Below are 68729 nucleotides of genomic sequence, written 5' to 3' on the forward strand. Positions count from 1 at the left end.
TCAACAATCTTTATATAACGATCTCACAAAAAAACATAAAGATGGGTCTGATTTGCAAGACTGTGATATAAAATAAATATTTCAAATGTTAGTATAAAATACGTTTCACAAGTAAATTTTTTTTAATATAATTAGATTAAAATACTATATCAATTTACTTTTAAAATTGAAGATCAAAATGTAAGATAAATTTCGATCTAAATCACGTTAAAAGATTAAAATTACACTTATCCCTTGTTCTTTCCTCTTTATTGAACCAGAAAGATCGTGTTCATAATAATACTGCAAAATTTTAATTATGCTAACGGAACGAGTGTTTTTTCTCTTCTTCCTAATAACAATTGTAGCAGTTCTAGGAAATCTTAACTGCTACAATTATTATCGTGAAAATTTTGTTATTATATATTTGACCAAACTTTCAAAAGGTAATTTCTTAAAGCTTTTAATTAAGGAGAATGATATTTTGATTACTAAATTTTGATAATTTTTTTTTATAATATAAGATTATATTTTTTAAGTGGTTTTAAAATATTGAGAATAAAAAAATGAAAAATATAAAATCATTTAAAAAATGTCATCTAAAGTTGTAAAAAAAAGTTACCAAAATTTAATAGTTAAATAATCGTTAAGCATCGCAGTGTATGTTTTGAGGGATTTGGAAATATCTCCACTCCATTGGAGAATGGGGCAAATGTGGCAGAATATGATTAGAGAAACAAGCCGAAGCAAAGAGATGAAGTTTTTGAACAAGATATTTGGCTGTGGGGACAAAGTGAATACTAAGTCATCTCAATTTTTACTACCTAAAGTGTTTTCAAGTTTTTTATACGCAGATCCTCTCAAGTGTGGACCTGTTGATGGAACAACATATATTGAACAGTCACAAACAAACCACACTACATATTTAACATTCCCTTTTTCTTTGTCTATCAGAAGAAAAGATGGTGCCTTTGAGAAATTTTCGGATTCTCTTCTTACTTCTTGTAGCGACAATGGTTGGCCATAGAGGTGAAGAGGTGAAAAATGGCACTACTATAGCAACTCTCTCACATCATGAAGGTGAAAACCATGAACCAAAAGGAAAACACAATGCTTCCTTGAATGAAGTTTTGTTCAACACAAGCAAAGATAATTATAGAGGTGGAGGAGGAGGAGGAGGAGGAGGAGGTGGTGGAGGGTTTAGATGGGGATGGGGTGGTGGGGGAGGTGGTGGTGGCGGCGGCGGCGGTGGAGGAGGGAGTGGATGGGGGTGGGGTGGTGGAGGAGGTGGATGGTGGAAATGGGGTTGTGGAGGGGAAGGAAGACATAGACATAAACATAGACATGGAAATGGAAAAGAGTATATAATGGGAGAGTTTGCAGAATGCATGGGAAGAACAAGGTGCGGAGGTATGAGGTTGGATTGTCCTCTTCACTGTGGTGGACCTTGTTTCTATGATTGTCTACATATGTGCAAGGCTCATTGTCGTCGTCGACCTTGACATTTACCCTATACCTATACTTCTTCTTCAAATATGTTCAACTCATTTTTATTTTTATTTCTTCCCAATGATTTAAGGTGGATACAACTTCAAAATTGTGTTCATCAAGATTATAACTATGTGTATTGCATTTGTAACGTAGGAAATTATGTTAACATCTAGTTTAGACTCTTGGTTCAGTTTGTACTTTTCATATAATTTTGTGTTTCAAAATTTAAGTAAGTCTGAGTTTGAAGTCGAAAGGATATTAAAAATTATGTGAGAGTAAAAAATTATAAATTTATTGTCTTTTAAGATTTTGTGTTGAAACGGTGGTAGTGTCTATCTGTTACGAAAGTATGATTATGTTTTATTGGTATTGTATCTTTTTAGTTATCGTTTTTTGAAAGAATAAAAAATTATAAATCTATTATCTTACAAATTTTGAATTAACGATAGTATGATTCTTTTATATAGATTTGAACTTAGAAAAGTGGCTCTCCACACTTCTTATTTGCATTTTTGTGAGAACGATTAGATAATTTAACAGAGTTGAAAATTTAAGTGTGAGTCTAAGTCTTACATTAGGTATAAATAAAAAAGTAAAATATTATATAAGGATGAAAATTCTTAAACTCATTGCTTTAAGATTTTAGGGTTTTAAGTTGAAAGTGATGTCAATCATTGATGTAATTGGACTTGGGTTTTATTGGTATTGTATTTTTGAGTGAACCTTCTTCTCTAAAGACCTAACAATAGTATCAGATTTGATGGTTAGTCTTAGTGATCGGCTCAGATAGTATGATCCCTATATCAAAAGTCTTCCTGACAAAAATTTTAAGTATATGTGTTTCGTTAAAAACAACAATGGTAAAAAAAATACTAGTGATTAGAAATTAAGACTTTAGATTAAAAAATAATTTCAATCACTTTTAATGCTATATTTTCTTGTATCTTCCCATCCCATGTAATATTAAATCCTTTTAGTTACTTAACCCAAATAAAAACTAAATTGCAAAAGATTGTGCATCTTCCATCAAAACTTGTATTTTCTTCCGCCAATAGATATGATTAAGTTAGTTCTTGATCTAAAATTCTCTGACCATATGATATAAATATCTATGGCTACCTTGGAGAAGAAATTGACAATTTTATTATGGATTATATTATACCCTTTTTACAGTTTATTAAATAATATTGTTTGACAGCATAAAAATAGTGAATTTAATAAAAGTTGAAAATTTAGGGTTTGGGCATTGCGTTATTTATGGTACCATCAATACAGTAATGATTGTCCTGAGACGTTGGAGCAGAGCAGGCATGGCAGATACAAGAAGTCAGATTGTGTCCACATGCACGGATTTCAATCTTCTACAACATTCTTACAAAATAAACTATTTAAGTTTTTTTAGAATCTCTTTTATTATTTTCTCATCAATAATTATAGATTAATAATTTCAGGATTAGCTCTCTCCAACATTTTTAATCACTTTATTTATGTCCACATATATATTATTTTAAAGTGAATTTCATATATATAAAAATAATTATGTACTAAAAGGTTTATTTGTCTAAGAAATTCTGTTTAATTTATATACAATTTATTTAACTAAACAACAAATATTTTTGAAATTTATAGTAAATATTATTCTCATTTTGTAAGTATATTTTATTTAAAACGATTCATTAAAAAAATTTAAGACAGGAAAACCCAAAAGAAAAATCAGATAATAGTAGAAAATGTACAGTTTGATAGCATAAAAGAAGAGGTGAGAATAGATATAAAAGAAATATCTGACCTTTTTTTTGTTTTTTATTTTCACGAAAATAAACCGTACATAGACATTAAATATTGAAACAACTGATGAAGTATTTAAAATATCAATGACCTGTAATTATATGAGTCACATCTTAATTGATTATATTATATATGTTTATTATTCATAAAAGTAATAGTATGTTTTAATGTATTTTGTTTGGATCAAATTATTTTAGTGTACATGTCTCTTCGAAATAGAATTATTCCAACTTTGATCAAATAGTTTGGATCGGGTAATAAGATGTATTATTAAAATACTAAGATAACTTAAAAAAATTTAGACTGCAAATAGATAAATATATCGAACTAAAGCTTGAAAGTCAAACTTTAAAGATTAATAAACCATATAAAATACAAAATACAACATACAACAAAATAAGAGGACTGAGATATGTTTATGTTTTTTCAATAATATTTCATTTGTTGTAAAAATTGAAATTAGTTCTTTTTTGAAATTTGAATCTAATTTAATTTTTTAATTTTAAAAATATTTGAATTTAGTCATTTTAATCAAATTTTGTTAAATTTATTTGATATTTAGAATGTATTTCTTAACTAACATTCAACTAATGTTGAGATAAAAATTTTCAAATGATATAAATAACTCAAATACTATTATGAAACGTATTTGAAACGTCAAATAAACTTAACAAAATTAAATTAAAATTCAAATATTTCTAAAATTGAAAAATTAAATTGAATCAAAATTTAAAAAAAAAATTAATTTCAATTTTTATTAAAAGTTAAAAGAACAAAAATATATTTAAGTAAAAAAAATAAATAAGAAAGAAAAAGGTAATTGAAAGACAATTCCATTTGGAGATGGTAACAAAAAAAGAAGGTACAATTGCTCCTACAAATGAATTTTCTATGTTGAGTGCCATCCATTCAAACCCTTTTCACCAAACGTGACCCTTCTCTCTGTCTTTATCTTTTACCCAATTCCATCACCATCAAATCATCTTCATCTCTGCAATCATCTTCTCCTTCAACACTACTAAGAACACACTCTCACTACCACCAACTTTCCATACTTATCACTGTCTTCAACTTACACAAAACCATACAAGTATTTTCAGTGTCTTTTTATGATTTTCAAAATATCTTATATATTAGTGGGTAAAACAAATTTATTACTTTTTTTTTTCTTTCAATTATGGTCTTAAAATGTATGAGATGATGGAGATGTCTTACATTACATTCTCTCTGCATATAACACTTTTTCCCTTCTAAACATGTGTCAAAAATAACATGCATTTGGAAAAGTTTGTATTTACAATCACCAGCAGAAAGTTACACAGATTCATCAAAAACCAAAAAACCAGCAGGGAAAGATGAAGGAGGAAGAACACAGAACTAAATTAAAAACATTGACAGTAACCTAAGAACAAAACAAAAGAAAGAGGTTGTTCTTGCTCATGAGATATGGAAACTGAGGCTTCTTTTGTTTCTACCACAGAAACCTTCCTCTCTTGGAATTTGACTGAGGACTAATCTGTGGCACAGTGAAATTATCATCCTTCAACCTCGATCTGCTGCTACCTTTGATGTTGTTGGTTTCGTTTTGACCAATCACTCTGTTCATCTGTGAAGAACTCAGAAGAGGTGGCGGCGCTTGAGGAACCCATATTCCCACGTTCTCTGTTGAGAAAGAACCCAGATGACTCTCCATGTCACCATCAAACCGTGGCAACGCTTCATCACTCTGCAGTTCATCAAATCTCAGATCCAACAAATAAAAAAACAATTTTTTCATGCAGTTTCATAAACCCTTTTAATGTTTTCACTTATTCAGCATAACAATTTTAGAAATACTATCAGAATTGAAATTTCTTCCGGTAACATATGTAGTATCACATCAAAGTGTATAGTATTACCCAAATGATCCATCACAGAAAACATACCATTTTTATGTTTTCAATGTAATAGAATAGATGAATGAATGGATTTGGATGATCGAAAGAAGAGAGAAAGGAGGAAAGTGGAAACCTTGGAGAAACCAAAGGCAACAGAATATGAATCGAGAAAGTCTTCAACCTGCCACCCAGGAAGAGTCTCTATCAGATACTCCGATATGCTGCTAGCACTTGCGGAACCCATTGCTTCAACACCAACCTTACTCACGGTGGAAGATAAAGGTATTGTTTTTTGATTCGAAACGTGAAAAAGAGAATCAGGGGCAGAGTTTGAAGGAGAAGGGGTTTCCTGCGATGAAGAAGAAGCAGAAAGTTTCACACCAGTGAGAAGGAACCTATCATGCTTAAGGGTGTGTTCGTTCGCAGAGTGAATCGACACGTCACACTCTCTGCACAGAATCGCCCTATCTTGCTGACAGAACGTGAAGGCTCTTCTCTCCTACAAAAAGAAACCATCTTCAACAATTTCAAATATCTGAACAAAAAAAGTTTCTTTTTTTTTTTTGCATTTTTGTTTTTGTTTTAGCATTTTTGTACCTGACAAACATCGCAGAGAGGGTGTTGTTTGGGTCGAAGAAGAGAGAAACGTTGGTGTTTGGAGGCGAGTTTGTTGGCGTGGTGGATGCGGTGGTCGCAGCCGTCGCAGAGGACGGCTTCATCGGCGGTGCAAAAGACCGATGCATCGTGTTTGTTACACACGTCGCATTGGATCTTCATGGTTTAAAGGTTTGATTTCTTTTTTTTTTTGTGAGAGAATGAAGTGAAGTTTTGAGAAGAAGGAGAATAAAGGAAGCGTGGGGTTTAGTTGTGTAATGCTTATGAAAAGTGGGAAGTGATTGAGATGCATAAATATGGTCAAATCGTCATAACTCACCCACTCACTCACTCACTCGTTCACTTCTTCTTCTTCTTGCTGTAGATTTTTTCCTCAAAAGAGAAAGAAAATATACTACTTTCGTTGGAGATGGAAACAACCTCAAAGAGTTTTTTAAGATTTAGTTTTGTTGATTTTTAGAAACCTTAATAGTCTAAGATGGGAATTTTCTATTGTCTCTCCAATCAAAGAGTGTCACGTTTCAAATCTCAAATAAAAATTTCACCTCACTTTTCTAAATAGAATTAGGGTGCACAAACATCACCAGTATTATTTAATTTTATCTTAAACTTTTTTAATAATATAAGTACAGTGAATGGTAGGTGTAGCATGATAATTATTTGGGTTTTGTGTCACAATTCTATTGATCTGTTCCTTATATTAATGTAGAATTTCAGTGATCTTTTTGTTTTCATGTGATGAAGCTATTCATCCTTGACTTTTCCAAAAATGTCTATGATTGTTAATAATACCCAGCTTCCACTGGAACTGTTCTATTCTCTGCTGTCAATTGTGAACCTTTTTACTGTGCTGCACAACAATTATGACCTTTTTTTTTTCAACAGGTTTCTAGAGTTTTCTAGTTATGTTATGAGTTCCATATGCAATTCATGGTTTTGCAATTATAATTGAAGTTGATTCAAGAGCCATATGTTAATAACAAAATTACTAATGTGAAAAAGCAAACATTATATCCACAGATTACTTGGTAAAAGACAGATATTTTGACATTACTTTTTTTTATTATTATTTAATATTATTCTTATTTATTATTCATTTTTCTTTTAAAAAGTTAAATTTTATGGAGATTATTTTATCTTTGAGATGTCAAATCATAATATCAAACAAAATTTTTTCTTTAGAAAACGATAAGTTATTAAAAAAAAAAGGTAGTGATACTTTAATTCACTTTTTTTATCAATTTTTAATTCATTATTTCAATCACCATTAGATCATCACATCACATTATTAAAAAAAATAAAAAAAAGATGATCTAATGATGATTGAAACAATAGGTTAAAAATAGCTCAAAAAAATAGATTAAAATATTATTTTTTAAAAAAGAAATGGAAAAGATTTTGTAAGAATGAAATGTGTACTGATCAAGAATTCATGATACAGTTTTCAATTAAAAATCGTAAAGTAATTGGTTTTTGAAAAGGAAGACTTTAAATAAAAAAAAATCCTTAAACTTTTAAGATTTTTCACTTACTGTATATTATAGTTGTACCATTATTAAGATAAATCATCAACGTTGATATAATTATAAGAACTTTTTGAAAAAAAAAAATATCATAAAAAATCAAATATCATTTTCAATCCAAAAATTGAAGATAACACGTTTATAATATTTCTTTATTAATAATAGACTAATCATTTACCTTAAATTCTTAACATGACAAACTGAAGGCGTTAGATCGTTATTGTTGTTGAAGTAACTATTGAACAATCTTAAAATTAGCAAAAGGTTACTTTAATTTGAAAAAAATAATAATAAGGATTTTCTACCTTCTATGGAAGAAAAATGAAGTAATTAAGGAGGAAATATGACAAAAGTGGTGTCACTCTAATTCTAATCTTTGGAATATTGATATCTTAATTTTCTTGTTTTCCTAAGTTTAGCCAAACAATAAATCTAACCCAATAAATTTTATAAATGTAGCACAATCAAAATAAATACTCTAAACCAAAATCCCTTGACCAAAGTTGAGCATTGTTGGGACCAATTTCTATCAATTCCGATATGATTGGAACAGTTTCGAATTTAATTAAAATTTTTGCTGAACCCATTGAAATATATACGAAAAATATCATAATAAGAGTGTGGAAAAGAAAAATGAAGAAAAAAAAAGAAAAGTTGGGTGAATATTCTGTTCTTTATACCCTAAAACTTAAGAAGTGAAAGAAGGCATATAAATGAATGGCCAACTACACTCTACAATTGACGGAAGCTGAAGGTAACGTCGTTGTCTTAATTCATCCGTTAGGTTTGGAGATCCACATTTTGTGTAACGTGTTATGTATGCATTATTAATAATAAACCAAACAGTTGAAACGCTTTACTTCATTATTAATGCATTAGGCAACTATGTATAAATATATAAATATTTATAATACATTTTTTAAAATGTGTTTATTATTAAGGCTTTGTTATTATGTTTTCAGTGTAGGTAATTTTATTGATTTTCATATTTAGTTATTGTTTTTTCACTTCTAAAATGATTGATTAGTATGTCATTTTCAAAATTTAATGTTAATTTTATTTTATGGGTAAAAAATGAATATAATAAAAGTAGAGCACCAGTATTAAAACTCATTTACAAAAAATTACAATTTATTATTCTCTTAGTAGGCTACATATATTATAGGTATCGATAATAGAGAAGCTTAAAGCAATATACATATATTATAGGTATTGATATAAAACTGGCTTAAAGCAATATAAGGTGAACCTAAAAGAAGTTAAACTATAAACAAAATTAAGAAAACATATGAAACATGATCTCATATTGAAACAAAATAGAAAGGATACAAATCAAGGTAAACAAAATGATGCTTAAAGTATTGAATATCGTGTATTGTATTTGGCTTCTTTGCAACAAGACAAGCTTTGAGTAAAAGTCGTCTAAAACCTTTGTCTAATAACCTTTGTAGAAATTTCTATAAATATGAAGGTTTTTCGTGTATGCTTTGTGTCAAATTGAAGATGCATGAACATTCCTCTTCCCTAGCATTTGGGGACATGTACCTATAAATGTCTTGACCTTGTAGCAATGTTAACACCCCTACTCCTATTGGCTAACAAGTATAAGAATACCCAAAGATATCGGTTATGAGTTACATAGAACATATTCATATAGGCTTTAAGCATTGAACTAGACATTGGTATCAGTCACAATGAAAAAAGTTAACATTTAATAGTTTGTGTTTCATCCATATCTAATCTACCTTCCCTTGCTTAAATATTGTTGGAATCGAGAGTTTACCATTAGGTCAAAAGTTATAGTCATTAGTCATGGCACAACTATTTTTACTTAATAGTATAACAGTTCAAACATTACAATTTGATTGTGGTCCGGCTCACTGGACCTCTGCCACTAAATAATTGATGTCACCTACAACAAATTTTACTCCATTCATACATTTCCAAATAATGTTAATGGTTAAAAAAATCATTTCATTGGTGATGTTTTTTAACTAAAATGTGAAAATGTAATATATATATATATATATATATATATATATATATTAGATTTAATAGCTTTTTCCATTTTTTATTGTTTTTTTTTCAATTTTGGGTGTTTTTAATATGGTTTATTCTTTTTTTTAAAAAACGTTAATGTAATTCCTTTTATCAAATTCATGATTATAATGTTACTACAGTGACATGTGATATTTATTGCTTGAGTCACAATTCTATTAGACATATCAGTATTGTAACACCGTTACCATTAATTTGACATAAATATGTTAACCTATTATTTAAAGAAAATGATATCAAATTAAGAACATTCAAAATAGTGAGATAAATTTAAAAAACTATCATATAATGGTAAGATAAAAAAATTCATATATATAAAAAATTTGATAAAAAGACCATCCAATAATTACAAATTCATATAATACTCGTATTAGTGAAGACATCATCATAAGTTATATATAGACACACTTTTAAAAAGATCCACACAATGAATCGTGGATAATGCGGGCCGGTTTAAGCAGATTAACGGGTCATGATGATACTTAACACACCCACACTTTTTCTTGTGTTGAACCCACATTGATATATATATAATCCATTATTTTGAAATTAAAAAAAGAAAATATTAACTTAGGAAGAAACAAATAAAAAAACAATATTCTTGGATGACATTGACTACACTAGCTTCTTCACTTGTTGCAATATTGAATGAATAGGTTCTTCCTAGTTTATACGCATTATACATATCCATCAATTCCATTGTTCTTGTTCTTGTTCTTCCATCACTATCTTTTTTATGTGCATTCTTCAATCATCAAATTCAAACATCACACACTATACTATGCTTTGGATAATGTTTTTTTTTACACTTTACGACACTCACAAAGCCTTATATTCGAACAACTTGGCCACTCTTTGCCAGGGTGTCTCTTATTATTATTATTATCCTCTTTTTACACTTTCCATAAAACAATATTAAATATCAAAAAAAAAAAATCACCACCGTTACTTTTAATTATAATATAATCTTTTTACTTAGAGTATCCAAATTTTTTAACATATTTTATTTGTATCATTCTTTTCTCCTTTTAAGGCACCGATTTCAACTCCCTATACTAATGTTCTGTCTCCAAAATGAGTTGCAAAAAAAATGCAATTAGTTCAATTTCTCTTTCTCTCTTACATAACCTAATTTTTTATACCAATAATCGAGTGGTTGCCACAACAAAGAGTTAACAAAAGCGTTGACCAAAGAAAATGATCCCTCGTAAATTTTTGCGACAGCAACAACTAATGATTGTATATACCAATAATCCCTCACTAAAAAATATGCATCAATAGATAGTGAAATGAAAATAAGAATTTGAAAATCAAAACATACCTAGTTAATCAATCATTAATCTGTTGAAATAATTTGTAGAGGAGACGTAATAATAATGATATTTGAATCAAATTCACATAAAAAAATATATAGGATTAAGTATGTTTTAGTCTATAAACGTTGATCCAAAATTGAAATTCGTCAATGTCTGAAACTTCGATCCATTTTGATCCATAAACTTTAGAAATAAATGAATATAGTTCTTTTAACCTAATGTTAACTTTTTTTTTACATGTCAAACGCTTTTTATGTTAATATTGGAGTTGTTTACACTGTTTGACACATTTCTGGTTCAATATCTACTGAGAAATGCGTTCGACACCTAAAAAAAAGTTAACATAATTGAGTTAAAAGGATTATATTCATTTTTTTTTAAGTTTAGGGATTAAAACTTATTGAAGTTTCGGACATGGACGAATTCCAATTTTAAATCAAAATTCAAGGACTAAAACATATTTAACCCAACGATATATCATCTTTAATCCAAAATATTAAAAATAATATATTTATGTATATATTTTTATTTACATGATATTTAAATTTTTTATTTCTACTCTATATAGAACTTAGATTCTCAATAATCATCAAAATCAAGTAGTTCAATATTCCTTATTGAATGGTGGGGTTTAGTTTTATTTCCCCTTCAAATCTCCTTGCATATAAGAATATTAACTACAAACCAAGTTGGATTGTAGTCTACGCAACAGAAGTTCGGGTTCATCAAGAATCTTTTTTCATGGGTTCAGATTTTTCTTCTGTGAAATATTCATTGATTATATGAAAATTTAAGCAATAAAATGATTTGATTTGCTCCATAAAATGGTTGAAAGTTGGATGGGATAAATTTAGTGCACAGAGTCTCATAATAAATTTCAAAGGAGAGGATCAGATAGAGGAATGGGAAGACATGCTTTTGCATGAAGGTGGTGTAATAGCACAGTCAAGAACATATCTCATCCTCTCCACCATACCCTTATTTAATAGACAGATACACCATTCGAGGGGCACCCTACCCTACACTGTTTTTTCGTTTATGATTAGGGTTTCATACTTACATTTGTGGGATCTTGCATAATTACTGGTTATAAAAAAATGTTCTATAATTGATGTATAAACTTTAGTGATGATAACGTGGTTTGGTCCGACGAGTCGGTCCGGCAGGCCTGTCAAAAAAATGTGGGACAGGTAGAGATATTGAGTCCGCAAAAATCTGACCCATATAATTTGTAGGCCGCATAAAAAAATTGCACGTGTGTGTATTGATTACTTTTTTTCTGGACTAGACTTCTGTATGAACGATCCAAATTATTGAATAAATGGAAAAGACAAGTGTTATGTATTTTTGAATGTGCTAAAATTTGAAGAATATGTCGTGTGTGTCAAAGTATGAAGATGAATATGATAAAAATGTTGAATTATACATTTATCTTTTAATTCTTCAAAGTTTTTGCTTAATTTTATAAACTCATTAAAGTTTCTCAATTTATTGAACATTGAAAACTTTATTACAAGATTTTTTTTTTAAATAAATAAATAACATGTTGGCCCGGAGATCCATAAGCCATTACGTATAGGACAAGTCAAATTTTTCTACTTACATTTTTAACAAGAACAAACCAACCTAACCTACATTTTACAAGTTAAGTACAGAAATATCCGCATTGTCACCCGTAATAAACTTTCTATTTAAATCTCCATTGTTATATATCAGGATTCTTGTTTATAGATGGTTTAAGGCGATGATAACCTTAATTTTATGGAAAGAATTATATGCATCGATGAAGGTAATGATTAAACCTATATTTGTATGTCTAGATTATTTTGTTATATATTAAGGGGTACAGGGTAGAGTCCCTATCAATTCTTTTTTATATATATAAAAGCTAAATTTATAATACACAAAACAAACTTTGGGACAACGTTAACAAAGGAACACTTTTTTTTTTTTTTGTGTGTGTGACAAAGTTAGCAACCATGATTGGGCCTAAATTTAGTGAATACTGACATGTCTAAGGTCCAAAAGATTGGTCTTGCTTATGGCAGGACCATCAGCTACAAATTAAAAATGTGTTACCTTCAATTTTGGACAGATCTGAGTAATGAATGACAGAAGATGCTAATGGTGTTTGTGTGCAACCATTCCAAACTACAAGAAGTCAAAATTTTTTGGCAGTTACCAAACTTAGTAATTAATCAGGTTTGAAAAAATCTCAACTAAAAAGTGTTTTTCTTTTTTATTTTCTTACCAATTAAATCTTTTTATTTGTTTGTTTCTTTTCCATTCCTTTTCTCTTCTCACCGTTCTTGTCTCTTTACCAAACTAAAGATTTTTTCTGACAAGATATTCACTGAATCTACCTAATTAATTAATATGAAAACATTAGAAGCTTAAACAGATATTCGCATTTTGCATGTCTAAGTAAAAAAGAGAAGCACAGAGAAGAAGAAAAAGAAGGAGCAGAAGAAATAATGAGAAAGAATAGAAAAGGAAATAAAGGAAGAGAGAATAGTAAAAAGAGGAAAAATGCAAAGATGCAATAATCAACCCAAAAGTTTAAGGTATTAGGCGTGAGCTTAGAAATTACTTTTAGTCACATCCCAAACACCATTTCTTGCCACAAAAATCCTTTGGACTTGAAGCGTGAATAAAGCAGAAGCTCAGCAATACCCTCTGCTTTAACTTCAATTTTAAAGCAAGAATGATGGTAAAGATCAAACAATCATTTGCACAATGAATCCTCATGTCAAGAAACAATCATCCCTACAACCCTAAGAAATAGCACTTTTCAATTTATATAACGTATACATATCAAATATATGTATAATTAGTTTCAAATCATGATTACTTCATCTCCGTATAGTTCTTTAATGTTAGAAATTTTACATTTTAACAAGATTTGTAGTCTATGTTATTTGCTATCGAGTCGTTATTGAATCATTCATTAATATTTAATTTTACATTCGAGATACATGTATCTCACCACATTCACGAATATAAGATCCTATGTAAGTGGGACAATATAAACTTTTTTCAAATATATAGTAATAATTTAAACTAAATCAAAGAATACACTTATCCGTATCATATATACATAGGTTTTTCATTATATCTTAACATAAGAAGTATATCGAAAATTCTACATCAACGAAAGATAATATATAAATAGATATAAATTTTACCAAATTTAAAGTATATTTCTTAAGAATATATATCTCTAAAAAGTCATATCAGCAAACCCTATAAAAACAAATGCAATTTTAACAGTATAAGCAACCCTAGGAAGTAGAAAAAGGCATTAAATTCTGTGCATGGAAAGATAATAGATGCAATATAGCTTTTGTTATCCGTGAAATAATGTTACCAAAAGCAAGGCACTTATCGGGTTTGCAACTGATGGATGATGATGCATATTATGTTGGAAAAAATTCACACACACAAAAAGATTATAAAACAAAACTCCTCTATATAAACTTAAAATTTTTTTTTCTCTCATTTTAAACGATCTTCTATATCTATAGTCAACTTGTTTTTTTCTCTTTAATCGACCTGATTCTTCCTTTGTTCAACTTGATCTTCTCTTTTAACGACTTGAAAATGAAAATGTTTGTAACCTAGAAAGTGCTATCATAACACAAAGAATATATCAGTAAACAGCATAACAATAGCTTGAAACAACAGATTAATTATATACAATTTCTTTCTCCGGCAAAAGTAAGCATGTTTGGTCTTAACCTTAATTCATCCTTCTGGTCCAACACACATTGTTGCATGTTAGAAAAGGAATAGGGTTTCTTTAACCTCCACAATATACCAGTTTTTTTAGTGAATGATAATCCAGAATTACTGTATCAGTAATAGAAATTCATTATATAAACATGAAATCTAATTGATATGCGCATCAGAGAGATAAATTTTAGTTTTGGTTGGAAAATAACAGCATCTGCCGTATCTATCTTTTCTCTTTTCTAATGTATATATCTCAATTTAGTGTTTTAAGTTTCTGGAATTATTTGAACCTGTAATCTATATCTTGTGTATCAATAAGTTAATAATTAAATTTTACAATAATTAGCATTATTAAATATATATGATATAACTAAAACTATAAAAATAAAGTATTTACATTTACGATAAATACTGTAAATTATAATATAAAATTCTTTAATTATTCATATTTTAAAATATTAAAATTAGTATAGAAATTAGTTTGAAACGACAAGAGAGTTTTTTTTCTTCTTCTTTTGGTACAGAAATATGAATGCACCTCTAATGTTTAATTTGAATTATAACTGAAATAAAAAGGAAATAAATAAAAATACAGAAATTAAAAAAAAAAAACCGAAAAAACTTGTGTTTGAATATATGGGTTGAAAGAAAGTAGAAAGAACAAATAAATTATAGGAAAATATTTTTTATGTAACCTAAAAAATAGTTTTACTCGACCATTTTTATTAAAACTTTCGTCTTTATTTATGTATTTTTTGTTTTAATTATAATTATCAAGGTTTAATGATTCATTTTATATATTACTTTTTCTTATCTCATTACTAATTCTTTGTTTATCACTAATTGCCTTGAGATTATACGACTCATAACATAAAAATATCAATTCATTATAGAAAATTTTAAGGACATCACATACGATAAAAATCTCAACTCATTAGGCTAAACTTGGGATTTATTCATTTTCTCCAACTTTATACTCATTTTTCCTTGACATATGAGTTGTGATAAACTTTATATTATAAAATAGATGCACAATTCACAACTTAGTGTACACAGCACTTAAACATAAATCAAAAGGGTGTGAAAAAAGAATATTTTATTTTCTTCTTCTTTCGTGAATGATAACGTAAGAAAGACATAAGAAAAGGTTTGTTTAATTGAAAATAAAAAAGGAAAAGGAAAAAGAGAGAAAAGACATTGTGAGTAAAGTTTTGTGTTACCTTGGTTGAGACATGATGACAATTTATCGGCTGAGAGGCCAACGATCGTACACTTTCGATAATATTCTTATTTTTCTTTCACTTTTTTCCCTTTAATTACATCACATCACATATTATCATATTATTTATTCATTTACACTAAAAAAATAGCGTGTAACAATAATTTTGCTATAATCTATGTTCTCATGTACCATCATTTGAGTCACATGCAAGCTCATTTGGATTTTGGACCAACCCTATAACATAACTATAACTATATCTATTGAGACATGGGGACCATCCATCGTCAAATTTCTATATAACATTACATTTATTAAATAAAAATTACTTTTCTTAACTTATATGATTGGATTAAATTTGACCAAAAATTATAACTATTAGTTAAGATGTAATTATTTCTATTTAAAAATATATGAGTTTAACCATCATAATTCGATTATGACTCTATAGTTGCTGTCACCATAATATATATATATATATATATATATATATATATATATGTTGATGTTAATTTGATGAGTACTTGCTATGTATCACGTTTTTATACGAGTTTTGAAAAAAAATAAAAAATAAAAAGGAAAGGAAAACATGTGATAAGATATGAGATGATAAAGTTGGAGCATAGCATTTGAAGTTTGAATGGAAGAAAAGAAGCGCAAGGCTCGAGAGAGAGAAAACGGGATTCTGCGATGGGACACGTTTGGATTCTTCAAAAGAATAACATTACTACAAATCGTAAGGATAACGTTTCTACTTCAAAATACTAATATTAATAAATAAATAAATAAATCAGAAAGATAATTATTTATTTGTTTTTTTAACATATGTGATTTAATTTAATGGATGATACATTTTATTAAAAAAAGAAAAACCTTGGTTAAACTATTCTGCTAAAGATTGTACTTTTATCTTGTTAATAAATTTTGGAAGATGTATATCTTATTTGATGTTTTTTTATATAACAATTTTTATAAATATCTCCTTCCTTCCTTTTCATAATTCATGCATGATTACAAATTAAGGCTTTAATTATTTAACTATTTTTTCTAAGGTAATATTGAATGGGTTATTAAGTGGATAGAAGTATAATTAATTTGTAAATTACTAATACAATTATGATTACAATAAAGTTTGATTTAATATATGAATAAAATTGTAAGAGATAAACGGTTGAATTCAGTGCAATAATATTTTTAATTTTTAATATAATAAATAAATACTAATTGTCGTATAAAAATAGTTGAACATTAAGAAAATGAATAATGTGTTTCTTATATATAGTAATTGGCATGCGTATTTATTAAGGAAGAATTTGACATTATAATATGTAAATGATATTGAAATGTACTCCTTCTTACATGTGTTATTTAATCTTTGAATCTTGGTTTTGTAAATTTAAAATTTGTAGTAGTTCATATTAAGATTGTTTTTTTCTTTTTCAATATACACGTATAACAATTACTAAACATTAGACATGTGTTCAATTACTTGAACCATTAGCAAAAATAAAATTAACAATTTTTTTTTTACTAAAACTATTATATATATATATATAGTTACTTAAAAAAATAATTTAATAAGGTTCCATTTTTATATAATTTTGTCACCTTCATAACTAAAATTATACTCTCAAATTCACATCTTGTTTGAGATATGAAGAATGAGTCTAACGTACACAATCCATCCTAAATCATATCATTACTCCCAATTCAATAAAAATTTTGTACAAAAAGTTTGACGACAATAATTAAATTTGAAAGTAGTCTTAAATTCAAATTTCATATGTAATAATGTAATGAACAAACCAAAGAAATAAAACCACTTTAAGAAGTGTACAAATCCAATTAATTATCATCAAAATTTATCCATTTGCATATTATGTCTAAAAGACTTAAAATCCACTTTCAAATCATTTCAACAAATGTTATTTAAAATTGTGTCAAATTCACTAAGTAAAAAATCATCATTTAAACCGATCAAGATTGAGTTCAGAATTTTTATTGATTTTCTTGGTATTGTTCTCTGTTGAGCATTAAAAATACACTAGTATTTTAAATATATTTTAAAACGTCAAAATTAGTATTAATCAGTGTATTATGAAGGCACAATAGTAGAACAGCACAAAAAAAAATCTAACAGAAAATCTAAATTGGTCGAGACCGATCTAACCCACACCCTAGTTACCAACAACCAATTTAATATAATTAATTACTCATAAATTTCTAAACTTTTCAGATACAGAGTCTACTTTATATTCTAACTTGAAATTTATTACAAGTTTATTTTTCCTTTACCTTAGGTATATTGCTTTATATTTTTAGGACATATGAAACAAAACATCTTAGGATCTCTTTTGTTACTTCAATAATCAACACATAACTATCAAACCACAAATAAATGAGTTTTTGTATACCATGGTGTCTTACTTTTCCAAAATTCTCAAATCCTAATCACCATAAGGAGAGTAAATAAAATAAGAGCTTAACTAGATGGAAATTTGAAGCTATCAAATCTATCCAGAATTTGAAGGTATCGCAATCTCAAAATAAATATATATATTTAATACATTTTGTTTTTTAATTTTAAAAATATATTTAATTCAATTGTATTAAATTTTGTTGATCTCAGACCTTTGTATAATGACATTTAATTTGTTTATACCATCTGCTATATATATAAAAGTTCAAATATCAATTTAAAACACTATTTAATAAGTAAAAAAAATTAATATTATTAGATTAAAATAGTTATATCTATTTATTTTTTTTTAATTTTAGAATCAAAATGTATTAAGTTTGAAATATAAATAAATTTTAATTTCGCAAAAAAGTTTGGTGATTAAAAACATATTTTATTAAATAAAATATTGAAATATACATACTTTTATTTGTAAATTTAAGAGTAATGTGAAGTATTAATGTCGAGTTAAAAGAAGATTTGGGCATTAAATTTGGATTAGTCGGTGGATAAACTATCTGTCCTACCATACAAAAATGAATCTGACTTTAGCAGTAATATTTTAGCTGAAGTGTTAATTTCAGTGTAATTATCATACAATAATACTAAAATCACACTTTCTAGATTTTGAACTTAACATAAAAATTATATATATTAAAATAATTATATATATATATATATATATATTTGGAATTTTTCTAATAGAAACTAAAAATCTAATACATATCAGTAACCAATAATAGTGACCATTAATTTAAACCTTTATCTCACCCTTAGATTTCTGTGAATTAAAGAACTTTCTATTTAACATAAACATGGCACATGAAAGATACTTGATGAATGAAAATTATGTAAATAGAAAAATCTCTTGTTGAATGAGGAACAACGTACTCCTTTGTCTGATTTTCATTTTAATAATTTTGTTCTAAGTTGCTAATTACCTTCATTATATTAACTCTAATAAGATGACAACATATGGTAATACTAATAAAAATTAATTTTGTAAAAATAATATATTTATGAAGACTAAAATAAAATAAATCTTATTTATGAGTATTATGATTAAAAATCCTTTAATTTCAGTCTAAAAAATTGTTTTTATTTTAATTTCTGTAAATGTCGTTTCTTTTATTATTTCTAGTAATACTCTATGGTGAGGTAACACTTTTAATAAGGTGTCAAATGACATCATTATAATATATCATCGCTGCTTGAACTGATAATAAGAAAAATATGTAGTAGAAAGAACAAACAAAAAGTAATACGAGGAACAAAATCAAAGCATAAAAAGAACAGAAAAGAAAAAAGTAGCTTAAACCTTTACAATTAAACAATCTCCAGTTCATATTTAAAATTTTATCAAATTATTTGTATTTAGCTGGTTATTATGATTTGTTTAACTTATGATATGTAATATGACTCTCTCGTACTCATTTGAAATTTTACTTAATTCAATTGCTTATAATTTTACATGTAATATGACATGTAATAAAATTTGTCCAATGTACATACTAAAGTGATAATTACAATGCATTAAAGAATTTATTTAGGGTGTATTTGGTTCAGCGTTGAAAAATTAATTCTCTAATGCAGAGACAATAATTAGTTGTTTTTTATTTCACATGAATTCTTACCCTTTAATTAATTTTGGAAACCAAATACGTATTGATCATGCGTTAGACAATCAATTTTACATCAATTTAACCCAATACCAAACATGTATTTAGTGGTCAATCCTTTACCTTCAGAATTTTGATCAATAGTCCAATTAGATGACATTATATAAACTTAGCCTTATTTATTATTGGTTAATAGAGCATGTGATCAATTACTTTATCAACTCTTTGTCAAAAGAGTTTTAAGAATAATTAAATAAATGAAAAAAGTGATATATAAGCAAATAAAAGAGATAATAAAACCCTTTATGAAAAGTAAGAATGGTAAAACAGGAAACTAGCTAGGGTTTATGAGTAACTAGACTTGTTAGGTATCGTCATCCCTTATGTGTAATTCACAACCTAAACTTATGGCTCTTCCAAATTAAATAGAAAAAAATAGAAAATAATCAAAATTAAAGTTAATAAAGGAATTCGATTCAAAATTCAGCTTGAAAATTAACACCATAGTCAAACTGTTCATTATATTTAAATATAATATTTATATATATTAAGTTCATTAAAAAAAACATTTATATGAATAAGATTCTTAATATTTACACTATCAAAACATGATAATAAATTTGTATTATAACTTTTTTACTATTAGACCATGTATTTTATTCATGAATAAGAGAAAACTTATAAAAAAATATAATATAATTATTTATTTAATAAATTGTTATTATAAAATATTTAATAATTGTTTAATAATAAAAAAGAGTTCAAACCAAGTTAAAAATTTTAATTTGGTTTTATTTAAATTTTATATTAAATAAAAATAAAACTAAATATTACTGCATTTGATTTATATGTTTTTTAATAAAAAATTAAACCAAGTTGAATGGCTATGACTATTAGTTTGATGAGAACAAAAGACATGAAGAATGATGGCTACTTAAATAATTTATCTTGTTGGGCCAGCCCAAACCGACCTTCAAAATGGTCTATAATTCAATCATGATATACACTAAATCGGGAAGAAGGATTTTGCAACACACAGAAAGAGGAAAGTTACACTTCTCAGTTTTCAAACCCTAAATAAACCTTCTTCTCCATTCTTTAAACCTCTTTTCAGCTTCTGCCAATAACATGCATCATAATACTTCTCCACCTTACATAATTTTTAATAATATATTTCTACTAAACCTAATAAACTTACTAAAAAGATCATGATATCATATTAAGAAAATAATTTCAAATCTAATTCAACTTAACAAAACCTATTTATAAAATAAACCATAAAAATATACCATCAAACTCATTCTAAGTCTTTTATAACACTAAAAAAAGTTACATATTAGTTATAATTTCCCTTTTAACTATTACGTAGCTAATTTTTTGTTAACAAGTTGTGTGACGGATTAACTATCAAATTGTTATGAAATGTTTCGTAACTAAATCCAGATAATTATAATGAAAGACATGATAAACATACAAATTTTTATTAAGATATTGTTGGAAGTCTCATATCGATTAGAAATAAGGTCAATTCACAATCTATAAGTGGATGCAATCCTCACCTTACAAATCGATTTTGTGAGGTTGAGTTAGGCTTAAAACTCACTTCTAACATATACATTTTGATATCATATGTTAAAGAGTCTTTAAGCATATTTAAGCTTCACATAATTAATCGCATTAGGCAAAAATTGTTTCGTTTGTCGTTTTTTTTATCGATAAATGTTAGTTGTTAGATTTTTGTTAGTGGGAGAGTTGAACCGAGAGTCTTTCTCACCCTCTCTTCTAAATCCACCAAACCAACTTTATTTCTCCAAATTGTTAGTAGGAAAGGTCAAACTCGCGACCTTTTCCTTCCTTTCTTTTCATCTAACCACTAAATCATCTTATCACTCGTCCGTATATCATAATTTGATATCAATCACTCATGCAGTATAACTAATAGATTAGTTATAGTTGGCGAGTGATTGAGATTAATTAAGTGTGATGAGTGGTGGATAGGTGTTGAGAGGTGAGGCAGTTTGTTTAAAGGGTAGATTTTGCATAGTATTATGGTGTCTTTAAAAAGGTATTGTTGACCTGTTTGAGACTCATGCACCATCAAGATTGAGAGCATCATTTTCAATTGGGCCACTAATTGGTCTAATCATAATTATATTGATTCAAGAGTCTTGGTCTGCATCTTTAATGCCGCAGAGAGAAGAAACAAACAAAAACAAAACAACCAAAAGTTAGTAAAAGAAAAAAGGGGAAAAAAAAAATGAATCAATCATGGTTGAAAGAAACACTGCAAAGTTACTTGAGAGTGCGAGAATGTGACATAGTGGACAAAGGGGGCGGCCAAATAATGGTAGTAGTAATAGTTGGTGAAAAAAAAAAAAAAAAAGATCATTTCTTTCCTCGGGCCCCTAATAACAATTCTATTTATAATGCAAACTTTGCCTTTCCGAATCATATATATAATAATCTTAGTAAATTCCAATTGGTTCTGTCAAAACTAATTTTTATGCTTGTCCACTCATTCCAGAATTCATTCTTCTTCTCTATTTACTTTTCATTGCTTTTTAACACAGTTACCATTAAAAAAATCATGTTTTATCACACTTTTTTTTTTCTTATATCTCATTCCACCACTTCAATGGAGGTCAAGTTTCTAAAACATTCACCCCTTATCATAATAATGGACATGTCAATTATAATGTTTTCATCAAAAAAGAAAAGTGTTTAAATTTTGAACCATTGTTTTTTATTAGGGTTAAGACTGATTTATAGTAAATAAATGATTATAAATCTCATCTTACAAGCTAATTTTATGATGTTAAATTAAGTTTAATAAAATTTACTTTTTAATATAATAATATCATAACCGGTCGATTAGAGTTTATCCTATCAAAATTTCTTATTTGTTACGTCTATTTTTTCATATACTATCACATCATTAATTAATTAATTAATATCTAGTTTCACATCCAATATATATATATATATTTTGACATAAGAAAAGTAAGTGAAAAGACTCACTGTATATATAAAGTCAATTTACAACATACAAATATATGAATCTCATCTTATAAATGAATCTTGTGTGATCGAGTGAGATTTAAAATTCACCTATTAATAACTATAACCACCATTTTCTCTTGTATTCTGGATTTTTGTTTAAATTTGGGAGTCTCTGCATGTTAACACAAGTTAAACTCCTTCAACGTTCGGAATCCCTATTATTGAATATGAGTGCATATAATTTACTGAATGTTACAACGATGAATCATATCATAAATGTTTATGTTTTTTGGTGTTATGATTTTAAAGAGACCTAAAAAATTGAGATGAAAAGGAATTAGCGTACGGCAGTGCAACGCAGGCGATGAGACACTGTCCTTTGTTGTTGTTACATAATTGAAGCCAATTATTTGTGGTCTTAAATTAATTACAGTTTGGGGCGGTTCACGTGCTACTGAATCATTTTGAAACACGATTTTAATTTTCATTTGATTTCTGAGATGAGACCCGTGGACAGCTCCAACACAACACTGTTAATTACTTTACTGCTACTTATAATTAAACCTTCCTCTGCTATATAGCTACTTCCCTTTGTCTCTAATAAAAACACACTTTTTAATTAATTTTGATGATGTTTGATTTTTTTGAACTGTTGTGTTGTGTGTGTTGTTCATTCTGAATTTGTTTTGTTTTGTTTTGTGCTGTGTTAGTGGCTCTCGCTTTCTACGAGTGACAACTAGCTGAGCATAGGTAGCTGAGCATGAGGCTGCTTCATCCTTACAAATTGACCAATTCCAAATTTTCTTTCATCTCAATCTTTCTGTTACTTGACTTTCCTTTGTTTTGCTTTACTACTATTGCACCATTTTTTTCTTTCTAGAAATTCGGTGTGAAACTATATGTTACCAGCTATGCACACTGTAGCCTATGTGACCACAGACTCATGCCACATCACATCACCCTACAAATTCATGCTGTTCAGTTTGAAAAGGGAAAGTCCCAAACTATTTGCTCCCCACCCTTTTTCTTTGCTAATCACACCATTAATCAACTTTCTATTACACGATTTATTATTATGTTTATAATCCATCCCATGTAAATGATCGAGTGTCGGTTTTGTAATCTACGTTGTCCAGATGTGGAAACGGATATAGATATAGACATGAAGATACGGCTAAATTGGAAAAATATAGAACACGGGACACGACGTGAATATATATGTTAAGTTTGAAACTGTCAACTAACACAAAAATGAATATAATCTATCTATCTAATATCTAATATGAAAAAAATAGTGATAATATAAAATTTGTTCTTTATTTTAATTGTTGTATGAAAGATAAAAAAATATCTTACAAATTAGACATAGTATGTCTTACAAGTATCGTATTAGTGTCGGTGTCCAATATGTATCGAACACGGAACATGTCATTTATAAGGCGTGTAACTACTAGGAAATTTTCTATGTTGATTATCACTCTATCGACTTAATATGCTCAGTATAATCGATCCAGTATAATAAACGACACAACAATAATATTACAAATATGATAATTAAGGCTTTCTATATCGATTATCACCGATATAAAAAATCTCTTTTAACCACCATAAAAGCCTTATGCGCACCAATGCAGAGAAAGAGTTGGCACATGAAAATTGCGTTATGACAGCCAAATCTCTTGGACTATTATTTGAAAATTTGAACAAACCATTAATAATTTACCAGATTTTTCCCACTTGAAATGACATAATATATATAAATAACAACGTGAAACATCTCAAATATATATAAAATTTGTTATTATAATATTGTATTTGAAAGTACGTATGCATTGTCAATTCAGAATGTCTAATTTTATACCAGAAACTTTTTATACAACAGTGGTACTCTTCTTGTTTCCTTGCTAATCAGATTCATCACACTGATACATACATGATTTTGAGAAGCTGATAAAACATATTAAAATACGATGTAATTAAGAAAAACAGTTGGATTATTTTTTTTTTTTTACGTTGTTTGTTGTGAGTTATAGAAGGGTAGCTGAGAGAGTTTAGCGAAGTTTTATTGGCATTTACTTACATGCATGTATGTCAACCCACATGAAATGACAAATTCTGCATTATTTAAAGACATTAAAGTTTGTTTAAGATGAGTGATAGCTTTGCATTTAACTTTTTTTCAAGCTTTAATATTTATGTAGGTAGGTCTTCGCATAACGCGTCAAGTAACGTGTGTTACGTTACGCGTTAACTAGGTCAGACTCTTCTTTCTTTCGTTCTTTCTTTCTTTCTATCTATCACTCTCATAATGATCATGGGTGATGCTTTAAAAGAGACAAATAAATTGGATTTGAAAACCATGAATTTACCCGATGGAACCAACAATGTCAATGAGATTCCTCAAAAAAACATAAAACAAAAACCATGTCACCGCCCAACATATATGGTAATCATCAAACGTTAAAAAAATATAAAATGATATTGTTCCAGGTTTATGCGTGATGCATCTTCCACAATGGAAGGTCTATAATTGAAGTCTCAGTTTAACTAAAGCAGATTAGGTTTTCCAAGTACACTCAAAAGTGGAATCATATCACTAATTTCATTCACTTCAAAACAACATGGTTAAGCTTCTTCTTCTTCTTCTTCTTTTTATCAGTGTCATCACATTCATATTCATTCAAGTTAGTCCATGTTCATAAAACTAAAATATCTTCAAAACTTCAAATGATTTACTCACTTAATTGATTTGAACAATGAGATTGTTGTTAACTTTCTCCATTACACGTTTTTAATTTTCATTCTATATCATCTTCTTCAAAGTTGCAGTGAGTTAATTTTATTTTTCTTTCTTAGTCATTTGTAAAATTATATTTTGTTTATATTTCTAATTTATCCTTTCTGAATCTGTGAATCTAATTTCAGTATTTTTTTTAAGTATCAATAGTTAACAAAACGTTGTTATTGAAATTCGAATTATTCATCTAAAATATATTTGGAATATATTTTATATATTTTAATTAACAAATTTAATCATAGAAAAAATTCATTTAATATTAGGTACATGTTAAAACATTAATTAATAAAAACTAAATTATTTTATTTCTCAGACAATAATTAAGAAAATCTCTAAAGTTATAAGTACTTTAATGCTCACTTGTTACTTACTACCACTCTATTTCACATTATGTGTCGTTTAAGTTGTTTTTATAAATTTTTAAATTGATTATCATATATTGTTTTCAATGCGATAGTTATAATAAAATTGAGAAAAGTGTAATGCAATGATCAATCATTATTAAGTAAAATGTGAGAACATTTTAGTAATTTTCTTAATTAATTAAATTTTTTCTTAATACGTGTGAGACTATTGTTATGTGAAATTGAGTGTCAATCATATAATGATTACGCCAAGAATTTTGAGTTGAAAACGAGGTTGGATTTGGATTGATATTATTAATCTGAAAATGCAGGCACTATAGCAGGTAAATTCTCACTACACCCGAGAATAAATTTCTTTATTTTATGGTATTAATTGGTTTTATAATTTAACCAAAAAAGTACACAACTAATTAGTGACATCACTGATAAACTTTTTAAAACTTTTTTTTTCACTTCAATCAATGATACCATTCCCTTTTAAATTCTTGGCTTATTGCGTTTTTTCTTCCAATTATCTTTTAATTTGTCTCTTAGTTTTTAACATGTTGTTTTAGTGATACACTTTTACCTTGGCTTTCACCATTTTTACCAGAATCAACAATATGGTCCGCATTAGCTCAAAATCATACATTGCAAATTGTAGTTGTGTTGTATATAATTTTGGTTAATAAGTTTCATTGACCTGTAAGTTGATTAGTGAGTTAACCGTGTTGATTGATTATAAGTTAATCGTCTTGATCGATTGATTAGTAGGTCGATCATTTTGATAGATCGAGATAAAATAAAGGTTAGATTAGCATTTAGCTTATGATAATCACAAATCGATCAATTAATGTTAATCAATGTATGATTGAATCATGATTAGGACAATAAAAAGGTAAAATCTCATAATACCAATTATAAATAAAGGTCCAAGGTATGGTTGTTCAGACACATACATTACAATATTTAATACTTTTCAATCTGTCACCTAATGACTTAAGCATCGTATTGTCTTTTGCAAGTACTATCCAGACAATTTTGAATTGATGGATGATCTTGGAAATCGACTAAACAAAAGATATGAGCAACAAATTACAAATTATTTGGAAATAAGAAGTATTTGACCGACCCGACAATTATAATTAAAGGATTATTATAAAAATAATATATTTTCATCTTAATAATATATAATTAATCTATTTAATGAAATGTGAATTATTAAATAACTAAATTTAACTAAAAGATATCACTTTTTGCGAAAAATAATTAACTTAACTAGATTTAGAACTATCAAAAATGTATTAATATCATTTGAAATTTAATGGAGATATAATAAAGAGGACAAAATTTTAGCGATTTTTAAAAATGAAGGATGATATACGTATGAAAACAAAGGAAATTCAAATCACAAAAGCTATTAAATTAATAGTAAAAGTGCATTTATTTTAAACTTGAGTTTGAAAGGAATTCTCCGCGCGCAATAAAATGAATCTATTGAGTGGAGTGGTACTAAATATTATATTGATTTTAGCGATAATTATATTTCAAACTGAAATTAACTATTATATAATTTTAAGCTAATTAAATCAAATAAAATCAATCCAAACCTCTCTAATTTTGCTGGTCCACTGCATCTTAAGTCTAAGTTAAACTTAATTGACTTTGAATCGTTGAATATAATTATAATATATGTCAAATTCATTTTAATTATACATATAATTGAAAATTATAAATTTAAAATAGGGACTTAATTGATCATAAAGTTATTGTTTACATATTTTTTTTATTTATAAAACTTCTTATATGGTTGATATCTTCTCATATAATTCAAAATCATTGTTAATTCTAAATATTTTAACTGTATATGAGATTTGATTCCCTATAATTCTAAATAGTTGTATTTAATAACCATAATTTTCACTTACTGAAATTGTGTTTTGGTGGATGAATTGATGCAGAAGGAAAAGGATTTGATTACCTTATTCGATTTCGACAAGTTCATCATCAAGAAATTGGCAGGTACATGTTACTTTACGTGATCAAATTCACAATTTCACACAGATTATAAAAAAAGAATTTTACAAAAAGTGGGTGATATCGTGCATCAACATCTTATCTATTATCAACAACCAAAATAGTTAGTTCATATTATTGTCTCTTATAACATATTCAGGAAACAATTATGTCAATGGTGTAAAAATATAAATTGCTTACTAAACTCTATACCTTAACATCCATTTCATAACATTGTTTAGTTTCAAATAATACAGCTAATTAATAACAAGATGAATTTATGAAACTTGACCATACAATGCAATTGTCACAATTTGTTTACTTCAAATACTAAACTGTCACTAATTTATACATTCAAAGAACTAGTTCATAATTAACCCAAAAAATATCTAAAAAAAATAAAGCCGTTACAAACTCAGCCTTAAAAACTCTCAAGGCTTTCGTCCAATCTTCAAAAGTGTGTTTACAAGAGGTATTTACTTTTTCTTTTCTTTTCATAACGAGCGATTATGAAGAGGAAAAAACATATCTCAAATGTTTAGAAACATTCGAATAATATGATAACACGTGACACATCAAATGATAACAAATAATATGAAGTAAATACAATTATCATCACATTTTTGAAAGAGGATAAATACTCTTTGATTTTACTTGAAGAGAGTGAAAAAATGAAGGTATTTTTGGATGGAAGATAAATAGTAGAAAAAGAGTAAAAATGAATAAATTTTTTAATTAATTATTTGTTTTCCGTGCTTTCATCCAACATAGATCCACTGGAACATCATCTCAATAGATAAAACAAGGAGCGTTGATTTGACTTTTAAAGAAACACGTACACTGTTTAATCTTCCAATTTTCCAAAATTAAACTATTTAAAAACAGAGCATTTAATTATTTATTAAATAATGACTTAATATTGAAAAAAAAATGAGAGTATATTTGATTTTATGGATAGGAAAGGGGTTTATTTATGAAGAGAAGCGGAAGCGAATAAGAGTGATTATGGAAAAAGAATATGATGTTTGAGAGGCGTGTGATGGGGAAGTGGAGGAAGAAATGAGCGGTGATGGGGACGTGTGAGGAAGGTAAGTGCATGTGCGTGACGCAGCGTATTGGGTTTTCCTCTGCTGTGTTGTGTTGTGTTGTGTTGTGTAGAATATCATATGTGGTCGCTTCACACCATAAATATCGCAAGAAAACAATCTTAATTATGGCCACGCTCAGACAAAGTACCACCGGGTTTTCCGCTGCAAGGACGAATAACAAAAACCCAGTCACGCGACACGTGGACCCTCCTCCACCCTCCGATCCTCCAAATTCCACTCTCACAACAACTTGCCAGTCCCAGATTTTGTTGTTCCCCCGTCTCACATCACAAACACCACAACACTCTCAGTTTCAGTCTCAGTGTAGTGTAGTGTAGTGTGTTCTTTCATTTCATTTCATTTCTTTTCTCACCCACTCTCTCTTCTAATTCCTCGCTTCCACTTCTCATGGCGGCGTAGCAGACACTCTAATTCCCTGCCATAATTGCGCCACACAACAAACAAACCCAACATTTCTCTCTCTCTCTTCTCCTCAAAACCTGCAAAAACCGATCCTATTAATCTTTAAGGTTAATAAAACAAACTAAATTTAACGTGGTTATTATAGTTTTTACGGTTTAAAAACCATTTAGAAATTTGGGATGTGCACCTAATTTCTGATTTAGTCAGAAAAAAAGGGAAGAGATCAGAAGATCATAGTTGAGACGCCCCCACACGGTCTGGGCACAGTGACAGAGTGAGAGTCAACAAGACCCACAAAAGAAAAAAAAAAGGGTTTTTTTTTTTCTGAGTGGGTGGAAAATTAATAAGTATTAGTATGGGTCAGAAAATTTATTAAAGATGCACTTTATATGTAACCCAAAAATATTAGTATTACAGTTGCGGGGTGTGTCTGATAATATATAAACCTGTGAAGAACTGTTTAAAGATTCGCGAAGGTTCTTCTTTCTGATATGGATATTATCTCTGAATTGGGGATCGTAGAGTGCAACAGAGCATGGCTGGGTTCTTCTCTCTAGGAGGAAGGCATAACAAAGCGGAGGAAGACGAGGATCACAGAGAAGACAACAACAACAACACCAACAACAGTCAATTTTTGTTCAGAAACGTTAACGACGAGATCTACAACACCAACAAGGGCTTCGAGATATGGCCACAATCCTCGTACCACCACAACTTCACCAACTACTACTCCTTCGGCGTGGGCCCTAGTCGCAGAAACAACACCGCCAACAACAACAACAGCTCCTCCAACAACGTAAACGACGACGTTTCTGTCTCTTTCTCGGATGAGTCCAACCGCTTCGGCTTCACGGTCATGAGGTCCGGAGGCGGCGTGGGTGGCGGCGGAGGAGGCGCCGGCATGAACTGTCAGGACTGTGGCAACCAGGCCAAGAAAGACTGTTCGCACCTCAGATGCAGAACCTGCTGCAAGAGTCGAGGGTTTCAGTGCCAAACCCACGTTAAGAGCACTTGGGTTCCCGCCGCCAAACGCCGTGAACGACAGCAACAACTCGCTGCCTTGCAGCAACAAAATCAACCACCGCAGTTTCGTGGAGATCACTCCAAACGACACAGGGAGAGTATCGAGGGTGTTGCAGCCGGTGGTTCCCTCGCTTGCGCTCCGGTTCCTATCACCACCACAGGTAAAAAAGATTGTAATAAAACACCATATATACGCATACAATAGAAAAAAGTTCATAAAATGAAAATCCTTCTTCGTGTTGTTCAAATATATAGGTATTTGAGTCTATTGGATGAGATATTATTGCTAGAGAGATCAAGATACAGTGAGATCTCAAGGAAGCATAGCCTTCTATGTCTGATACCTAACATCTATGGTCCATATCACTTCACTCTGAAAGTGAAATTCTCTTCCATAGTTACCCATCACCACCACCTTGCTTCTTTTCTCTCTCTCTCTCTCTCTCTCTCTTTGTTATTCCATTACTGTTAATAAGTTAATCTAATTCCATGTGATCCGTTAGAGGGAGAGAAGAAATTGGAACTAGCTAGGTAGCTACTAGCTTCTTTGATTTACATGAAGGGTTTAATTTGATTTGCGATTCTGATGAATCTGTGGGTTGGTTGGTTATTGGTTAGGGTTGGAGGTGGGTCAATTTCCACCGGAGCTGAACTCGCCAGCGGTGTTCCGGTGCGTGAAAGTGAGTGCAATGGATGCACCGGACGAGCGTTTCGCGTACCAAACCGCAGTGAACATAGGAGGGCACGTGTTCAAGGGAATTCTCTACGATCAAGGAGCGGACGGTCCTTACGCCGGTGCAGGTTGCGAGGGTTCCTCCGGCGGCGGCGGCGGTGAAGCTCGGCCACTCGCTCTCATGGCCGCCGCAACCACCACCACAGCAGCTGGAAACCCTTTTGACGCTTCACTCTACACGGCTCCGATGAATGCTTTCATGGCTGGTACGCAATTCTTCCCACCCCCAAGATCCTAAGGACGTTTCTCTCTCTCTCCCTCTCTCTCTCTCTCTCTCCTCTCTGGCTAATAATGATTGAAAGTTGAAACCGGGTATTTGTTTTTCATGGACACTCTTATAATTAAGGTTAAGGTTGTTGGGTGTTATATGTGCATCGATCTTAAGTTCTTAACATCATCAGCTGAAGTAGCTGCTACTAGCTATAGACTAGTTAAGAGTTCGTCACAAATGATTACGTCGAAGATGATGATTCACGAAATTAAAGGGAGCCTGTTTGTTTTGTTTAGTTTTGTCCGAATCTCAGTTCAGATTTTCATGTTGTTTCGTTGTTATCGAAATACTCACTTCTCATTCTCGATCAATTCTAGTGCACATCATACACACTCTAATCTAATCTACTACTACTACATACTATATATATTCTTCTTCTTATCATTATCATTATTATTATTATAATTATTATTATTACTGTGTGATTAATTTGTTTATAGTATTTTGGTTGGTGTTGATTAATAATACGAGTGAGAGGGTATGTTGTTGGTGCTGAACTCGAAGCTGCTTTTCTTTTCCCCCGTTTATCCGTTGGTTTGCCGGATCAAAATGGAACGAAATAGGTTTCGTGTTTGGTTAAGCATAGAATTTTAAAAGCATATATTCTTTTTAACCCTTGGCACGATTTCTGGGAGAAACAGGTGCGTCTTTTCTTTGTCTCCCATGCATTGGCCATTCGCAAAAACTTGGCCTAGTGCAGACCAGTCCCTAAAGTGAAACCATTCACTCACTTTTTTTTTTTCTTTTTTTTTTTTATTTGTTCTCCCGATCCATGTACATTTATATATATGTTGCATAAATGTATTATTATTATTACGTATAAATGGAGAATTACAAGCAGCATTTACACCAACTACTTCTCTGAACACACAATAAAATTGGGCTCTGGAATAGACATCCATCATCCATGGACGTCTATTCCTTATGCTAGAGATGGAAAAGCATTCTTCTTTGGCACAAAATGTTTAATGCTTCTCAAAGTATGTGTATGTGAGGTGTGTTCATATTGCATACAAGTGGCTACTGCCACCAATGATATAGGTCAAGGTACATATGATATGATAGGGTTAATGATACTTCCGTAGACTGCTGGTTTTAGTTCATAAGGAAGAACCAGAAAACTTTTCGAAAATTTCCCTTGTTTTGTAATAACTGACCCATAACATGTGCTGCACAACCTTCAGCTGATTGAGACCATAGCGGTCTCTTTCTTCTTCATCTATACTTTTGTTCTTTTGTATTTATAATAACCAACCTCTTCTTTTTCTCAGTCTTCATCATCTTCATGTAGCAACACACACACACACACACCTGCATCGTATTCCCTATCTTCTCTTCTTTTCTGCTCCCATAAAACTGTTAAATTGCGATGTTTGTGATGATAAATGGCATAAACCTCGTATTTTCGATCGCAGTCTAATAGTGAGATGCATCAAAGATATATACAAATCCTCTATATGCACAAATTCTGTAAGATGAGAATGAGTATAATAACAAAACCAGTGTTGGTGAACAGTGAAACAAAACTTAATGCAATTAAAAGCTTGTGATGGTAATTGTTTATATTGAAAAGTTGGACTCAAGCTAGATGACTGTTAATTTTCACAAGCTTTCTCAAATCATTCATCACAAGAATGTTGGTTCAACTTATTCTGAGTGAAAATATCATGTTATATTTATTGTATCTCTGTGCGTGAAGAGATCGTAGTTGTTATTCTAAACATTTATGATAAAGTGGAGTGATATTAAGTGTGCCATGGTGCATTGCATCTGATAAGGAACTAAAAACATTGTTCTTATGCAATTTTTAATATCAGTTCTTCATCATAAGAAGTTTTACCTGATACATGCTTATGACAATGTTATTAGGTGTGTTAAAAAAACATATATGCGAGACAACAATAATGCTATATGAGTTAGAGTGTGTGTTTTACGTATTTAATAATGTGATAAGATTTTATACTTAAACTAATTAGAAGAGATAAAACTGGTGCTTATATAATATACATAAGTGGTCCATTAATTGATGGTGGGTTTATTTAATTTGTGATCGAAAACTGAGAATATATAAAAAAAAAAAGTGTTATTAGGAAAATTGGTTTATAGTTATAAAAGGATTATTGATGGTTGTGACAGTAGCTAGGGCAAAGATTTAGTTTGTGATTGCGGTGATAAATAGGAAGGTTTTGATGGCTAGACGACATGCTGTCTAGTCAAATGCCTAGTCATACAATTGTATATTCCTTTCTTTTTTGGGTGCAAAATCCTGTGCTTCGAAAAATATAGTTTCCCATGCCTGCAACGCTTTATACCCTGATTTAATTTATGCAAAAGCTAATTGGTGAGTCATTATTCATCACGGCAAAAAAAGGAAAAAATATAATCCAATATATCATCCTTTTTATAAGAACTTTTTATTTGATAGGACAGGACATGAAATTGAGAAATTTAATGTGGTTGGGAATAAGATAACATAAGATAGATTTTGATGAGGAAGAAGAATTCACGGGCGATTTTGATGGGGTGAATGAGGACAATGAATGTGGGAAGAAGAAGGGTTAAGAATGGTGGAAAAAATGAGGAAGATGGTAGCTAGGGTTTGATATGATGGTCACAGTGTGTAGGGTTTGTGCAATGAATAGAAGGGAATATAGGTGATAGCGCGGGGCATAGCAGGAAGCTGTTTTTCCCTCTCTTTGATATCTCTTCAGCTACACATCACAGTGGTCCAAACTCAACTCTTCAACAACTCCTTCTGGAAAAACACTACTACCCCTACCTATACATACATATTTTCCATTAATTATATCATCTTCATAAATAATTTATATAAGTATTATTAAAAAGGAGAAGGAAAATTTTGGTGAGTGATTAGAGGGAATGCTAGGTATCTGTCAACCCACGCTGAAGAGTTTGGCAAAACCATACTTTGACTAAACTGTTGCAGAAAATGGTTCGGTTAATAGGGATGGGGTATACAAAGTACATCATGAAATGACCCACCAATACAACTTTTTTATTTTAACAAAATCTCATGGATCAAAATGTATGCATAAGATATATTAAATTTTAAGTTAGATTTTGTGAAAAAAAAAAATGAATAAATATGTTTTTGGTTCCTTAAGTTTAAGTGAATTTTTGGAATTAGTCATTCTTTGAAACTTTATACCAATTTATTCATTTATCTATAGAAATGCGTGAATTTAGTCTTTTTTACCCAATTTTATTAAGTTTATTTGACATTTTAAACGCATTTTTATGATAATATTTGAGTTAACATTGAAGCGAAAATGTGTCAAACGGTGTAAACAATTCAAATATTATCATGAGATGCGCTTGAAACATCAGATAAACTTAACAAAATTTGGTTAAAAGGACTAAATTCACACATTTCTAAAGATAAAAGACTAAATTGGTCAAAAGTGTTGAAAATGGACTAATTCTAAAATTCAGTGAAACTTGAGAAACAAAAACATATTTATCTCAAAATACAAAATCTTATTGGAGCATATATCTTGTAATAAAAAGTTTAAATTTAAATCCCATTTTTTTTTTTACAAAATATTGAATTTTAAATAAAAAAATTCGGTTATAGTAATTTAATTAAAATAGTTTTTTAAATTGTAAACAATTAAAATAAAATAAAATTATAGGAGTGTGAATTTTATAGTTAAAAGAAAACTAACAATAAAATTTTTAGCAGGTAACTACTTTATAAAAATAAGATACTCTATACTACAATAAGAAAAATATATGCTATATATCAAAGTTTGGTTATATCTACTTTACTTTTTTAAGATTTGAATAGTAATAATGTGTTTATGTTTGATGCTTGAGGCTATGAGTAAATGTATAGAGTCTCAAACAAGGGTAACAAGAACACGACAACAAAAATATGTGAAAATAGTCATAAAAAGTTATCTATACTATAATATATATCTCAGAGATAAATTAGGTTTTCATTTTTTTTTTCTCTATCTTGTTCATGTGTCTTTTTGAGAATGTTAATAAATAATCATTAAACATCAATATTTCACAGTTAAGAGGCTAAATAATAAAATAATTAGTTCGTTTTTCTTTACAATGTTAAAATTTATATAAAGATGGGAGTAATTGATCAAGGTTAAGAAAACTACATATAGAGACACTGTCGTTATATAATAATGACAAATTTAGTAAGTATTTTTAATCTAGGAAAATATTATAATTTATGTAATGAGAATAGATACAAAAAAGTTAATAAAATACAATACTACAATACCTTTATAAAACAGTTTAAAAAATTAAATGTATATTATTATAATATGTAAAGTTTAATAGTGATGTTTTAAGTTAACAATCAATCAGAAGAAAGCACGGACTTTTAGGATAATTAATATAAAGATTAACAATTTTTTCATAATGTTGGTTAATTTGTTAATTTGTCATTACATCATGCTGTAACATATCATTAATTTTTTTTTCTAATATACTTGGTTTAACTTATATTCTCAGTTATTATATTTTAAATATATTATTACAGTATTTTAAAAATTAATTTTATATTTGAAAGCCCTTATTTGTGGTTACTACTATATTTAAATCATAACTTGAATGCAAATATTAATGGATAATGTATCATTTATATATACATATAAAATTATATATTTTATTAGATATTCTAATATGTTGTAATTTTGTTATATTTAAATCAATAAATTTAATTTATACTTATTATTATATTATTAAATAAAATTGATATATAATTTAATACAGGCATTGAATATAATCTATTTATTAATTTTATCAATTTTTAGAGAAGAAAACTTATAGCATTTAATAAAGCAGTACGTAGTAAACTGTGCTAAATTCTCAAACACGACAGAAGAAGCATGGAATCTAGCCAAAATGTGAGAATATTGGATTAACTTCTAATAAAATTCGCAATAAAGTTTTTTATAATTACTAAATATATATTATATATATTGATTATTAGAGAGAAATAAATAATTGTTAAATTTAAGTAAATCTAAGTCACACATTAAATAATTAAAAATTAAAAAAATTAAATAATGTATAATAAAAAGGACCTATAAACTTATTATTCATAAATTTATTATTTTAAACTTTCAAATTGAGATGTCTTATTCAGTTTTTATTCAGATCTAGATGAATTTTCCGCACAACAAAATTAAATGACCATCTTATGCTTTAAAAATATGTTAGGTAGTTAAGGAAAAAGGCAAAGAAAATAGGGAAAAATAACCAGAGTAAGAAGCATTTAATATATTTTATTTTAGTTGAAATGTCATTTAAAACGAATAGTGTTACCTTCTTCTACAGATCTTTCTACTTTCTAGAAAAGGGTATTAAGAAATTAAACATTTAATATCTTAAAAATATAAAATATAATTAATAACAAAGAAAGTAGGAGAAGTAAGAGCATTAGATTTAATTATTGTTTCAAAATATACTACACTTGACAGGTTTCTGAACTTTAATGTTTCACCTACATAAATAATGGTTGAAGATAATCTAAGTATAACTGTAAGTTTTATATCAGATAAAACTATATAAATAACAAAGTTAAATAACATTAAAAAAACCTATAAATCCAATTTATCAAAGTATAGATTAATAATTATGTTTATTTTTTAAGTCATATATATATATATATATATATATATATATATATATATATATATATATATTAGTTTTATTGGAAACAAAAGTTTGGAACTCCTAAACTTAACAGATTTATCTGACTAATGATGTGCAGATTTTCTTTGATTTCTTTGTTTTCACGTTTGAGATCTAAATTGTGAGTTAAAAAAATCTTGAAAATTGAACTAAAAAATGTAAGAACATTTATGCTTTATTGAATGTTAAAATGCCTAAAATAGCCGTTATATTCAAAGCAATAGCATAAATGTTTTTACGTTTTTGTTGCATTCAATGAACTTACCTTTTTCAACTTAAATCCAAACATACACTTATAGAACTGAGATCGATGGCATTTGGAAAATTTGTGAGAGGATTGTGTAGTTTAAGATTATTGTGTAAAAAACTAATAAACACTATAAATTTTCTAAATTTTAATAAAAGAGTTATAATATTTTTTTCATCTTTTTGTATATTACGATATGTACATACATATATAAATTATTTAAAGATTATATAAAAATAAGAATATAATTGACAAACGAATATTAGTGTTGTCTTAAACTTAATAGATACAATTACATTCAAATTAAAAAGTTAAACTTGCAACACCTAAAAAATGGAGGGCGTTTATGCTATAATGATTTTATTATAAAAAATTAATAATAAATTTGATAAATCATTTTATCCAACGAAAAAACACTTGAATTTGTTGAACTCAGAATCAATTTCTGAATTTTGAGTGAAATAAGAATTGTAATGGTTGTTGTTGTTGTTGCCTCCAAGCAGTAGCAGCAGTTGCTTGTTCTATACATAACATGTTTATGTTATGACTTACATGGACTGGGCTTGAGTTCATCTCTTTCCAATTTTGAAATGCATTTTCCAGCTTTTTTATTATATACTTCAGTTTTTTTTTTTCTTGTTTCAGTCATAATTCATATTTGTAATCTTTTCTTTGACGAAGTGCTTCTTGTATAACAAAAAGTTTTTCTATGGATTGCTATGTTTAAGTTCATATATACTTTGGTCTTTTCAGTCCAGCTCAGGGTAAGTTTTCTATAGTATGTGAGTGGTTAAAAAGCTCTTGAGTGAGTTTGATGCAGGTTTAACAACAAATTATTATTCCATTTGAGATCCTTATGTGTTAAAAAATACAGTGCACATTAACAAGTAATAAGATTTTACACTGAAGTATATTTCCAATTCATTAACTCTGCCAAGTTGCCATAACAAAGAACATAGGCACTGGACTCAGAAGCATACAGAATTACATACTGCATAAACAACATGATCTTAGAAGTTTACTGATCCAAACGATAGAGTTGATAATATAAATATTTATACAAACTATCCTAGTCCAGTATCACATCACACAACCACAATGAGATTATTATATCCTAGTGTTTATTGGCTGGATGTATGTATAGCACCTACAGTTGAGACCATGGAATCCACTCCACAAACATTTCTACCTCTGCAGATCTTGTAGTATCCATTTTCTCCCCAGTTCTCTCCCCACGAGTTCTTAATGATCCAGTAAGGCTTTTCCTTAAAACGAATGGGAGCATATGCACCTTCACCATAGCCCACTAAAAGAACCCCATGATCCAAATGCTTCCCACAGATGTATGGACAAGAGACACCACCAATGTATGTCTGCATATAAACTGCATTGATAGCAACTGTACCAAGTAAACCAAAGGTCAGTATTTCTATAATTCACCACTAAATATGTGTCTCGTAATTGCTTTGTATGAGAACAAATAAGGTACCTGCAAGAGGGCCATTCTTCACAAGATTTGCAGCAATTTGATCTTCATCAAGGGAAACCACACTGTAATTAGCTACAGAAGCTGCAATTTTGCTTTTATCAAATTTGCAGGAGCCATCTTTTCCAGTGTATGGATAGTCCTTTTCTTTCTGTACTCCCCCAGCCCCAAGTATGTACTCAAATGCGTTGTTCATCAAACCACCATTACAGCCTGAGTCACACGCTCCATATTCTTCTGGATCACACTGCCAGATTCACAGCCGTTAATTCATCATTATATATCAGTGTGGTGGCAAATTTTTGTACTTTACTGTCTTACCAACTACAGGGTACACATGTGATCTAGACACAAATGACATATTACACGAACAAAGGATTCCAATAAATTTGAAATTATTGAGTATAAGTGAATTGCTCATAAAAAAAAAAATAGAGTATAATAAGTGGATAGCATAGTTGCATTACAACTTCTAAAAACACCATAATATTAGCAAGAAAAAAAATACAAAACATAAACTAGAAAAGAATATCCATGTTCGAAAAGTTAGAATGCACATCGCATTCATCAATGTTCCATCAGATAACAACATAACATAAATATAACAGAATTTTCATTCGTATTAATATAACAGTTGAAAACAAAGTAATATAGTAAAACACAGTAAAAATTATCGGAAATGTCTAACATGGATATGGCTATTGTTTCGAAATGTGTTAGCTTACGGTAAGGAAAATCATATCTTCATCGTATTACTGTGTATTCGGATTATCTTACTGTGGTCAAAACAGTTTTTAAAGTCTCGGAAATATCCATGAAATCAAAATAAAACAACTATTTACTATATAACCTATGATTTTCCATTACAACCATTCACTGAATAGTAGCGTATCATAAACGTACTCAAATCACGTACAGCAATGTTCGGATAAACTAAATTATACAAAATCATGTTGATATATCAGTTACCCCGACTTTAGATGTTCATAAGTGTTAGATCTCACTGGAAATAATGCATTCAAGTCCAAAATTGATTTTGACTTGAAACCATCTCAGACAACTTTTGCTTGAAATTAAAACAAATTTTCCTGAAAACACTTCACTTCAAAAATTAATTTGAACCCCATCAATTTTACAAACACTATGCGATCATCCTGCAAACACCAAAAGGGAAGATCGAAATCCAAAAGGGGCTAAACTTCAAAAAAAAAAAAAGTACAGGACAAGGCATAAAGATAGAGAAACGAACCACGTGGTCGCAATCCACAAGCTGTTGCTCACTAAGACTCACGAGCTCACCAGTAGCCAAAAAGTGAGCTCCTTCCAATGCTCCCGTGGTACTGAAAGACCAACACGATCCACACGAGCCCTAGACACAAAACACAAACACAAATTCAATTTCACGCCAAATAAAAAACTCGTCAAATAACAGTTAATTTATTAGTATTAATATGATAATTACTTGGTCCTTGACGTTAGTGACGGCTCCTTTGTCCCTCCAATCGAAATCTTTTGGGAGATTGTTGGTGGGGAGGATGGGGGCCTTCTGCGCGTTCGCCGGCAAGCGGAGCGGTTTGAGACCGAGGAACTGGCGGTGGAACTCCGCCGGAGTGAGATCGGAGAATTTGGTAACGCCGTGGACGGCGGAAGGGTCGAGTTGCGCGTGAAGCCTCGCCCTGCGCAGGTTTGACTTGAATACACCGAACCGATGATCGTGTTCCTCCTTCGTCGCGTAGGTTTTCCCGAACTTCGCCTTGAAGTTCGAGAAGTGGTGCTCCGCGTTCAGCAGGTGGTCCTCCACCTCGCCCTCCGGCACCACCTGCCGGATCAGGATGTCGTCGGCGTCGGTGTTGGCCCCAGCGGCGGCGGCCACGGCGGCGAAGAGGAGGAGAGCGCAGAGGGAGTAGCGAGCCATGGTAAGTCAAAAGGGAATGGATTGGGCCAAAGATGGAATTGGTGGAAATTTAAGAGAAGTTCGGCCAATGGAATTTTGACACGTGTAAACGGCGTCGTTTTCTGAAACTTGGGAGTGCACTCCTCAGCAAACACTATCCCCTAATAATTCATTAAATACGTGTTCGTGTCATGTACGCAAAACGTATACACTTTCTTTGGTTTATTATATATTATTAAGCTAATTTTTTATGTTACTTAATGATGATATTTCTATCTAATCTATCTATTAGTATAATAAAACAAATTAAGTTTTTTAAGTGGTTTCTTTGGTCTTTTTGTCTCGATTTAATTTATATATTATATAACATTAACATTTATAAGATTTTTACCACCTGCTAATTTTAGTTATACGATTTAGATTATCACTAGAATTTAATAACATCAATTTTAGTTACTTGTGCGAAACAAATACTCTGCAATATCCGCATTGGACATGCATTTTCTTTTTATATAAAAAAATTATTGTGCACACCTATTATTTACTTATAACATACCCAATTTGTATACATACCTAGCATACGTATACTCTTAAAATACAGTACACACATGCAGCATGAAGTCATTAATTAATGCTTTCACACAAAGGTGTCTAAATCATGCCAAAGTTATTCAAATTTTCGTCCAAAACCCAACCAGCCAGCAACAATTTCCCACACTTTTCCATTTACCTCAAGTAGTTTAAATACATTATTAAATAAAAAGAAGTGATTCACTCAACTGAATGATTCATCATATCAAACAAATACTCAACAAATCTTATTATATCAAACAAATACTCAACAAATCTTATTATGAAAGCTTCTTAAACTAAATATCAAAAATTTCACAAATAAATTACTAAGTATATGTTTAGAATTCGGTTGATTTCGTTGAATGTAACGCAAATGTAAAAATATGTATGTTTTTCCTTTGATTGTAACGGTCGTTTTAGGCATTTTTGTATTCTATGAAGTGTTATCAAACAAATGGGTTCAACTTAAAGTCCATTTGAGAAGAACTCTCTGACTATTAACCCTATTTTCAATGTAACTGATATTTTACAACTTCAAGTACACATATGCTACCGTTGTCTTTTTTGTATAGGTTTGCATGATTTCCTCAAATTTGCGGCCAAATTTTCCTTTTTAATCTTCTACCATCAATTGGTAAAATGTTTTTCCCTTTATACTCCAAAAAGAAGCTCAACGCAAAATTCTTGACAACTTCATCTTTTTCTCCTTCCTATAATTTAGTTTTCTTTATTCTTTCTTTTAAAAAAATTCCAATATAATCCCAATAAATAAAAAGAATCAAGAAGTTAAGATTTAAATGCAGTCATTGTGATTTGTTGGGTCACACAAAAGATAAATGTTGTAAGATTGTTGATTATACTCCAAACTATTTCAAGAATCATACTATTAATAATGCAAATCAAGTTGTTAAACTTATTCGTCTATTTTAATCCCTGCTCATGTCAACATCAAATGATATTGCTACCTATGTAATAGGTAATGACATGAACATTGATTTGCATTTCATACATACAATTCTTTTTTTTTTCTACTATCAATTATTGTAATAGTACCACTTATGAAACTTGTAACAAGAGTTTAAGACATTGTCATCCTTTTTTATGTTGATGACATTCTCATTGCTAATCCCAATCATTTTATTATCAACTGTCTCAAAAATATACTTTAAGAAAAATTTCAAACCGAAAGACATCAGTGATCTTAAGTTTTTTCTTGGATTGGAACTTTCCAAGTGACAAGTTGAGATTCTTATGTGTAAATATCATTATATTCTATCCATTATTGAAGACTATTCGGCATGTTGGCGTGTAAAGCTTCATCTATTCCTATGACACCTAATCTAAAACTACACTCCACCTTTGACACTCATTTTCCTAATCCTGGTATTTATATGCCTTATTGGGAGATTATTATGCTTAATATTTTCTAGACCTAATATTTGTTATGTTATTCATAAACTGAGTTAGTTTGTTTCCACTCCTAGGATGAACACACATGAATATAGTACATATCCTTCTCAAATATTTAAAGCATATTGTTGGACAAGACATCTTATTCAAAGCGAATTCAATGTTGATGCTAGATTTTGTATGGATAATGAGCAATCTACCATAGGTTTTTGTATATTCATGAGAAACTCTTTAATACCTTAGAAAGCCAAGAGATAAAAGACGGTTAGCATCAACTGAAGTTAAATACAAATATCTTGTTGTTGTCTTCTCTGAACTTACATGACTTCACAACTTGTTTTCTAATTTTTATATATTTTTTCTTCTTATGCAATGGTTTATTAATATGATTGTTATTTACTTCACCATAAACATTTCTTATTATAAAGAATTAAACATTTTAAGAATGATCTTCAATATATAAAAAAACAAATTGATAAAGAAATTATCAAACTCATTTGTGGAAAAAATATCTCTAACAAATCGACATTTTCAAGTTTCTACCTTGTCATAATTTTCTTAAAATCATTTTCAAGACGAATATTAACAACGTCTTCCTCCCATAATCAGGTGGGACTATTGGACCTATTATTTCATTGCTATTGTTCTTTTTCATCTCATTGTTTCTTAATATCAAATAAGTTTTTTTTGGTAATTGCCAAAGGTTTTATTATATACAAAATAAAATACTAAATATTTTATCCAAATTTTTACAGACACAATTTTTTTTCTAACGTTATTAATTAGTGCGGTGTTATGATAAATACATTAAGGAACGACCCATCCATTCGTGGCAAGAGATGCTAACTAAACAACACGAATATAATATAATATTCGGATCTTTCCATAAAGAAACTCCATTTTCTACTAATTAAAAAAGTATTTTCTCTAAATTAAAAAACAAAAGTAGTGAAAAGTAATCAGAGATAATTAAAGACAGAAAAAAATTACGATTTTCTCACAAAAGACTAAAAGTTAAAATAAGAACAAGGATAGGAATCAATTGAATACTTGTACCTCCATATTTTTTTATTTCTTTTCTTGTCTATTACGTAACATATTTTTCAGTTTTTTTTTCTTCTCTCTCTTTCGGTAGATAAATTTCCGAACCTTTGTATGTGTATGTGTTTGTGTTGTGGAAAAAAACAAATAGTGACCGAAATGATTAAGACGTAATTACAATTATGCATCTACTTTTTATTCTCCTGTTTTTAATTTGATTTAAAAGACTTTAAAAAACATTGAAAACGATAGCTTCAGCATTTCATGTTTTTAAATATATAAATTCTACAATTATTGATAATATTTTCTTTCAATATTGTCTCTCTTATTTTTCTTACTATTATGACATCTTTTAATATTGTCCCTTCCCTTTGTAGGTGTGTGTTTTCCACGACTGAAAATTTGATTCTCCATGCCAAAAATTTCAAGCTTTGGTAAGATTTTTTTCTTTTATTTTTCGTTCAACTTTCATGTCACTTTCACTCACTTAAATAATTCAGTCCATTTTTCAAAAAGAAGCATCAACAAGCAACTTGATCTCTTTTAATAAAAGTAAACATACATTTTTAAATTATATTCTTTATCGATGCTAATGAGAATGTAATTTGATAAACTATTTTTAACAGATTAAGCAAATAAATAATTGAAGTTTTTGTGTCAAAGTTATATGTACTTCATAAAGTTGACTAACACTAAATATGTTTCTATTTTCTACTTTATACCTCTTTACACTTTTATATATATATATATATATATATATATATATATATATATATATATATATATATATATTGATAATTATGTGTGTCCACTTGAGAAAAAAGATCCATTTATTTGAATAACAATTAAAATTTAGGTTTAAATATGTTTTTGTCTCTGAAGTTTAAGTGAAATTTGGTATTAATCCCTCTTAAAAAATTTTGACCAATTTAGTTCTTTATATTTAAAAATGTGTGAATTTAGTCCTTTTAACCAAATTTTGTTAAGTTTATCTGACGTTTCAAGCACATGCGCATTTCATGATAGTATTTGAATTATTTACACCGTTTAACACATTTTTGCTTCAAAACTCAAATATTATTATAAAATGCGTTTAAAATGTCAAATAAACTTAACATAATTTGATAAGAAGGACTAAATTCACGCATTTCTAAAGATGAAAAACTAAATTGATATAAAATTTTGAAAAAGGACTAATTCCAAAATTAACTGAAACTTGAGAGATAAAAAGATATTTAACCCTAAAATTTATCGATAAAACTTAGGGGTGTATTCATTTGTTCAAAAGAATTTTTTACATTAAAAGCAAATTCAATTTTAAATTAATTAAAATTAAAAGAAAACAAATTATAAAAAAAGATATTGTTTAATTAAAGGAGATGTTTGGATGATAATTTGAAATTAGTATAAGATACGTGCAGAAAGAGGGTTCTACAGTATTGAAGGTAGAATGAAACAAAGTATTTGGTATCAGAAATTAAAGTAGATAATGACTATGTTTGTGTTCCTCTCTGGAAAAATCTAGGTTTGAAAATTGTCCACATTACTTTTGGATATAAAAAATCTTATATCTCATTTTCAAACCAAACCTAGATTTTTAGAGTAGAAACTATAAATAATTTCATGAAGGTTATTCTTCTGAGTTTATAAATGAATAGTTAATTTAAGTGGAATATACACATTTATTTTTCAGAGTAAAATTCTAAATTCAATTAAAAAAAAAGAGATTTAGAAAAGTTAATTCTATCATATTGTATACATTTCGATTCAAATAAAATATTTCCTTTGTGTATATTAATAGAAAAACACGTACGCTAAACGTATGTATATTTTTCTTTTTTAATATAAGTAATTTAAAAAATTCACACCTTGTTTTGTGACTGTAAGAACTTCTATATCTTTCTCTCTGTATGATTTTTTTTAAGAAAAAAAATGATTTTAACTTTCATAAAATAATAAATATCACTGTGATTAATTTTGGGGATTCATGGGGCTTGACAATGTTTTCCAGCCCATTCTGTTATATTGAACTTAAAACGCAGTAACCATCAGGCCCACTAATTTACAGCCCTATCGTATTTCAGGTCCACAACAAATAATAGCCTATCTTTTTATTTATCTTTTATTTCTGATAATAAATATGTTCAGATAAGTTTCTCTACAATAATTTAAAAAATATCAATTGTTTTGTTTATTAATTAAAGTTAATTAATTTATAAGTTAATTAGTAAAATTTTTTCACATAACATTCGAAGAAATTTAATTTGCAAAAGAGAAAAGCAAGAAAAATTTAGAAATGCACATAAGTTACTCTATGCATGCCAATTTTTTTGACCTTCTCATTGATACATATTGAGATTTTGGTAAATTAATAAATCATCAATTTAGTTTTTAAGTGTCATTCTTCTCTCTTAATAAATGTAAATGATTGATAGTACAATAATGATATGGAAGAATTGTTGTGTATTTCTTCTATGTATGGAAAAAATAATAAAGAAAGAAAGCAACACCTAACACATGCATGTAAATAGATATTGTTTTGTTTATATGCATATGTTTTGTTTTCATTTTAAGGGAAATAGGTTCCTTTTTTCACATCAAATTCATCTTTTTTTTTTTCTTTTTCTTTACTATATCAATCACGTGTGGTCAATAGTGTTAGTCACGATTCATTCTATACATTATTCAAGTCCAATTATAAATAATGTGATTTAAACTACATAAATTAATTAAAGACCGTACAAGCATATTATAATAATTAAAGAATAATGTATAGAATGAATCGTGATTAAAATTTAATTTAAAGTAAAACCTTCTTTCATAAAGTTTCATGATTTCTAGTCCAATTATAAATAATGTGATTTAAACTACATAAATTAATTTTTGAAGTAGGCCAAAGAACCAATCTAATTATTAAACCTAGAAGTTAATTAAAATCTCACCATCAATTTAAATAAACAAACTACGTTGCATTTGTGAAACTTGAATTTGACTCGTTTAAATAATAAGTTCAATTAGTCATGTGTTTTAATTTGTTTATTTAATCAAATCAACCAAATTTGATTAATCAGACAATGAACGGGTGAAATTTGAATATTAAACGAATACTTTAAAGAGATAATTTATGTAGTAGCCACTACATGTAAAGTTGAATGAAGGATTTTCCTCATGACATCATTATGGTGTAATTCATGAGTTGAATTTTTTATCGTAAACATTGAAATTAGAGTAATGAGTTATGTTTGCGATAACCTTTGTGAAGCACAAATGCACACACCATGTTTTTGTATCGTGCAATTAAGGATGAAATAGTCAACCCTAGAATCTTTTTTGTCTGCTTTGGAAGATTTTTGTGCCAACTTTTCCTCTTATCTCAAAGATTCCAATACCATCTTCACAAGGTTCAGCAAAAAGATCAACTTAGATTAGATTTATTAGTGCAAAAATCAAATTTTCTAATAATATTTATGTAACTCGTAAGCTATGTTGCCCAAATACGGACACAGTTACGGATACAACACATACATAAATATGGAGATACGGTTAAATTAAAAAAATATAAGACACGGGACACGACGTGTATATACGTGTTAAGTTTGAAACTGTCAACTAACACAAAAATGAATCCAATCTACCTATCTAATATCCAATATGTAAAAAGTAGTGATAAAATAAGATTTGTTCCTTATTTTAATCATCAAAATCACATCAAAGATAAAAAAATATCTTTCAAATTGAACATAGTATGTCTCAAGTATCTACGAGTGTCAGTGTCTGATACGTGTCGGACACAACGTCATTTATGAGACGTGTCGGAGCATATCTACTCGTAAGTCTACTAGAAAATTGCAAACTATTATATGCAAAAGTTGATACTGTTTACAAAGACAAAAATATAAATTGATCAAACTATTTTAATTATATATATATATATATATATTCATCAGGATAAGCTTTGATAAGTTTAAATTTAATTTATATTCGACAACATTAATTTATAAACGACTTAACATATCCTATAAAATTTAATAGTAGGAATAATTTATTCCAAGTTAAATTGGTATTCTTGATACTAACATTTTTAATAATATTTATTATCAAAATGTTATTTTTGAGCCTACCTAAAAATATGTTGGTTAACTTACAAGTGTATAAAAAGTAATATCAATATCCAGCATGATTCAAATAGATAATGATAATGTTAGAACAATAAAATTGATATCCAAGGCGATGAATTTAATTAATTAATTCCCACATAAAGCTTAATTATAACGAAATATTGTAGGGTCAAAATGGCACGCATGAGACAAGTAGCATCAAAACACAAAGATTAATGCTTTTTTATGTCTCTTTTAGATTATGCTAAACGAAGTTGCCTGTTTCATGATGTGATTTTGACAACTATGTCTCATTTTATTTTGTAATGGTAAAATTAAAAATAGTAAAAACTGGGTATCGTTAGTGAAGACTAATCCACGATTAGAATTTCATTTCTAAATTGATACGGAAACCAGAATTAAAATTACAAGAAACGGATAATTTTTTTTTTAATAATACAAACAACATCACAGAGGATCATATTGTTATTCACAAGAGAAATACGTACATCCATGAAACCTGAGTCTAATTACATTAAACATTGACACTTCTCTTAATCAAAAATTTTAACACAATGAATTTATAGGTATTTATTTTTATATAGTACTTTATTTTCTTATTTTTATTCGATGTGGAATTTAGACTCGAATTCTTAATATACATAACATTAAATTCACAAGCTCGTGATTTTTATTTTTGTTTTTTAGTGGTAAAGGCAATGAAGTGTCTTCGTTGATTGTGGCGGATAACCTTTGTGCCAAAAGCATCTAACTAGGAACATAAAGAATCACTAGTTTTTATTGTTTTTTCTGAGGAAGATCCTACAAATGTGCCATGAGTCAAAGAACACAGAAAGAAAAAGTTTTTTCAGCCACTAGTAGAAACAATAGTGAAAACCTTGTAAGATCTTTGTGAAGTTCAAGATCTTAATTGTATCTTCTTCTCATTGACAATTTTTTTTTAAGTTATAACATCCACAAGAATCTACAAGAAAAGAAAGGGTGCTTTGAGATTTTTTTTTTTAAACATAAAAAACAATCATTTTGACAGCTTCATGTAAGGATTAATAGTTTACAATTTTGTATTTATAAAAAAAAAAATAGAGAAATTGAAGATAATGAATGATAATATCAAATGAGTGTAAAAAAAAATGAGTGTTAAAATATGATACAGGTTTTCTTACGTAAATTTACTTTCGGAGAATTTGTCCAACAAATATTCCAAGAAAAAAATATAATAGAGACATGAGAATAAATTTATTTTACCACAATTTTTTTCCCATCCAAATAGTTTTTTTTTTCTCTTTCTTAATTCCTTCCAAACTCAATTCCACCTAATACTAATTTCTTTAACTATAAAATTATCAGAAAATTTTGTCTCACTTTTATATATATATATATATATATATATATATATATATATATATTATTTTCAAAACTTTGATAAAATTTTGTTTAGTTTCCTTTTTTTTACACCAATAAATTATGAAAGAGTCTAAATAAGAGATTATAACGATTTTCAATCCTAAATTTTAACATAATAGATTTATAGTGTTTCTTCTACTTATATACTAATTACTTTTTTTACTTAATACGTGACTGTTAGACTCACTTTATATTTTCAACAAAAAATAACATTTTCAATAAATAACTCAAATTAAAAAAAAAAAGATTGTGTGAAATTAAATTATATCTTAACTCACTGTATAAGAACACGAACTTTGAATATCCCCTTACAATAAATTATAGTTTTGTATGTTTTGAAATAGAATAGTGAGTTTTTTACACCTCTTGTCCTACCATCCATTATATCAATGTTGATGACTTTACCATCACAAAGTTGACCAATCTTTGATAAAGCACACATACCTCAATATGATCAAACCTTAGCAACAGTTAAGGTTTTTCTTTTAGACATTCTCGTGATTACATATATCCCTTTCAATCGTTCCACCTCCAAGCTCCGATAATGGTTCCTTCAGAGCTTTATGCATACCACTACAAAATAAGCATGATATCATATTTTAATGCTACCAATTGTGATTTTATTATATAATAATAAATTCAGTTTGTCAGAATAATTATTGTGTGCAAGGTAACGTTAATTTCATTTAAGCATTGACTGACCCACCACTCATGCCTAATTCAGACCATATGATTTCGTGTTTGACTTGTGACTTATTTTGAAGTATTAAGTCTCATATTAAGCACAAGTATGAAAGTTAAGTATGATAAACGGAAGAAAATTCATAAATGTATTGTATTAAGATTTTGGATGAGATAATATCATTTTATGAGTTAAACTTACTCATCACTGTGTTGGGAATAATTAAAGTATGAGTCAAAGTCTCACATTAAATATAAAAAATAAAGTTAAATATTATATAAGATCAAAAAATCATAAATTCATTGTCTTAAGATTTCGAGTTAAAAGTGATGTCATATGACTCGATATGTTGATCTTATCTTTGATGCACTTGTTTTGTCTCTAATCCCAATAAAATTTCTAACACTAGTGCATGTTATGTTTTGTTTTGTGTCAAAGTAATGTAAAATTAACTAGAATTGATTTTTGAAAACGTTGAAAAATTGATTTCATCTGAAACCATATCTATATCCATGCATCTCATAATGGTGAAAATGAGAAATGAATTTACCTGATGGTTAAAGGATAGTGGTACAAGGTTTGAAGATGATGTTGGGCATGAGGAGGAACAGCATCCTTTTGGAGGAATCCAATTGTTTATTGATTTGATTTCATTTATGATTCCTTCTTCTTCTTCTTTGTTTTTCGACACTTTAATGATGGTTGTTTATGCAAACATCTTTTAGCAACCAACAACATATGCGTGCGATTTTCCGGTCACTTGATATTATTAGTTTCTTATAACATTATTATTACTCATAATAATTTCCACTAATTAACTACGAATTATATACTTTTTTTTATAAATTGATCAACTCATTGATATAATTGATTAAATGAGTATTTAAATTGATAAAAGCAAATTTAAATAATTATTTGTTGATTTGAAGTGAAAATAGTAGAGTAGGTGAGGATTGTAGTAGTAGAGTAGAGATTGTGAGAAGAAAAGAGAGTGAAGATTCGTTGGTGGCGTGGGTGGATCTTATTTTGAGAAAATGTGTGAGAAATGTACTTTGTGCAACCCAAAAGGGTGAAAGCTCGTGCAAAGACAATCACCACCACATCTACTTAGGTACTACCCGACCGGTTTACTCTTCTTTCACCCTTCCCATAACAATATTCTTTCTTCAAAAATTTTCACTCTCATCAATATCTTCTTTATGTTAAAAACTTTTCCAAGCTCATTCCAATTTTTATACTACTAAAAATGTACTATTTGTATCGGTCGATTGAAACCGACTCGACTCGACTCATCTAGTCATGTTTAACCATGAGAGACCAAACAATCCACTTAAAAGTTAATTTATTATTGATTAACATGAATATATTTATAATGGATCATGATTAGGTCAACTTTAATAAAAGTCCATGAAAATTTTAAAAATACATATTAAACCTATGTATAATTGTTGAGACTTTTATCTCACAATAACTATAATATTTATTATTTTTACTAATCGACTCTACACTAACTTTAGCATTAAATTACTTTTAACAACATATCCTTGATCAGTGACAAACAAGAATATCGAGCAATGAGTGAAACAAGAGACTTAAAAGGATCAACAAATTGCTTTAGTGAACATTCATCCTTACACCATAAACAAAAAAGCATAATGAATCACAAGTTAAGAGAATCACGTATAATAATAATAATAAAAAATTACATTTATCTTTTGCATAATTTTTTACTCTTTCTTTTTTTATTTTTAGTTTACTTTTATAAAGTAAGAAATATTTTCTTTTTACAAAAAAACCATTAAATTTTTAGTTATTGTTGTTTTCGTATACAATAAACATTCATTTGAGTCTGCATTTTAAGCTTGAGAGTTTGATGCAGATGTAATTGAGATGCGGACCTATGAAATTTTAAGAATCATATTATATTACAATATAGCATATTAGGGTCATATAATTAAAGAATGAAATATTATGAGTATTGAAAATTTGTAAAGATTGTGAAATATGAAAGATATAAAATATATGATAAATATAACAAATATATTACAGGAAGAACTTGTTATTTTATTTTATTCATATATTTTCTATATATAACAAAATGTAAGAGAATATAAAGTCATGATTTTTTTAAAATAAAATAACAAAAATTATTGATTTGATAATTTACTCTTTTCAGTTGTGAATTTAACGAATTTAAGTGGGATACAGATTTAAATGAGTATGAATTTAAGCGAATAATTTCTGTAATTAATTTCTCTTCTCACCTATCTTTTTCATTCATTCAAAGAAAGAAAATAAACTTTTTATTCATTCCTTCCTTCCTTTACGAAGACTTCTATCAATCTAAACAATAAACATCGTTTATTTTACTTATCTTCTATATTTCGTAAAAAATACATGATTTTTTTTTCCTTAAAAAATTGAAAAGATGAAAAGGTGTGGTATAGGAATGAATGTGCTTGTATTGTTTGAATTTGAGAATGATTATGGTCGCATTTGAAGGGGCCAACATGTCTGATAAAGTGAGAAGGTTCGTTTCAGAAACCAACACTTTCTGCTAACTTTGGGAGTGGAAACACTTCTTTTGCCTCCATTTTCTATTTCTAGTCAGACTCAATCAACATTTTTTCCACTTAATTACTTACTTAATTAAATATTAATTACTATCTACCACAAAAACAAAAAAGAAAATGTTCAAAAGCAAAACGGATCCTGAAGTTTTCTGCAACCTGCTACTTTTTTAAATGATATGGATAAAAACAAGTAGAACAAGAAAGCTATATTTAATCATATGTTAAATGATATTAAATAAAATTTACTTGTTTTAAACAAAAATATTTTAAGAATATCGTTTTATATATATATATATATATATATATATATATATATATATATATATATTCTTTTCGAAAAGAAATATAATATTCAATCAAATTTATTTAATGAGTTTTGGTTGTGTTTGTGGATGTTTTTTCTATGTTTTCTTTTGGTTTTGGTTAATTACATTGAGATTGCTGCTTTGAATCAGCTTGCGTAATGCTAACATTCATATATGAGAATATTTATATATTTGAAAAAAAGAAAAAGGTAAAGTAAATTTTTATATACATTGTTATTCAATGTCATTATTACTTTAGTTATGTAATCATTATACATTAAATGGTTAACATTATAAAAATGTATATAAGGTACGTGTGCAGGCCGTTAAATTTATATTTATAAATATAAATATAATATATATATTTACACACTAAATAGTTCAATTTTCAAAATAAAAAACAAATTATTTTATTTGTGCAAATGTATAATGTAAATTATAACAAAAATTTTACAACTTTTATAGTAAAAGTTCACATATATTCCATTCATTAGATCATAAGTAAAATTAAAATTGTAGAAGTTTATGGGTATGCAATTTGTAAAAGTCTTAACTAGTTGTTTTATCCTTAACAAATCATTAGATTTTATTTTAATTTCTAATAAGTTTTCTTTAATACATTGTTTTAATAAATTTATATTTTGTTTTGAAAACGACTTAGATAATTCTTTTAACTCAAATAAAATGTTTTAAATAGTGATTTAAGGACTAAAAATAAAATTAAAAAATATTAGAGATATACAACATGAATCTTCTAATCAATATTTTGGCAAGGGAGTTTTTTAAATTTAGTTTCTTCTTCTTTTTCTTTCTCAAAGTATTTTCCTTTTTAGTTTCTTGAAAAAAAGAAATTGAACTATATTAGAATTCTTATCTCTACCATATCTAGTAGATAAAATTAATATTTTGGGGAAAAGCACATATAACACACTAAAATATTCGTTATTAAATTTATTAAAACATATGAATTGCAGGATAATAATTTGGAGGAATAATTAGGTATATGAATATATTACATATCTCAGATATAAATAATTAAACTAAAAGTTTATATAAAAATAGATAAAGTTATTTATATGATACTTGTGCCCATAGATTATTGGTTTCCATATTAAAACATAATCATTGCAAGATGTCCAACACAAATAGAAAACTAAAAAAATTAAAGTAAGTTAATTATTAAATTACACATACAACACATTTTATTCATAAAGCATGTATAATAAAACATCATTTTTAAAAGATTAATATTAAATTTAAACTCAGATAATATTTTATTTGTCTAAAAATTTGTTTATTTTGGTACATTTATCATTTAGCAATATCTTAAAGTAATTTCTTACATATAACATAACATTGATATTGATGATTCTTTACTCCAATTATTGATGATTCTTTACTCCTTAATTGATGTAAAAAAAAATTCCATCAATTCTTATATTTGTCAATTTAACTTAGTGAATCATTATAGTTTTGGTATCTCATCAAATATTCTAATCTAAAATATCTCAGTAACATCTTCCAGATTATTATCACACACATGAATATTCGTAATACTAAAATAATTATTATTTATAACATGAATATTACATTTATCTTCACATTTTACAATTACATTTTTCAACAAAATACATTATACATGACAATGGATAAGACATCATCAGCATTCAACTTAAAGCAATAGACTTTAAATAGTAGTCTGACATTTTTATCACTTGAATGATAAAAAATTGTAACTTGTATAATTCAACCATAAATTTTAACATTTATCTCTTTTAAAATCATTCATTCTAAACTTGTTAGAAGTAGACTTTAAGTGATATATTTATACCTTTTTTTTTTTATAGTGACTCTGATATCATGTTAGAAGTTGACTTTAAACCTAATTCAACTCCATAAAACCAACTTGTAAGATGAGGATTGCACTCACTTATATATTGTGAATTTGTCTTAACTCTAGTCGAGGTGGAACTTCCAACAAAACTTGCTAGGTCTTATTAAAACAAAATATATCTAACTCTTTATGCCGATTATTTTTTATCCCTTTCTGAAAATTACATCACAATATTTGTCATGTTTTTTTTTTCTCATTATTTTTATTTTCTCGAACCTGTTATGATAAAATTTTTCTTCTAAACACTAACAAAATGGTGCACTTGGAATCTTAATTTAATTTTGTGATTAAATTGAGATGATTGGACATTAATTAATTGAATGTAGTACAAATACTAGTTGCAATAGAAGATTTTAGAAATGGAATATATATCTTTTAGATCATTGATGAATAAAATATTATAGCTAGGACGAAAGTATAGTATTATACCCATTGGTGGTCCATATGATATGATATATTATATAAGTGCTTACAATACATGCTTCATGATAATGTATTATTTGAATAGGGAAAAAGTGTTGGGTAAGAGGGTAAGACCCTTAAGTGAGTGGGGTATCTGGATTCTCTTTCGTCACTCTCTCTTTAGTTTTTCCATAATATCACAATTATACTCATCCTTGTTACATTAATTAATCAACAAATTATTCAAGCCTTTTATAAGCATTAAATATAATTTTATAAAGAGATCTTTATCGTATAGATGGTGCTCTTAGAGTCCTTGCACTTCACAATTCATGATAGAGTCTTAACATTCAAATTGATAAAAAAAAAAGAAGAAGCAAAAGTACATTTTAAAAGATAAAAAAATGAATTAATTATTTTATTTATAATTTTTTTTAATTTAGTTGTTTCTTGAAACAAAATGTTTAATTTGAATGTTTTTCTTTAGTAAAAACTCATTTAATTACTTAAAAGTTTGTAAACAAAATTAAAGTAAAGTCTCAATTAGATTTAGAAACACTTCAACTCATGTAATTAGCATGTATATAAATTTAAATACTTCGCTAATTAGCTAGCATGTAAAAATTATTACTTTTTATGTGATTTAATAATAAAAGACATAGATGAATGACAACTACAATAATATAATAAAAAGAATAAAAAAATTATTTCATTATAACCTCAGAATCCATAATAAAATTAGAATGAAACCAACATAAAAAGTTTAACACTTCATGAAATGCAAAAGTAACATAAAAATAGAACAAGAGAGTGAAGAGAGAAAACGAAATTAATATATCAATAAGTATATAAAATAATACAGTATATCATTAAGTAAGCTATAATCATTGTATACAAAAATTGATTGAATCACTAAATAATAAATTATCATAAACAAGATTAGCCCGTAAAATCTAGCTGAAAAAAAAATCCGTAACAAAGAATTAGAAGAGTGCAAAAGAATTGAAACAGAAATTGGTGGGGGGTGGGGTTTGGACTTTGAAAATGAATGGAATGGGGGTATCCACCACCCTGCTGTCTGGCTTTTTTGTGTTGATGACGGCTAAGCCATTTCTCAATTATCGTCATTCATGGCATGCTGCCAAACCATAACCTGCTAATTTCTTCAATCAAACAATAATAATCTTCTCACTAAACAAAAATAATACATTTATTCATACAAATGTAAACTTATTATCATTATAAGAATCTTCACAAGCTTGTATATGATGTCCGATGGTTAAAGATCGATATATATCTCATTTTGATCCTACCATACTCATCAGTTTCATATCATTTAGAAATCGATATCCAAAATAATTTAAATACTCATTTCTTTTTTTATCTATTGAGATATTTTTTAAAGACAAAATAACGACGAACTACGCCTTAGAGTGTACCATTAGAAAGTGAATAATATTTCTTATCCATGATAATCGATAAAGATTCTAATTAAATTCATGTAATTAGTAAGTATGATGAAGCATGCCCCTAGAGTGAGTAGGATCCCATTTTTTGTTTAAATTTGAAGGGAAGTGCGGTGAGGGTTGTCCTGTGAACCAAACATGGCAGATTATAAAGAAGATGTGGGAGACAACTAAAAACATTCCAATGCTATCAACAGTTGACATAACGTCTTTTTAGGGAGATTGTGGGCCATGCCTATTCCTTCTATTCCACACTCTCCTCTCACATTTCCCTATATTTATAGCCCCTCTTCTCCCGTTTTCTCATCACCACTTCTTCTTCTTCTTCTTCTACCCTTTATACCTCACACAACACTACTGCTATTTTGGTCCAAACCAGTTAAACCCTTTTGCAGTAGTGATCACTCCCAAATGGCTGATTTAGGCTCAGCCTCTTCCAGGAGAATGTGGTGTTCCATTCCTGAAAGAATGCAGCTGCATGTGGCCATGCTGGCCTTGCAGTTTGGCTATGCCGGCTTCCATGTTGTCTCAAGAGCTGCACTTAACATGGGTGTCAGCAAACTTGTTTTCCCAGTCTATCGTAACATCATTGCCTTGCTTCTTCTCCTTCCCTTCGCCTACTTCTTGGAAAAGTTCGTAATCTTTTCAACTTTCTGTCTTATGTTATATATAACATAACATGTTACAAGTCTTCATATTCATTCCAATAAATCTATGTTAACACTTTCTTCATAAACTTTCACAAGTATTTCATGATCTCACCTGCGCCTTTGTTTCTTTTTCCTTTGGTTCAGGAAGGAGAGGCCAGCTATCAGTTTAAACTTTGCCTGCCAGTTCTTTCTTCTGGCACTTGTTGGGTATGTCTAATTCATCAAGCCATGCAACACTAATTACCGTTAAACTAAATTAAGGGCTTTTTTGTTCTTTCATTTTCAAAATATTTCCTTTGATAATATATATATACAAACGTGGCATTAAATAGGATCACAGCAAATCAAGGTTTTTACTTGCTTGGTTTGGAGAACACATCTCCTACCTTCGCATCAGCAATACAGAACTCTGTCCCAGCCATTACATTCCTCATGGCAGCCATTTTCAGGCAAGCCCTATTATGAACACATATACTTCTTACTTACTTACTTTCATACTTTAATATATATAAACACATGAATTTGGTTCAAATATGTGAATGATAAAGTGGGTTTGCACAATTTCAGAATAGAGCAAGTGAGATTGAACCGAAAAGATGGGATTGCAAAGGTGGCGGGAACCCTTTTGTGTGTGGTTGGGGCCACTGTGATCACACTTTACAAAGGTCCAACAATATACAGCCCAGGAACCCGTGTGAACAGCATCAACAGCAACACAATAACAACACCAGTGTTTGATTTTGGAACGCTCTCTCTTGGAGATGCAAAGGGAAAGAACTGGACCCTGGGGTGCTTGTACCTGATTGGACACTGCTTGTCTTGGTCTGGTTGGCTTGTGCTGCAAGCACCAGTTCTGAAGAAGTACCCTGCTCGTCTCTCTTTCACTTCCTACACCTGTTTCTTTGGACTCTTGCAGTTCCTGGTCATTGCTTTGGTCCTTGAAAGAGATGCACAGGCTTGGCTTTTCCACTCTGGTGGAGAAGCTTTCACAATTTTATATGCGGTTAGTAACTTTTATATACAATATTATTCTGTACTTTACACTCATTTTCAAAAAAGTATAAAACTTGCACACAATTCTGGTATTGTTTCTGATTAGAGCAAGAGTTTTATCAGTTTTACAGCTAATTCACCGTACTGTCATAAAAAAATGGTTTTGAAAACTTCGGACCTTGTGCTTGCTCATTGTTTATTCAATGGTTTGGAATAATAACATCATTTATAAAACTTGCTTTATCAGACACAGACATATAAGAATACATTAAGTGACCAGCGACCAGAGTCTGTCTTGAGTCAGATAAATTAACGTGGAACTGATGAAAAGCTGATTGTTTTTCTAATATCAGAACTAATATTTGTGATTAACATATTAATTTGAAAAGTGGTGCATGGGTTTGAGGCGTGACATTATAGATAGTACAAAAGTGGTTATGTTATGAATGATGTTCTGTGTGAATAATGATGGGAAAACATTTATCGATGTGTTTTCGTTTTAATTTGGTTTTGATAATGGGTTGCAGGGAGTGGTGGCATCAGGAATTGCCTTCGCTGTACAAATATGGTGCATTGACAGAGGTGGCCCTGTGTTTGTTGCCGTGTATCAACCTGTTCAGACTTTTGTTGTCGCCATCATGGCAACCATAGCTTTAGGAGAAGAGTTCTACTTGGGAGGGTTAGTCCCCACTACACTCTAATCATCCTCATTTTCTTCATCATTTCCATCATGTAATGAGTTAACACAAGAAAAATTTCAAGAAAATGTTCATGCACGAGAAAAAAAAAAAGTGCATGTGCTCATGGTTCAAGGAAGAAATTGAAGTTTCCTCAGTCAAATTTTGACTAAACACACTCACACACTATACATAAACTTCATCTTTCAATGAATGAGAACTTTGACAGCGTATTTCCTGCAATATGCTGCTGAGTCTGAAATGGTCTAAAAGCATTTTTCTTGTCTGGAGACTGAGAAAATGACAAAGGGCCACAGTAAACGACAATTGCAGCTAGAAAAACCAGTAAATTTGTTACCTTTCGGTGAGACCTGAAAAGGGGTTTCTGCTGAATGATTCTACATTCCAAAGGGTTAAAAAAGTTTGAAGAATTATAGCATAGGACATGTTGAACAGAAGATTGTGTCTCGTGTGCTTCTTTAAGTTAACTTTTTGCTCCCTCTTTTGATTATATACCCTTTTTTTCTTTCTAGAATGATAATAATAGTTTGGTTCTTTGCTGAATCTGTGATGTCACACAGGATCATTGGGGCAGTGTTGATTGTATCGGGACTGTACTTTGTTTTGTGGGGTAAAAGTGAAGAGAGGAAATTTGCTAGAGAACAGCTTGCGATTGCATCCACCACTGATCATAGCATCATTAGGCCTGCAAGCCACGCCAAAGCATCACTTGTTCAGCCACTTCTTTCTTCATCAACAGAACATGTCTGAACCAGAAAACTCCAACTTCAAACCACACCATCTTCTGGTGACAACAAGAGAAACAAAAGGAAAAAAAAAAAAAAACTATCAGTTATACATTACTAGTCTCTACTACTACTACTACCTTGTGTCAGCAAGCTTTCTGTGTGTGTTCCAACTTCAGACCAGTTTTCATCTGTTTTTTTTTTTTTCTTTCTTTTATTGATCAAATGCTTCTGAGTAGGTTCTTTAGAATGAGAGAATTGTGGGAATGATTGTAATGGTGGATGATGCCACTTAAAGTGGGGCCATGAGCTTGAAATCCTCCATATGCTTTTGTATGTCAATGAATTTATGGTTTGATTTACGTAAACAATTTTTGTTATTCGGATCCTGCAATATTAAGAAAAACTACTTATACAAAGTATATGTTAGCATAGGATCTTTACCACTACAACAAAAACTATAACCATTACTCGAGAGGTAACTACTTTTAATTAAGAGCATAATAGTCCAAACGTCATAATTATATTGTGTTATAATTATATTGTGACCGAGTCCGCTTAATCTTTGCTAATGTTATCTACAACAATTTTTCCCTCAATAATTGTTTTACTAAAAATCTCGCAGCATCACGTAATACGAAAAGTGATGAAAACCCACTAAAATTTCCCAGTGAAAAACTCTTGCTTTTTGAGTAGGTTAAGCAGTGAAGAAGATGTCATGATAAACCAGAAATAATTACCATGAAACAAAATGATGACAAAGTGATGAAGATTTATTCATAGTTAATAATGTATTGTCCCCATTATGTTGTCACAAAATCTGACAAACAAATAGATACAGAGTTGGTAAGATACTGGCACGAGGCAACAAACTAACACCTGTCATTGTTAATTCTTCTAAAAACAAAGACAACTCGACAACATTCTAGGTGAAAATTATTAGCATACTCAACTAACACATCGCAAAAGGCTTTTATATATAATAAATATGTGTGAAACATTGAGATCCATGATCATATATTAAGTTAATTCTCCCTTTTACTTTAAGTTTACTTTACTGAGATGATGAATTGATGTTTTTCCTTTTGTGATCAAACCAAGGTTTTCTCTTTCTACCATCTTTTGCTTTGCTAGATGTCAAAATGGTGATCGAAATTGACCTTTGTCGCAAACTGTTCAGGAAGTGCTTTAAAATTAACCCTTTTTCTTTACATTTAAAATAACAAGGTAAAGAACATTTAGTGTCAACAAGAGTCATCATCTTCTCACTTTAATGATCAATTCTATTCATAATTACAATAAAGGTTCATTTCACTCGATTTGTTTATCTATCTTAGGATTAAATATATCTTTTGTCCCTTAACTTTTAGTGAATATTAGAATTAGTCTCTTTTGGAAACTTGGACCCACTTCAGTCCTCCAACTTTAGAAATGTATAAATTTAGTCATTTTAACCTAATTTTATTAAGTTTATTTGATGTTTCGAATACGTTTGATGATAGTATTTGAGTTGTTTACACCATTGGATAAAATTCCACCTTAACATTAGTTGAATGTTAGCTAAGAAATGCGTTCAAAATGTCAAACAAACTTAACAAAATTTGGTTAAAATGACTAAATTTATACATTTCTAAAGTTTGAGGACTAAATTGGGTTCAAGTTTCAAAGAGGAACTAATTCCAATTTTCATTAAAAGTTGAGGGACCAAAAACATATTTAACCCTCTATTTATAAAATTTCAGTCTTGATTATAGTCTCAATCCACCAGAGATGTCAACTTTTCACAGTTTACTTTAGGCAAAAAGCAGAAAGAGTAGATTATTTGTCCATTCAGTTCACAAGAAATAAATTTTAGGAAAAATTTTTAATGTACATTTCTCAATTTTTCTACTCCTATTAGATAAAGTTATATCATTATATACGCATATACAAATATACATGTATATATATATATACTCATCTAATTTCTTTCATATATAAAATAGAGTATGGTTATTATTCTAAAAAAAAGTAAGTTTGAAATAGAAAAAGAAAACATCATAAGCATAAATAAAATGGAACAATCGAGTCCTCAAAAAAACTAGAGAAATACATCTTTTTTTTTTCATTTTTAATTATAATTTAAGAAAATGGCACCATAAACAATACTGAATGTATTTTTGTAAACAAAATTTGATGGGTGATAATAAATGGGTGAATCCGTGCGAAAGCCCAATAATATGGATCCGAGTTCAATTTTCCTTTCTTTGTTTTTTTTTTCTTCTTTCAATCTTGCATAAAAAATAACAAATTTTCAATGAAGGCCCATATCGTTGTTTGGGTTTAATGGTTTTCCATATATATATATATATATATATATATATATATATATATATATAAAACAACATATAAAGAGATTCTTCTTTTTGTGTCCACATTTCAAAATATCAATTTTACTCTTTAAATATAATAATTTATTAAATTTTAAAAAAATGACCGTTACTTTTACAAGTTCTTTTATAAAATCGGATATCTGCTTCTTTTTTTTTTTTTTATTTATCAATGCTTATTCTTTCATCTGTTCTGATATATTTCACTTTATTTGTAATAAATATAATTTTAGTTTATATATTTAGTTTCTATATTAACTTAATAACATTATAATATTATCACCTACTAATATAATATCACACATAGTTAAAAAATAAATACACACAGGCGCGATAGCACCTGTGTTTACACTAGTATATATATATATATATATATATATATAATTTTAATCCTTAGAAGAAATAAAAAATAAATATTTTATATAATATGTATAACATTTTAACTTTAAATAATTAAAATATTCAGTTTGATTTTAATTATAAAAATAACTTATTTTTAGACAGCATTTTATCGAAAACTATATTCAGTTGGTTTGTAGATCATTATAACGGAGAAAACTAATCAAACCACTTATTTTTGCTAACCTATATTTTGTTTATTGAAAACTAGTAAAAATGAATTATTTTATAATGATAAAAAATAAAAAATAATTTTAAAAAACATGTTATTAACTTTATAAATTTATATTGTAAAAAGATAATTACAAAAAAACAGTTACAAAATCTAAAGAGTAAAATAATTAATAAAATAGTTTACCGATATTATTATATAAGGAGGTTCTTATTTTAGTATTCACATTTTCTTTTTCAATTTTATCTTTTAGTAACAACCTTTTTAAATTCAAATAATTATTGAGAATAAAAAGAGAAATCTTTTTTAATTTTATCCTTTTAATAATTAATTTTTTGAATTTCAAATAATTATATATAATAAAAAAATATTTATATAATTAAAAAAAATTATACAAGTTATTTTTTTATAATTATTTTTATTAAAAGAATATTTTATAGTTTAAGTGATAGAATAAAATAAAAGTAGACATGTGCTATATTTTCACTGGTATTAATAAAGATAATATGAGTAGTGAAATGTGTACAACAAAAAAATATCAGTAAGCGGTTAACAAAATAATCTCATTTATTAATAATTATAAATAAGATAAAAAAAATCACTCTAATTTGATTAGTTATAATTTTGGTTTATTAATATAAGTTTTAGCGTGCGCATTTAATTAATCATTATTATGGTTATCAAATAATTAATTATGCAAAAATTTGAGTTTAATTAATGTTTTGCTTAAAATAATTAATTATATTATTTTATAAGTTATTTTGATGGTTTGATTCACGAAAATGACTTTTTGAGGAATTTTAAGTACAGGATTAGTTGAATCAAATGGATATTACGAGTTTTCATAGTGACCACTTCAAGAAAATTAATTACATAAACATCCCTAGGTATTAGCACATTATCCGAAGCAGATTTACCACTTATTAGTCTATCCATTTTGGTTTTTTTTTTTTTTTTAAATCTAACTTGATCAATTTTTACTATAAAAAAAAAACCATTAAAAATTTTGTGTTGTTTATACAAGAATTTCTTATATTCTTGAAACCATATAAGCTAAGCCAAGGTATGAAGGAATTTTCCATTTCTTTTTGGTTAAAATGAATGTCCTGTTATCATATGCTATGCTATGTGGTTATAATAAAATGAGCATATTTTCATGTTTGAAATATGTAAATGTATATTATTAATTATTATGGAATGTTGAATATGTGTGGTTGAGTAGAATTTTATGAATTATAATTATTCCAAATATATTTATTAAAATAAGAATAAATGAGCTCTATAACACCCCCATCAAATACACCCCAACCTCTCGCTTCAAGTGTCTCCCACTTCGCAAGGCAGGTTGTTGTCAGTGGGTATCGAACCCCAAACCTGACTTTTAACACCCTGGCGAGTTCGCCAGGGTGTTAAAGGTCAGGTAATGGTTCGCCAGGGTGTTAAAGGTTAGGTTTGGGGTTCGATATCCACTGACAATAATAACCTGCCTTGTGAAGTGGGGGGACACTTGGGGCGAGAGGTTGGGGTGTATTGGATTGCAGACCTGACACTGACATTGCTGGGGTGAGCCAGGAGGTGTTACAAGCTCAATACATTAAAAATGTGAAACTTATTGAAACATTAAATAAACTTTGCATCCTTGTGTACAAGCTTGAAGAGTATAGAATAAAATACTTAATGTATGAATATTTATAAAGAAATAAATTTCATAGAACTTAATGAATGAAGATGAAAAGGATCTTGTGCACAAAAGTTTTGGTCACATGATTGTAATTAGATATATTATCTATGAATAGTATTACTTGTATGTGGTTGTAATGTCTTTGTTTCTAACATGAGAAAAGTGGTAGAATCATCATTCCACACAACACATAATATCTTTTAGAGTCAAATAAAGAATCATTAGTTCGTTTTCCACACATAGATAAATTTCCTTGAGAGTAGGTGGATATATGATGCTTCCATGGATAAAGATTATTTCATAGTCCACCTCTACTTCCACACCTTAACAATAGATAATTTGTATAATTTGTATCCACTGCCTAAGACTATTGTTGTTTTGTTTAGCAAACTCAACTCGACACAATTATACTACTTATGATGCACTGATCTTAAATGATACAGAATACGACACCTTGCTGATACGATGTTTTATTTTATTTAAAAAGAATGTATGTTATTATAATTTATTTTAAATCATACCATAATTAAAATATTATTAATAATTATTATCTAAATTAAATATGCTAAATATATTAAACTCAATATATAATTATTTTGAAATTATGAGTAAAAAATGTTTTTAAACCAATAATGTTTTAAAATAGCTTTAGTTTAGTTTAGATTAGATATTTAAATCATGATTCACGTATATATATCTCTATATCGATAATTAACTCTTAATAACTTATTTTTCTTGTATTTTTCATGTACTATAATTATATTTGAGTGTATCGTCAGAAGATTTTATAAAATAAAAAAAAAAAATTATATATACATGAGTGAACTTTATATATATATATATATATATATGTACGTGAATGGTGAAACTTTTGGTGTAATAATTTAAGTTTTAAAAGTAAGCTATTATATTACATGAGTGAACTTTATTACTCATTCGTAAATAAGTAATATAGATATTTCAACTAAATAAAAGAAGAAGAAAAATATAGAACATGATATTCACGTTGATGTGGAAAAAAAGTTAATCAATTTCACACACCGTCACTTTAATCTATCAAATCTATAAAATAAACATTTACGGCGAATGAATAAAGATAAAAATAAGGAAATATGCGTGATAAACAATTCATATCATTCCATAAAATTATTTTAACTGCTGATACTTTATTTTAAAAATTATTAAAACAGAAAATACAAATCAAAATCTTTACTAAAAAATCACGAAAGTGCTTCTATTAAAAAAATAATTAGTAAACTAAACTTTTCATAAAGTCAAGTCCGCGTCAACTTTTCATACAGGTCACCAAAATTGGCATCTTGACACGGAAAAATGCTCCTATATTTTCTCTTTTTTCTAAACTCTTTAACTGAAATTATAATTAATAAATAAATAATAGCATGACGTAAAATAATGGGAAATATTGTCAGATATTTGACTCAAGTTCATCACTCTTATTGCACTTACGTATCATATACACTTTAAGAATTAGTTATTACATTTTTTTTTCCAAAAAAAGTATTTCAGCTAAATCTGAAAACAAATAAAAAAAGAAACTACAGTTCCGAGGATGAATCTGCATCAAAACCTTGAACTTCATCGTCTCCTTGAGGTTGTTCCTTAACGTTGTTGATGTTGTTGTCGTGTCGTCTTCGGCTATCACAGTAGAACACGGTGGTAACCACGTAACTAAAAACAACCACCACCGCATAAAAACACATAAGCACCGTTTTGTTCCAAACGCTAATCTCCGAATTCTGATTCTCCAACATCGCTTCCACGTTCCGGTTTATAAAACCCGAAACAAAAACAAACAAGGCCGAGAGAACCCACCCGCACACCCTCCCTCCGCGAATTAAACCCCACCCGACCCGCACAGCCTCCCACCCGACCCGATCCTCCGCAACGGAAACCACAATCCCGAGACTCATAACTGATAAGAGGTACACCTCAGAACCCGACCCAATCATCCGAGCGAGGACCCGGATCCACAGAGGTGACCCGAACGTTGCTGCGGCGAGGACGCGTGGCACGAGGGAGAAGGCCATGAGGAGGACGTAGACGAAGACGACGGTGACGGCGGGGGCCTTCCAGTTGGCGGCCCGGGGGGAGATGGGTTTGCCGTGGGCGGCGGCGTGTATGGCGGAGACGGCGGCGGCGAGGGAGATGGGGAAGGAGAGGAGAGCATAGAGCAGGCGCGTGCGGAGGAGAGAAACGGCGTTGTCGCGCGACTCGTGCCAGACGTGGCGCGCCTCGACGCGCGTGGGGGCGACGCTTGCGACGGCTTCGAGGTGGTAGATTTTGGAGCGGAGGTGGTGGGTGGAGATTGCGAGCGTGAAAGTGAGGAACGACAGAGGGAGCGTGGTGAAACAGAGAATGGAACAGAAGAGGATTTTGTTGGTGTGAATGATTCTGAGAGAGTCCCAGAGAATTTTTAGTGGGGAAATTACGAAACTCAATAATGTATCTTTTGTTTCCCACATGTTTTGTTTTCTTCTTCTTCTTCTTCTTCCTCTCACAACCTCATAACAACCTCACACTTCTCCTTCTCTTCTTCCATATCTCTTCCTCCCACTATCCCAACACTTTTTCTTCTTCCCACACCCTTTCTTATCTAAACCTATCCAACTTTAAAATACTTTTCCTTTTCATTTTTTAAATATTTATTTTTATTTCTTCAGATATTTTTATTAGATTGCGTTTTTACACAAAAATCTCAGATTTATCGAAGGATCTTCCATGGATCTTTCATCTAATAAAGAAAATTAATTTACACTTAAAATTATTTTGGTGTCGTTTTGGGTTTTAAGAGGGTGTGTAATATCTGTGAAGAGAAAGATTGAAAAAGACTAATAAAAAGGGAAGGTTGGAATATATAAAAATATATTTAAAAGATTTAAATTGAATGGTGTAGGGCTTAAGTTGGTTGGGATAGTGTTGACGTTTTCAATTAATTAATTGATTAAGGAAATTACGTATTGACATATGCTTTTCTTCGAATTTCTCATTTTGTTTTTTTATAAATATGATCTTATTTGAGTAGGGTCACAACATTGATATGATTAATTATTAGATAAGGCCATGAACAAAACACCAAGACTAAGTTTTTATGCAAATATATATATACTATGCAGGCTTGCATAACTTGGTCCGAAGTGAAAATCGATTTTTAGGGTTTCATAAAAGAAATTGAGAGATTGGGAACCTAACATGGGAATTTACGATTTCTCTGTCCTGTCTCTGAATGGCCACACAAATGGAGTGTGTTCATTTTTATTTTGTTCACAATCACATAGTTTTAGAAACCATTATATATCTGTAGTGGTTATAAAAAATAAATATCAGTGAGATAATATATATATATATATATATATATATATATATATGATGGGAATTGAAAATAAAGATATATTTACCAGGTTTTCATTTTACTTGGAAACAGATAAATAAAGTAAATTGTGAGTACTAATTAACTATTAAAATTATTCTTATTTTATTTGCATAAGTCCATTCAAAACTGCGTATACAGCTTGACATATTCAAATATATAAACGAAGAAAATGTTTATTTTGTATAAAATTATTTTTTTAAATGTTTATTCAAATATTTTAAAACTTTTTTTTCTAAATTTTTTAACTGTTTATTTCTTTCAACTCATATCTTTAAGCTGAATTCTAACATTCTAAAGAGAGCTTATCAATATTTAAAATTAATTTAGTGCTGCAATATACATTGTTTATTAAATTCCAAAATATAATCTATATATTAAATTATTAATTTATTACAAATTTGAATTCAAAAGATACAATTTATATTTAAAAATATTAATTTATTATAAATTTTAGTTATATATTTCTACAGTGGAAAAGTAAAAAATAACAAAGAAACTAAATTTAAATATCTATATTGAGTAAAATACGTAAGGGAAATATTTTTTTCTTATTATATTAGATAAAATAAATAATAATGTGATACTTTTATTAAATAAAATATCAATTTTATGATGAATAAAATAGATAAATAAATAAAGTTTCAAATAGTTTTACTTCAACTGAAGTTACAAGTGTAACATCCCATTGAAATTAAAGGATGCGTCCTGGAGTTTAAAACTCAACACCTTACAACCCAAGGCACACCACGATACCCAAAAGAAAACTGGATAAAAAAAAGTTTACAAAATGTATATAAACCCAAGGACAAACAAATACATGGGCCACAACCCTAAAGAAAAGCTCATAAAGGAAATTAAGCCTAGTCCACACGAACTATGCAGCGGAACCATCACCTCCCTGATGCCCACGGGTATTCCTCGCATATACTCACACCAACAAGTTGATGATCATCGCAAAGGAGAGTACCACACAACAAAACACACAACAAAAAGTAGGGTAAGCTAGAGCACAATGGATTTCATTCATGCAATTCAAATATATTTTCACAATTCCATATACACATATCAGCCAAGCATGTTATGACTTCACAAACATTACACTAAGAC

General features: G+C 28.9%; 6 protein-coding genes across 6 annotated transcripts; 3 read left to right on the forward strand and 3 right to left on the reverse strand.

Annotated features, from left to right (window-relative positions):
- Positions 1-678: 678 nt before the first annotated feature.
- Positions 679-1735, forward strand: LOC114194206 (uncharacterized). Its single transcript, XM_028084315.2, has one exon. The coding sequence runs from the start codon at positions 942-944 to the stop codon at positions 1479-1481; it is 540 nt and encodes a 179-aa protein (XP_027940116.2). The 5' UTR covers positions 679-941; the 3' UTR covers positions 1482-1735.
- Positions 1736-4517: 2782 nt separating this feature from the next.
- LOC114193280 (B-box zinc finger protein 21) lies at positions 4518-6131 on the reverse strand. Its single transcript, XM_028083010.2, has 3 exons — positions 5733-6131; positions 5269-5634; positions 4518-4984 (listed from the first exon to the last, which is right to left on the reverse strand). Exons 1-3 carry the CDS (start codon positions 5910-5912, stop codon positions 4730-4732), a joined length of 801 nt encoding a protein of 266 aa, XP_027938811.1. The 5' UTR covers positions 5913-6131; the 3' UTR covers positions 4518-4729.
- A 22937-nt stretch (positions 6132-29068) lies between these two features.
- LOC114193092 (protein EXPRESSION OF TERPENOIDS 1-like) lies at positions 29069-31733 on the forward strand. The gene is made up of 2 exons (XM_028082790.2): positions 29069-30527; positions 30985-31733. Exons 1-2 carry the CDS (start codon positions 29879-29881, stop codon positions 31335-31337), a joined length of 1002 nt encoding a protein of 333 aa, XP_027938591.2. The 5' UTR covers positions 29069-29878; the 3' UTR covers positions 31338-31733.
- A 6459-nt stretch (positions 31734-38192) lies between these two features.
- LOC114193091 (cysteine proteinase 15A-like) lies at positions 38193-40728 on the reverse strand. Its single transcript, XM_028082789.2, has 4 exons — positions 40245-40728; positions 40032-40151; positions 38786-39029; positions 38193-38695 (listed from the first exon to the last, which is right to left on the reverse strand). Exons 1-4 carry the CDS (start codon positions 40695-40697, stop codon positions 38418-38420), a joined length of 1095 nt encoding a protein of 364 aa, XP_027938590.2. The 5' UTR covers positions 40698-40728; the 3' UTR covers positions 38193-38417.
- Positions 40729-56852: 16124 nt separating this feature from the next.
- On the forward strand, positions 56853-59981 carry LOC114194726 (protein WALLS ARE THIN 1-like). Its single transcript, XM_028085104.2, has 6 exons — positions 56853-57176; positions 57339-57401; positions 57527-57643; positions 57762-58197; positions 58715-58866; positions 59446-59981. Exons 1-6 carry the CDS (start codon positions 56956-56958, stop codon positions 59633-59635), a joined length of 1179 nt encoding a protein of 392 aa, XP_027940905.2. The 5' UTR covers positions 56853-56955; the 3' UTR covers positions 59636-59981.
- Positions 59982-65664: 5683 nt separating this feature from the next.
- On the reverse strand, positions 65665-66853 carry LOC114194207 (uncharacterized). The gene has a single exon (XM_028084316.2). The coding sequence runs from the start codon at positions 66712-66714 to the stop codon at positions 65788-65790; it is 927 nt and encodes a 308-aa protein (XP_027940117.1). The 5' UTR covers positions 66715-66853; the 3' UTR covers positions 65665-65787.
- Between the last annotated feature and the right edge of the window lie 1876 nt (positions 66854-68729).

This window comes from Vigna unguiculata, chromosome 8, assembly GCF_037176805.1.
Source record: "Vigna unguiculata cultivar grain cowpea cultivar isolate G323 ecotype 2 chromosome 8, ASM3717680v1, whole genome shotgun sequence".
NCBI lineage: Eukaryota > Viridiplantae > Streptophyta > Magnoliopsida > Fabales > Fabaceae > Vigna > Vigna unguiculata.

Excerpts from the sequence above, each read along its gene's own strand:
- LOC114193092 (XM_028082790.2), top strand. The coding sequence starts at position 29,879 with ATGGCTGGGTTCTTCTCTCTAGGAGGAAGGCATAACAAAGCGGAGGAA. Across the intron at positions 30,528-30,984 it reads GGTTCCTATCACCACCACAG|GGTTGGAGGTGGGTCAATTT; the intron begins GTAAAAAAGATT and ends GTTATTGGTTAG.
- LOC114193091 (XM_028082789.2), bottom strand. The coding sequence starts at position 40,697 with ATGGCTCGCTACTCCCTCTGCGCTCTCCTCCTCTTCGCCGCCGTGGCC. Across the intron at positions 40,152-40,244 it reads TCACTAACGTCAAGGACCAA|GGCTCGTGTGGATCGTGTTG; the intron begins GTAATTATCATA and ends TTTTGTGTCTAG. Across the intron at positions 38,696-38,785 it reads GAAGAATGGCCCTCTTGCAG|TTGCTATCAATGCAGTTTAT; the intron begins GTACCTTATTTG and ends TACTTGGTACAG.
- LOC114193280 (XM_028083010.2), bottom strand. The coding sequence starts at position 5,912 with ATGAAGATCCAATGCGACGTGTGTAACAAACACGATGCATCGGTCTTT. Across the intron at positions 5,635-5,732 it reads CTCTCTGCGATGTTTGTCAG|GAGAGAAGAGCCTTCACGTT; the intron begins GTACAAAAATGC and ends TTCTTTTTGTAG. Across the intron at positions 4,985-5,268 it reads TTGCCTTTGGTTTCTCCAAG|AGTGATGAAGCGTTGCCACG; the intron begins GTTTCCACTTTC and ends GATGAACTGCAG.
- LOC114194206 (XM_028084315.2), top strand. The coding sequence starts at position 942 with ATGGTGCCTTTGAGAAATTTTCGGATTCTCTTCTTACTTCTTGTAGCG.
- LOC114194207 (XM_028084316.2), bottom strand. The coding sequence starts at position 66,714 with ATGTGGGAAACAAAAGATACATTATTGAGTTTCGTAATTTCCCCACTA.
- LOC114194726 (XM_028085104.2), top strand. The coding sequence starts at position 56,956 with ATGGCTGATTTAGGCTCAGCCTCTTCCAGGAGAATGTGGTGTTCCATT. Across the intron at positions 58,198-58,714 it reads CTTTCACAATTTTATATGCG|GGAGTGGTGGCATCAGGAAT; the intron begins GTTAGTAACTTT and ends AATGGGTTGCAG. Across the intron at positions 58,867-59,445 it reads GAAGAGTTCTACTTGGGAGG|GATCATTGGGGCAGTGTTGA; the intron begins GTTAGTCCCCAC and ends GATGTCACACAG.